Here is a 72,089-nt window from a genome sequence, read left to right on the forward strand (position 1 = left end):
CTTAAAAATCTGCTCCCTAACTACAAAATCCTCCATCCTGGGGAAAAGACAACTACCATCAACTCTATCTATGTCTCATTGTTTTATAAACTTCTATCAAGTCGTGATAGATACTTCAACCATTATTTCCATAATTCATTCCATCTTCTCCTTTCCACAACCAAGGTAATGCTTCCCTGATCCTTATCATCTATTTCACCCACATTCCACATTGTTCTGGCATTTTCATCACCTCCAGTGTGATGTCACCACCAAACATAACTTCTCATTCCCATCCAGCATTCTGAGGATGTGTTCCTCCACAATAAACTTTTCCACTCTTTAGCCATCCTGAATATCCCGTCCTGTTCCAACAGCACCTTGCAGACATGGGAGATGAAACAACTGTCATTTTTCTTTCTCTCTCCTATTTATTATTTTCTCCAGTTGAAAACAGCAATTTGCATGGACTTCTTTCAATTTGTACTGTAATCAGTGCTCACGCTGTGATGCATTTTTCCATTATTTTGGCAAAACAAGCATAGTCAGGATGATTGTTTTGTACAGAATCTTTCTGTTCAATCTGTAAGTATGACCCTCACTTCTACTTACCTGTCATTTTAAATTTACTCCATTCACACTCTGAAAACAGCCTCATACATTGTTCCATTGAAGCTTAATGTAAGCTCAAGGAACAACAACATAGCTTTTGATGAAGTACTTTCCAAGCTTCAGTACTTAATATTGAGTTCACCAACTGCAGATAACAATATTTTTTTTCTCCGGACAGCAGCTGTTGATGATGATTCTGCCATTCCCATCTGCACAGCCTGTAGATCCTTGCTTCTTTGTCATAGTACCATCCCCTTTTAGCATCATTAAACCCTTTTATCATTTAAACCTCCTGTCTTTAACCCCATCATGTTTCCTATTTACTTTGCTTCTGTACTTCCTTAACATCCGTTACAATTCTAACCTTTTTTGAAGACTACCAAAATACTATCAACCTGAATTCTCTCTCTACAACAACCACCTGATCTGCTCGGTATTTGTGGTTTTTTTAGGTTTCTACAGTGCTCTTTTATTTGAAGCCCACATTTCCGATCTGTTAAATTCTCCAAAGTATTTCAGGTTCTGCTTCTCTTCTTTCCCTCTCTAATTTATGTTTCACAACATGTCTTTTGTCCTCATTCAACTATCCTGGCTTAGATTTGCACCTGCTAGAGGTGCCACCGGGGTCTTTAAGAAACATTAGGTTTGCTTGGTGAAACAGTTCTATTTGGTATTGGAATGATGACACACAAAGTAGACAGATTTGAAGTACCATTCCCAATGGTGCTTGTCACATTTGGTTCTTCAGTTAACACACAGACTTACAGATTAGATTACTTACAGTGTGGAAACAGGCCCTTCAGCCCAACAAGTCCACACCGACCCGTCGAAGCACAACCCACCCAGACCCATTCACTACATTTATCCCTTCACCTAATACTACGGGCAATTTAGCACGGCCAATTCACCTATCCTGCACATATTTGGACTGTGGGACGAAACCGGAGCACCCAGAGGAAACCCACGCAGACACAGGAAGAATGTGCAAATTCCACACAGACAGTTGCCTGAGGTGGGAATTGAACCCGGTTCTCTGGCACTGTGAGGCAGCAGTGCTAACCACTGTGCCACCGTATTGCAGGATGTTATTGCAGAAGTCATCCTTGTAATACACTGAGAAAATAAAATGGTGCATGGTTTTAGAATGTGTTCATTCCTTATTTTTCCTTTGAGACAGATGCAATAAATTTCAGTTTACTGCTCAGGACACAGGCATGGATTGTGTGCCAGTCTTGTATGGCAACATGCCTAGGCAGATCAGCAACTGAATCACTGAGCTGATGGTCTTGCAACAGTTGTATGTCTGCAGTAACTACCTGCTGAGCAGTGTTTATTCACCGAGCTCCTCCAAATGAACCTTGACAAACACTCAGCATATCTCTCTTGCTAACTTTTCTGCATGACATCAGTCCTCATACCCACTCAATTTTCACCAAGCCAAATAATTGGCAGAATGAGTAGACTCCAGGGTTGACAGGCTTACTGTAGAGGAGATGGGCCTATGCTGTCTCCAATCATCCAGTGCTGCAGCTGAGCACAGCTCATTTTACTGAAGAGGAAGTGGTGGTGCACTGGTAATATCTCTTGACCAGAGATCCATGATAATGTAACATGATAAGGGTTTGCTTCCCATCATAGTAGTTGGTGAAATTTGAATTAAATTTTAAAAAGCTGGAATTTGAAAAGAAATATAAAAACCCATCAGGTTCACTAATGTTTTTTATGGAAGGAAATCTAACTGATTTGCCGCACATAAGGCTCTAGACGGACAGCAAGGTGGCCATTCCGTACAGCAATCAGTTCAAGGGTAATGAGGGATAGGCAACAATGTCAGATTTGCCAGCAACATGATACATGAATAAAAAAAGTGAAGTAAGAGCAGAGGAAGCTAATTTTGACTTGGAGCCTACTTTGCCATTCAATAAAACCATGACTAATCTAATTGTTCCTTAACACCACTTACGTTTCTGCAAATCCACACCCAAACCATCCCCCCCCCCCCCCCCACCCCGAACCCCACCCTCCAACATTTAAAAATCTCACTCAGCCTCAAATACATTCAATGACTCAACCTTCAGCACTCTCTGGAACAGAGTTCAAAAGATTAATGACCCTCTCGGAGAAGACACTAATATAACTGAAAAACCCCCCTTCTTAATCTATGCACCCAGGTCTAGATTGTCTCACAAGAAGAACCATCCACTCAGCGTCTTTGCTGTCAAATCCCACAGAGTCCTTTGTGTTTCGGCAAGATTACCCATTAATTCTTCTACAATGAGTACAGACTTAACCTGTTCAACATTTCTTGATAAGACAGCCCCTTCATGCCAAGAGTCAGCCTAATGATTATTGTCTCAACTGCATCCAATACAATTACATCCCTCCTTAAATGCACATTCTCCCCGTGTCTCCTCCGGGTGCTCCGGTTTCCTCCCACAGTCCAAAGATGTGCAGGTTAGGTGAATTGGCCATGCTAAATTGCCCGTAGTGTTAGGTAAGGGGTAGATGTAGGGGTATGGGTGGGTTGCGCTTCGGCGGGGCGGTGTGGACTTGTTGGGCCGAAGGGCCTGTTTCCACACTGTAAGTAATCTAATCTAATCTAATCTAATCTAATCTAATCTAAATTATGAACCAAATCTGTATGCAGTACTCCAGATCTGGGTGCACCAAAACTCTGCACAGATGGAGAAGGACTTTCTCATGTTTATATTTCATTCTCTGCACAAAAAGCTAAGAGGAAAAAGTGAGGACTGCAGATGCTGGAGATCATAGTTGAGAGTGTGGTGATGGAAAAGCATCATAGGTCAGGCTGAATCTGAGAAGCAGGAGAATTGATGTTTCGAACATAAGCCCTCCTGATGATTCTCCTGCTCCTCAATGCTGCCTGACCTGTTGTGCTTTTCCAGCACCACACTAAAAGCTAACATTCCATTTGCTTTCCTAATACTTGTTGCATCTGTCAACTTTTTGTGATTTCTATACAAGAATGTCCAAATCCCTCTGTACCATGACATTTTGCAGTCTCTCTCCATGTAAGTATTATTCTGTTTTTCTGTTCTTCCAACTAAAGTGGATACTGAGTTTGCATTTTCAGAATTTTTGCACAGTTACTTAACCTCTTATGCCCTTTCAGACTCTTTGTATCCTCTTTAAAATTTGCTTTCCTATCTTTATATCATCTGTTTGGCGACAGTACATTGGATGCTTTCAGTTAAGCCATTAATATAAATTGTAAATAACTGAGGTCCCAGCGCCTGATCTCTCTGGCATACCACTTGTCACAGTTTGTCAACCTGACAATGATGTATTTATTGCCAATTTCTGGGCACAATTTTCAACTTCTCAGTGTGATATTAGTAATGGCAAGAAAGATGGGAAAATAATGTGAGAATTAAAAAGCCTGAGTCTTGAAATTAAGAAATAGTTTTTTGATTTCCCCTTGTTACAAAGAGTAACTTCAGAATCTTGCTATTTAATAGCAACTTGCTTATTTTCATATATTTGCATTTCATTAACCCCCCCCCCACTGCCTTATTTATACATGATTCTCTGCTCCATCACTGAGAAACTAGTTGGTGCAAATTCCTGGCATGTATGTCAGAGTGGATACCTGGTGGCTTCAGCTCACTGACTGCTCATCATCCAACTGTGTTTTCACCACAAAGTCCCTGCATGCTCCATGGACACCACCCTCCTTGATCCTTCGTCCATGCAAATCAACAGCCTCATCACATAGACCTGGATGAACTCACACTCCTGTGTCAGTCTTTTGACACACCATATTGGAGCTAAGGAATACTGCATGTACAATAACTTCTTTCAGGTCGCTTTGTGTGTAGGGGATACACATGCATCTCCACGGGATGTATCTTAAAGCTCTTCGCTTGCTTACTTGGAGGCTGTCAGTCTTTGTGTCTTACATTGCTTCTTTCTCACAAAGGCAACTTGTCCTGTTTGGGAGTACTGAACAGTCAACAGGGAGAACCTGCCATTATACAGCACCAGGCTATGTCAACATCCATCTGCAGCATGTGCCAGCAGCTTACATGGCAAAGGTATTGCATGTGCATCAAGCTGCTGTGATCCCAGTGAGGTTATAACTGGACAAGTCAGATCCCAGACTGCTGCATCGATTGGCAGGTCATGTTTAGTTTTGTTCTGGTTTTAACAAAGGCATCTCTCACTGAAACACAACCATATAATGTTGCAGAGTTTGCTTTTACAATAGAATGAAAATTTATCAAAAGAATTGAAGATAAAATAGAATAAACTAAGCTATTGACTTATAGCACAAATTCAAAGATTTTTAAACACACAGTAAAAGTATAATCCCATTAATCTCAAAATACTCCAGATCCAGAAGGTTCCAGCAGCAGTGAACACTACCGTCTCTCCAGCCACAGGTCAGAGGGTGTCAAAGAGAACAGCTGTATCATTAATGAGGTGAAGTGTGGAAGATTACATTAGAAATGACACTGCAGGCTGTGCTGGACTGGGCATCATGAGACCAGACATTTGAAAATCAGCAAGTTCAGCCTTCTGTTTTCCATTGTTAGTCAATCCTCTATTCACACTTACATAACAGCCCTGGCACCATGCACTCTTAAGGAAATATCCTTAACCCCGGCACTGGGCAGACAGCACAACCTTCAGATTTCAAACACTCGGCTGCAGAGAACTGTATCCATCCCCCTAACTATATCAAAGGTAGAATTGCTGGTGAAACTCAGCAGGTCTGGCAGTATCTGTGGAGAGAAAGCAGAATTAACAGTTTGAAACTTGAAATGTTAACTCTGCTTTAGCTTCACAAAAGTTGCCAGACCTGCTGAGTTTCTCCCGCAATTCGGATTTGTTTCAGATTTCCAGCAACCACAATTTTTTTTTGGTCTCTACTTTAGCCCCTAACTATATCATCCCTTCTAGATTCCTTATTATCTCTTTACTATGTTGGGAAGCAAACCCTTATCACATTACATTATCGTTGATCTCTGGTCAAGAGATATTACCAGTGCACCATCACTTCCTCCTCAGTAAAATGACCTGTGCTCAGATGCAGCACTGGATAATTGGAGACTGCACAGGCCCACCTCCTCTACAGTCAACCCTGAAGTCTACTCATTCTGCCAATTATTTGCCTTGGTGAAAATTGAGTGGGTGTGAGGACTGATGTCATGCAGAAAAGTTAGCAAGGACAGAAGGGTTAAAGCATGAAGACCACTGGCGATCTGTTGCAAGGGGATCTGTGGAATGCTACACTAGTCAAAAGGTCACTGTGGCAGGATTCAGCCTCGCCTGCTGAACAATATCATGGCAGGTTTGGAATATGTTGTAATAATAAATGTTTGGGACATGACATTAAATATTTAATTAATAGTTAGTAGAGTCAGCCTGCTTGAGACCCTTGACAGTAAAATATCTAATCGTGACATTAGAATAACATTAAGTAGAATGTAGGAAAAACGACAGTGACACAACTAAAGAGAAAATGGGAACTAACATCACTGGTTTATTGTATAGCTAGAGTGTGGTACTTTTGATTAGCATAGTTGGACATGCTGATAAGCTAACAAAAACATATATAAAAATATAAAGAACCAGTTACCCTGAAGTTTGTGGGTATTCAAGAATCTGCTTTCTGAGTGTCACGGTTTTTTGTTTGCAAATAAAAGACCTATTCCTTGAAGAATTCTCTGTGTCTCCTGGTGATTCTCTACATTTACTCCATGTCAAATTTGGCGCTGTGAGCAGGGTCAGAGGGTGGCAGTAATAGGCTGCTTCTCGCTCCACTGGGGGCACTCCGGAGACTGACAGAATAAGGGTACCCAACAAAAAAAGGTTAGCATTTTTGCTGTGAATTTGGACTTTATTCTGTTGGCTTGGGACAGTCCTTGGGGACTCGGAGGTGCGGAAACCTGCCGGAAGGTCTCTCCAATCCAAGGTCCAAAGGCAATGGGTAAATTGCGGCTGAAGGAGACGTGGAGAATTGGTCAAGAAAACTGCGCAGTAGGGTAAGAGGTGAGTAAGAATAGAATGTAGTAATTGCCTGAGTAAAAATTCCACATGGTGTTAATAAAAGTCAATGTGGTGGCAGTGAAAATTCCACGAGGTATTAATAAAAATTCCATGTGGTGATAATAAAATTCCACGTGGTAAATATAAGACCCCATAGATACCACCTCGCGGAAGACGAGGGCCTGAACAGATGGGGCAAAATAAGTAAGGGGAAATTGTTTTACTACAAGCGCCAATAGACCTATTTAGAAAGCCGGCAGATTGGTAGGGGTGATTTAAAGCAAAATAATAGAGAATTGTGGTCCAATAGAGTGTTGCTGAACAAAGAGACCTTGGAATGCAAATTCATAGCTCCTTGAAAGTGGAGTTGCAGGTAGGTAGGATAGTGAAGAAGGCATTTGGTATGCTTTCTTTTATTGGTCAGAGTATTGAGTACAAGAGTTGGGAGGTCATGTTGCAGCTGTACAGAACATTGGTTAACCACTGTTGGAATATTGCATGCAATTCTGGTCTCCTTCCTATCATAAAGATGTTGTGAAACTTGAAAGGGTTCAGAAAAGATTTACAAGGATGTTGCCAGGGTTGGAGGATTTGAGCTACAGGGAGAGTCTGAACAGGCTGGGGCTGTTTTCCCAGGAGCGTCGGAGGCTGAGGGGTGACCTTATAGAGGTTTACAAAATTATGAGGGGCGTGGATAGGATAAATAGACAAAGCCTTTTCCCTGAGGTCAGGGAGTACAGAACTAGAGGGCATAGGTTTAGGGTGAGAGGGGAAAGATATAAAAGGGACCTAAGGGGCAACTTTATCATGCAGAGTATGGTATGTGCATGGAATGAGCTGCCAGAGGAAGTGGTGGAGGCTGGTACAATTGCAACATTTAAGAGGCATTTGGATGGGTATATGAATAGGAAAGGTTTGGAGGGATATGGGCCAGGTGCTGGCAGGTGGGACTAGATTGGGTTGGGATATCTGGTCGGCATGGATGGGTTGGACTGAAGGGTCTGTTTCCATGCTGTACATCTCTATGACTCTAATAGTCATAGTGTTAAAGTGATACTAGACTGTTGAATGTTTTAGACAATGCCTGTAGGCTAATTAGACTGTACTTTTGGAAATGAACAAAGGGTCTGTTTAAGCAAGACTCTGACATAGAGAGAGAGAGAGAGATTGATTTAATGCTGAGCTCCTGACTGTGTGCAGCAAGATTCTATTTGTGTGTTTCTGTGAGAGAGAGACTATAGTTTAATCATTGTGATCTGATTTATATGCATAATTGTTTGTTAGTGGTTAAGTGTTTGCATTTTGTTTCCCTGGAACTCGAAATCCAGGGGTATTTTGATTTTATTTTGCATTGTAAGAATTTAAGATAGTTTTGAGAGAGAGATTTTTCAAGAAACTGAGTCTGGATTAGTGATGCTGGAAGAGTACAGCAGTACAGGCAGCATCTGAGGAGCAGTAAAATCGACGTTTCAGGCAAAAGCCCTTCGTCAGGAATAGAGGCAGAGAGCCTGAAGGGTGGAGAGATAAATGAGAGGAGGGTGGGGGTGGGGAGAAAGTAGCATAGAGTACAATGGGTGAGTGGGGGAGGAGATGAAGGTGATAGGTCAGGGAGGAGAGAGTGGAGTGGATAGGTGGAAAAGGAGATAGGCAGGTCAGACAAGTCATGGGGACAGTGCTGAACTGGAAGTTTGGAACTGGGGTGAGGTGGGGGAAGGGGAAATGAGGAAACTGGTGAAGTCCACATTGATGCCCTGGGGTTGAAGTGTTCCGAGGCGGAAGATGAGGCGTTCTTCCTCCAGGCATCTGGTGGTGAGAGAGCAGCAGTGAAGGAGGCCCAGGACCTCCATGTCCTCGGCAGAGTGGGAGGGCGAGTTGAAATGTTGGGCCACAGGCCGGTGTGGTTGATTAGTATGGGTGTACCCTTCCACCGACACTCTCATTCGTTTGGCATACCCTTCCACCGACACTCTCATTCGTTTGGCCCTCATCTTCACCATGGATATCCAGTCCCTCTACACCACCATCCGCCATGACCAGGGCCTCCAACCCCTCCGTTTCTTCCTCTCCCGATGTCCTTAACAGTACCCTTTCACCGACACTCTCATTCGTTTGGCCGAACTGGTCCTCACCCTTAACAATTTCTCCTTAGAATCCTCCCACTTCCTTCAGACCAAAGGGGTAGCCATGGGCACCTGTACGGGCCCCAGCTATGCTTGTCCCTTTTTTGGCTACATAGAACAGTCCCACCTTTCGTAGTTACACCGGCACCACTCCTCACCTCTTCCTCTGCTACATTGATGATTGCATCGGTGCCACCTCGTGCTCCTGCGAGGAGGTTGAGCAATTCATCAACTTCACCAACACATTGCACCCTGACCTTAAATTTATCTGGACCATCTCTGATACCTCCCTCCCCTTCCTGGACCTCTCCATCTCCATTAATGATGACTGACTTGACACCGACATTTTTTACAAACCCACTGACTCCCACAGCTACCTCCTGCAAAAATGCCATCCCATATTCCCAATTCCTCCGCCTCCGCAGTATCTGCTCCCAGGAGGACCAGTTCCACCACAGAACACATCAGATGGCCTCCTACTTTAGAGACTGCAATTTCCCTTCCCACGTGGTTAAAGATGCCCTCCAACGCATCTCGTCCACATCCCGCACCTCCGCCCTCAGACCGTAACAAGGACAGAATGCCCCTGGTGCTCACCTTCCACCCTACCAACCTTCGCATAAACCACATCATCTGCCGACATTTCCGCCACCTCCAAACGGACCCCACCACCAGGGATGTATTTCCCTTCACACCCCTTTCCGCCTTCCGCAAAGACTGTTCCATCTGTGACTACCTGGTCAGGTCCACGCCCCCCTACAACCCACCCTCCCATCCTGGCACCTTCCCCTGCTACCGCAGGAACTGCAAAACCTGCACCCACATCTCCTCCCTCACCTCCATCCAAGGCCCTAAAGGAGCCTTCCACATCCATCAAAGTTTTACCTGCAATTCCACCAATGTCATTTATTGTATCCGTTGCTCCCGATGCGGTCTCCTCTACATTGGGGAGACTGGATGCCTCCTAGCAGACCGCTTTAGGGAACATCTCTGGGACACCCGCACCAATCAACCACTAATCACTAATCACCAATCAATCACTAATTCAAAATCTGGTTTCCAGCATCTGCAGTCATTGTTTTTACCTAAGAAATTGTGAGTGATTAGTGCATTTCACAGATGCAATGCTCGACTGGTTTAGGCTAAATGAATAAGAATAGGTTGTTTGTATTAAATAGCTGCAATTGAGGATGTTTAGGAAATGATAGATTGGTAAGGGACAATTGCAAGTTATAAAGTAAGGGATTGCTTATACTTTTGACAAAGCCCTACCGGACTTGAATGGCATGAGGAAGTGATTTGTGAGAGCAAAGATGAGAAATTAACTGGACTGAAATATATGTTGTGATTGAGAAAGGGACTGCAGTTGAGATACTGAGTAAGACATTTCCAGTGGCAAGCAATGATATTGTAAAAATTTCTTAGAAATGGGAAAAAAGAACGAAGGATTTATTGACTAAATGGCCAAACGAAGTTACCTTTGATATACAAATGTGCAATGAGATGGAAGGACTAATTAAGAACTATAAGCCGAAAGATAAACCTAAAAATAGGAACCAAAAGAGGGATCAGGAGATAGAAATACAGAAACTTTTCAGGAAAGAGGGTGAGGAACTGAAGGAAATTTATCAGGCACCCGTGGTGACTCGGGAAGCTGCAAAAGAACAAGCTGAGTAGTTACTGGAAACAGAAAAGCAGGAATCAGTTCCACCCCACCCCCTGCCTAATATCCAGATGTCGAGGAGTTGAATAGACCTCCTCCCTACTTGAATGAAGAGGCATTGAAGCAGTGTCCATTAATAAAGGGAACAGTGGAAATAGAAGGACAGTTAGAATGGGATAGAAGTGTGGAAGACAAAAATGAACCAAGGGAAAGAAGAGAAAGAAAGAAAAGGGACAGGCAGGAGCAAATGGAAGCTATACAATGAGAGCAAGAAAAGCTGAAACATGAGATTAGTATGCTGCGTGGGCTAAGGGAACAAAAAGCAATTGAGGAATACTCATGGCGATATGAAAGGAAGGCTGAAGAGAAAAGAAGTGAAGGTGACGCAGAGGAAGTGGAAAGGGATGAAGAGAGACAAGGGAAGAAAAAGGCCCCAGTACCTAAAGAATGGAAGGAATTAGAAATAGCATCAGGCTCAGAGCCCGAGGGGGAATTATTGAGAAGTAGCGCAGGTAAAAGGAAAGAGGGCCAACAGGGAAGGATGCTACTGCTGCTTATAAAAGAGAGGAGAAACCCACAATACATTCTTTGGGGAACTCAGGATCTGGAAGGGCTGAAGAATGCATTGCCCAGTTTACATGAGGGAGCGGGAAAGTGGATCAGGGCTTTTGAAGATGAAACCACAGGGCGATTGCTGGCTATAGGAGACTTGAAGGCACTGCTGGCAAGGTTGATAGGGCTCCTGAAGTTAAAGGAAATAATGGTTCAAGCCCGTTTTAAAAATGCGGCAGACAATCCAATGATTGATGGAGTCGGGTTTGATTGAGTGACAAAGAATGTATGGTAGGCTTTAAGAGACTGTTATCCACCCAAACTGGACCCCAGGGTCTGAGAGGGGATCCACTGGGAGAAAGTGAAAAACAGCTGCCTACTTGGAGAAACAGTTAAAGAAGTGGAGGCTGGAAACAGAGCAAGACATAGAGACTAATCAGTTGCTGAACACAATGTTCTGAAATTCCATCATTGAGGCAATACCCTCTCAAGTCAGGTCAAGACTGGAGGAGATGGTGTGTCTGACATCATCAATGAGCTACCAGGAATTTAGAGACTGTAGCTCATGCAGTTGAAAGGTTTCGAAAAGAAAAAGAGAAACTGTCTGAACAGCAGGAGGATGTGCAAAGGAAGCTGGCACAAATGTAGCTCAAAGAGCTTAAAAAGAAAGAAAAAGGGAAGGCTAAAATGGTGCTGCCAGTAAAAACCGACACAGTAATCAACACTGGCGTGAACCAAGTGCCAATGCAAGGGGGGGTCCTATCAGGTAGTCAGACAGGGGCCCGAAAGTCCCACGCCAGCAATGGAGGTTTTTAGAGAAGCTTTCCCGCAGGTGACATATCTGGGGCAGGGCAGATTTAAACAACAGCCTAAACAGAACTGGGGTCCCCAAGGACAGGGATATAGGAATGGGGGACTAAGATAAATAATCAGGGTCAAGGCGGGGTTGGGCAGAAAAGATGTACTGGGGATGCCATCAACCAGGCCACTTCAGGAGGAATTGCCCTGATTGTACCGGGCCTGCTCTGCCCCACAGCAGGCCTAGATGGCGGAAATCCACAGTGGCCACTTCCCAGATACCTACAGGCCCAGCAGGACCTGTTAACCTGTATGGGATGTGTTAGGGATGCCCTGACAACCTGGGTGGGAAGGGAAACTACCCTGTAGTAGCATGGGAGGCTGATCAAGAACCAGTAAAACAAGTTAATATAGAAGGGCGGCAGACACCGGTGATGATAGATACTGGAGCTACATACACTTATGTACAGCCGCGGTATGTCTGTCACCTTCCAATGTCAAGTAAATTTGTTAAAACTGTCACCCATGTCATTGTCACCTCCAGACAAGTCCAATGTTCTTTTGACCAACATATTTTCCATTAAAACAAGTAACCCAAATTTCTGCCGTCCCATTTCTTAAATCCAGTCCTAAATCCTGCTCACCTATTACCAAAGTACTGTACTTGTTTACTTTCATTCTCTTTCAGTTAATCTTCAAATATCTGCATGGTTTCAGCCTTTCCATTTCTCTATAAACTCCGCTAGCCCTTCGATTATTAAAAATCTGTTTTCCTCCAATTCAGTTTCTGGTACACATTTCATTCCTTTTGCTCTACCTTTGTTTTTCCATCTTTGTCATTTAGGTCTAATCTCTGGGTTCATTTTTCATAAATTTTCTTTGAGGCCTCTTTGAAGAGTTCCATGCTTTGACCAAACTGTTATTTGTGCCTTAGAATATTTCCTTTGATTTCCTCAATTTTTATCTGATTATGCTGCTGCATCTTATTTCTTTTTATATTAAAAGGTGCCACATGTATTCAAGTTCTTTGAATTTAGTATAAAAATCACATATAACGTGGTTTGTATAACGAAAAATAGTTGTATACTTTTCTGTAAGCATTTTAAAAAAAAAGTAAAACAACAATGCTGTTATTATTTAGAAAATGTGCCACAGTGCTAATAATGTTCGTGTAGTAAAATTGAGTGCCAGAGTCCTTACTGGTGTGGCTGATCACATAGCTTCAATTAACCATCACTTCACTATTCTTAAAACAAAATGAAAATTAGAATTTATCACACTAAGAATGTGCTCACAGCTAGTCAGAAGCCTGAAATTTATGTTTTAGTGAGCTTCCTGATTTTTCATTACACTCTGATGACTGTTTTATTGCTTCCAGGCGTGATTTTGTGTTGAGTATATCTACATCAATCTCCTAATAAAGGTGAAACAAAGTTTTCTGCAAATATTCTTACTGTTATATTAATTTTTTAAGGAATGCATTTTAAAAAAAAAGAGAAATCCAATAGTGACAGAAAGCGTATGAAAGAAGCAAATAATTATTCTACTACGGCAGAATACAAAACTGGTGGGTAGGTGGAATGGTTTTTAGAATCTTAAATAAACCTAAATACTAATGATTTTAATGGAAACAAGATGGTTAGTGTGGGAAGGTATGTGAGTTAAATGGATGCAACTTGGCAATGAATCAGCAACCAAGACACTGTTTTATTAACATCAATTTTATTTTCATGCATGCAGTTTTACAGATATCTTGACTATCCTCATTGTTCCCAGTTGTAAACGTTTCCTGCTCTTTTGAATAATCAAATTCATCACCCTCCACTGAAACTATATAATTGATTTGATCTCAGGATGGAAAATGCTTATGTAAATATTTTAAGTAGGCTTAAAGATGCCTGCTGTAGGGAAGTATATGGAGGCTTAGGGCCCTTCTAGCACTGTTTAAGGGCCAAGAGTGATGGCTCCTTTCCCATTTGATTAGAACCTTCACCCTAATATCATAACTGGTCATTGTGTGTATTTAAAACTGAGATAGGTATGTTGTTCAGTATCAAGGGATCAAGGGTTACAGGAGAAAGCTGGAGAATGGGGTTGAGAAACTCATCAGCCATGAATGAATGGCAGAGCAGACACAATGGGCCAAATGGCCTAACTTCTGCACCAAGTCTTATGGTCTTACTCATAACCCTCACCATAATCAACAACCACTTTCCACACAGTGACCCTGACTCTGTTTCCTGATTCCCCATCCCTACAAACCATTTATTTCCCTCTGTCCCACTTCCTATCTCTCTTCCCACCCTCAGCTCCACAAGAGAAACTATTCCCCAGAGCAGGAAGTCTACCTGTGGCTCCCACTGCAGTCTTCCAATTAGCTTGGCTTTTGATGGGAATTTGGTTGAATTGGTTTGGCATGTATTCATTGGAAATTTTCGAATGAGAAGTCATCATCTTGAAACATGTAAAATCCTAAAGCAACTAGGCAGGGCAAATGCTAAAAAGATGTTTCCCCTTATGGGAGAGGCCAAGACTAGGATCAGGGTACAATTTAAAATTAAGAGCTCTTCAAGTTGGCGATGAGATTTATTTTCTCACACATGGTTGTCAGTCTGTGGAATTCTCTATTCCAGAGAGGATTGAAGGCAGAGTTGTTAAATATTTTTAAAGTTGAGTTACATAAATTCTTGTCTGACAAGGCAGTCAAAAGGTATGGGAGGAGACAAGAAAGTAGAGACCAAAATCATATCAACCATGATCTTGTCAATTGGTGGAACAGGTTCAAAGTGACAAGTGGCCCACTTCTGCTGCTATTTCATATGATTTAAATGCTATAAGCTGCACATAATGCTGGGAACTTGCAGGATCTACTGAAATCAGGCTACATGCTCACAAAACATTGTACATCCCATCAGTGTCATCAAATGGAAGTAGTAATTGCCGTCAGTGTCCACTTGATGTACATCACCAATAAAAAATAAACTCTGTATTTTGATTCACCGTTACTAAATCAAATCAGAATCTTCATCTGTATTTCTGAACACAGCTATTTTTGTTGTCAATCTTAATAAAATAGATATTGACTATAAACTTCCAAAAAATGCATTCCCTTTATTTATTGCACACTACTGATGACAAAAGATTAAGTGCTGGTTGTGCAGGCTTAGCCAAAAGCTAAAAGTGAACAGAAATATTCTACGTGAGCACAACTACAACTTAAAAAACACAGCCTTAACATTAACAAACGATAAAATGGCCCAAGACACAAAATGAAGAGCCAGGTAGTTTCAGTGTGATGTTCATTTTCTTCCATGTTTCATCATATGCTGTCCGTTTCGTTGAGCAGGACAGCCACAACCACCAGAGGGAGTAACAGGAGGTGGAGCAGTTGGTCCTCTGGCACATGTACTACAATGCAAAATTCCAGTATAATATTAATGGAGTACAAACAATTTTCATTGTTATGAGATTTTGAATATACTGGCAATAACTCTTTTACTTCAGCTGTCAGAATCTAATAGCAATAACAGCTTATTATTTACAGTACAGAAGTTTAAATCTTAGAGTATTTATCTTATAATTTCAATCAGAATACAGTACATAATTATTGCTTAGAACATATGGATATGCAATATTGGCATAGGATCTGTGGACAACAGTGAAGCAATGGCACTAAATAATAAAGTCTGGGAGATACATTTCTTCTCTAATGCCACGTGTAATTATCAGAATACAAACTATGAAATATATACTGGATTAATGGTGCTGGAAGAGCACAGCAGTTCAGGCAGCATCCAAGGAGCAGCGAAATCGACGTTTCGGGCAAAAGCCCTTCATCAGGAATAAAGGCAGTGAGCCTGAAGCGTGGAGAGATAAGCTAGAGGAGGGTGGGGGTGGGGAGAGAGTAGCATAGAGTACAATGGGTGAGTGGGGGAGGAGATGAAAGTGATAGGTCAAGGAGGAGAGGGTGGAGTGGATAGGTCGAAAAGGAGATAGGCAGGTCGGACACGTCAAGGAGACAGTGCTGAGCTGGAAGTTTGAAACTAGGATGAGGTGGGGGAAGAGGAAATGAGGAAGCTGTTGAAGTCCATATTGATGCCCTGGGGTTGAAGTGTTCCGAGGCGGAAGATGAGGCGTTCTTCCTCCAGGCGTCTGGTGGTGAGGGAGCGGCGGTGAAGGAGGCCCAGGACCTCCATGTCCTCGGCAGAGTGGGAGGGGGAGTTGAAATGTTACATATTTTAAAATTACATTTTTAAAATCTTTTGAGGAGTCAAAGAGATTGCTTAACAGGAATTATGACTCTGAACGCCATTAAAAACTCAGATTGAATAGGATTTAACTGTTTTGTTGGTTCTTGTAATGAATCGATTTCCAGTTGATTTAATCAATTAATACTGCCTTATCACATGTTATGGAGAAGGGTATCAGTGACTCAAACCTCTGCATTTCACATTTAAGTGTACATGTACATGCTGGAAAGTTGCCATCAATTTTACACAACAAATTTTGCTGAATGCTGAATCCATGAAGGATTACTGCAGATACAAAGTAATACATTTTATTGTAAACTTCAAAGTGCCACAAGTCCAGTCAATAATTTTGTACAGTTGAAGGAAAATTTGCAAGAAACTTATCACTTTCATAACAAGTAAACTCCTACTGCTTCTTCTCTAGCTTCTTGAGCCGTAAGATTTTTAACTGATCAAATAATCTAATTTTATTTGCACCTCTCCTGCCCACAACCAAGATTTCTAGCTCATGGAGCTTTTGTAATTGGCCGAGTTAACTAGCAATGGTCGACTGAAATGGTAGATAAAAGTATCTGTTATTTGTTCTTAGATGTATGGTGCAGTATTATTTTTTTAAAATTCATTTGTGGAATGTTGGCGTCCCTGGCTGCCAGCATTTATTGCTCATTCCACCTTCACCCACAATGTCATTAAGGAGGCAATTCCAGTACTTTGACCCTGCAACAGTGAAGGGACAGGATATATTTTCAAGTCAGGATGGTGAGTAGATTGGGAGGGAAATTTGCAGGTGGTGGAGTTCCCATGTATTGGCTGCCCTTGTCCTTCCAGATGGAAGTGGTTGTGGATATGGAAGAAGCTGCCTGAGGATCCTGAATAAAGTTCTGCAGTGCATCGTGTCGACCGAACACACTGCTACTAACGAGGGTCAGTGGTGGAGGGAGTGGACACTTGTGGATGTATTGCTAATCAAATGGGCTGCTTTATTCTGGATAGCTTCAAACTTCTTGAGTGTTATTGGAGCTGCACTCATCCAGGCATGTGGGGAGTATTCCAGCACACTCCTGACTTGTGCCTTGTAGATAATGGACAGATTTTGGGGAGTCAGGAGTTGAGTTACGCAGCGCAGTATTCCTAGCCTCTGATGTGCTCTTGTAGCCACTGTGTTTCTGTGATGAATCCAGTGAGTTTCTGGTCAATGGTAACCACCACCACCACCACCGCCACCACCAACACCACCACCCCATCCCCAACACCCCAACACCACCCCCCCCCAACCCCCCACACACCAACATGTTGATAGTAGGAGATTCAGTGATGATAACACCAGTGAATGTTAAGAGGCGGTGATTAGATTGTCCCTTACTGGTGATGATCATAGCTCGGCCTATTACCTCTGACAGGGGAAGGGAAACAATATGAATATCCAACAAATTGTAATAATGAGGTCTGAAATTGACTTAGCCAGAAGATTGCTGTTTTTGTGCATTATAACATCACCATTCATTATGCAAAGTTTTGTCTTGCAAATACTTATAGAATCACAGAGTTGTACAGCACAGAAACAGACCCTTCCGTCTAACTCGTCCACACCCACCAGATATCCTAAGCTAATCTCACCCCATTTGCCAACATTTGGTATATATCCCTGCTAAACTCCTCCCATTCATGTGCTCAACCAGGTGCCTTTTAAATATTGCAGTCATACCCGCCTCCACCATCTCCTTTGGCAGCTCATTCCATACACATACCACCTTCTGTGTGAAAAAGTTGTCCTTCAGGTTCCTTTTAAACCTTTCCCCTCTCATCTTAAACCTGCATCCTCTAGTTCTGGACCCCCCTACCCTGGGAAAATGACCTTGGTTATTCACCTTATCCGTGCCACTCATAATTTTAGAAATGTTGATAAGGTCACCCCTCAGCCTCCGATGCTCCAGGTAAAATAGCCTTGGCCTAATCAGTATCTCCCCGTTGCTCACACCCTCCAATCCAGGTAAACACTCTTGCAAATCTTTTCTGAACCCTTTCAAGTTTAAGCAACATCTTTCTTGTAGCAGGGAGACCAGAATTGAACACAGTATTCCAGAAGTGACTTCACCAATGTCTTGTACATCTGCAACATGACATCCCAATTCCTATATTCAATGCACTGACCAATGACATCATGCATGCAAAACATCATTTTTATCATCTTGTCAATCTGCAACTCCACTTTCAAGGAATTATGCACCTGCACCCTTAGGTCTGTTTGTTCTGCAACATTCTCCAGGGCCCTACCATGAATTGTCTAAGTCCTTCCCTGCTTTGCCTTATCAAAAATGTAACACCTTACATTTATCTAAATTAAACTCCATCTGTCATGCCTTGGACCACCGGCCCATCTAATCAAGGTCCCTTTGTACTCTGAGATAACCTTTTTCACTATCCATTACACTACCAATATGGTGTCATCTACAAACGTACTAATCAAGCCTCCTATATTTCCATCCAAATAATTTATACAAAAGATGAAAAGCAGTTGCCCCAGCACCAATCCTTGTGGCACACTGCTGGTCATAAACCTCCATCTGAAAAACCCTCTTACTACCACCTCTCTGTCTTAATTGATGATTAATGAAAATTATTTACATATTAAGTTGAACAAAATATATTTCGAAATAGCTTCATACTTCATTACATCAGAAACATGCAAGTCAAATTAATCTGTGGTTTGTGAACGATTTGAATCCTTACAACTAAAATAATATAAGAAGTTTAGGTGTGATTTAGCTGGAGCAGTACAAGAATGAACAACATCAGTTTGGCATAAACAGAAAGTTAGAGGACAAACGAATATACATTCCAGCATTACTGTCTGAGGCACTGGATTAAGTCTCTGGAGCATTGTAGAGTTCTAACCAAGAATTATACAAACAATATTATTACTTATTAAAGGGCAGAGAAGTTTCAGGAACTACCTTTAAGAGGAGTGGTTAAAATAAAGCTGGGTTTTCTCCTGTTGAAAATATATGTAAAATTGGTTTAATTTACAGTGGTGAAAGGCTCAAAGGGTTAAAAGACATAGAAGTTAAAACTGATTAGCTTTCTCTTATTCTTGCTTAAAAGCTGTTCACCTCTAACTTCTTTCGGCTCAGTAAAAGATTATCAACCTAACATCGTAAATTTGGTGTCACTTGCTCTGCTTTAGTGTTTCCAGCATTTTCTGTTCTTATTTTAAAAGGAGGATTTAGAGAGGAGATTGAAACATTTTACAAAACAAGTAATACTTTGACATGGGTTGCTCTTTAAGGGAATGGTACAAATACTTACATGAGGCAACTGGATTCATTTCAGAGCAAAAATGTAATCAAATTATAGAGTGAAAAAGCAGGTTGGTGAAGTCACAATCATTCAAACTGAGCCAGATATGTAGGTGGCTTAATCCCTATTTCTTGTTTTTTTTTTGACTGGAGTTTGTAAAGCACAAAGAAGAATTCAGGCAGTGCTTAGAGACATTCATGAAAATCCAGACAGTGGATCTGAAGCTAAATGAGAGAACTGATTTTTTTTTTTACTTATGATGCAAAGTTCTCATTCTGGTATTCTTATCAATCCATGATCTCACCTACTCTATCTTTGTAACCTACTTGAGTTCATGATGTGAAAGTTAAAAATCAAAACACCAGGTTATAGATATTGGTGCTACTCTAGTGCCTGTGCTTTTGTTATTTAAGTTTCTGTATTTCTTCTTATTTCAATTGTTTTTTTTCTTTGCCTAGGGTATAATTTCTCCCTGAAGTTTTCAATTTTTCTGCATCTTTCACCTTTAAACCAGACCTAAAACCAACCTCCTTGATTGATGTTTTTGTCCCTTGTCTTCATATGTTGCTAAGAGGCCAGCATAAAGTTTGATCTGATATTACTCCAGCCAAGCACATAAGGATATTCTATTGTCTTAAAGGTGTTATATAAATGACATGTTGCCAAAATTAAAGCCTTTGTAGTTTTTGCTGAACTCTGCATCGATGCTGAACTCTGCATTTGTGCCTTGGCTAAATGTACAAGAATCTTGGTTTGTCCACAATAGCAACAATATGCTTCAAAACAAAAGAGTCTGAAGTTCAAAAAATAACAAGGAAATTTTTCAGAAATTACCATAGAAGATTTTTTTTGTCACCTTTCTCTCAACATCATGACACAGTTTTAGTAACCACAACTCCTTGTGGTAGAGAAACCCTTCAAGCTGATGATGATCCCAAGCACATGGATTTCCACAAGGCTGCTCACGTAAATGGAAATTTTTGAGCACTTTACAAAGAAAGGAGGCAGAAAAACCAGACTGTGGTAGCCATCAAAACTTAAAGAACTGCAAAGGTTTTTCTAGTCCTCGAAGAATAGATAAAAGATACCAACAGAAAGTGGAATTGGAAAGAAATAATGCTTGAAAAATCATAAGAAAGGAGTTGGTCATTTGACCTGTTCTGGCATTCAATAAGACATGCTAAGACTGTGATCTTTACTCCTCTTTCCTGCTTGATACCAAACACATTCTTTTTTGAACAAATATCTGCACAACTCAAGCATAAATGTATTCAATGACCCAGCCGCCACTGTTCTCTGTCAGGAGAGTAATGGCAAAGAGATTTAAAAAATCATTAAAGATCCCTTATTTTTAAATGGTGCCAATACTATGTTACTCCATGCGATGAAAGACCATCCCAAGAAACACCCTGTCCAACTCCCTTATATGTTTCAATAAGTTTACCTAACATTCATCTATGCTGTAATAAATGGAGGCCTTTTCTCATCAGTCAACACTTCATTCCAGGAATCAGCTGAATCAACCTTCTTTGAACCGCTTCCAAAACAAGTAAATCCCTCCTTAGGAAAGGACAGCAGCAATTAAAACAGCACAGTTCAATGTCACTAATGCCTTGTACAGTTACAGCAAGATTTCCCTGCCTCCATACTCCATTCCTCTTATAATCCAATTCTATATTCTGTTGGCCTTCCTAGTTACTTAGTGTACCTGCATTTTAAATTTCTCTGATTTAGGCACAAGGGACATTCACTTAAATAATGTTTTGCTTTGTTATTCATCTTGACAAAGTGGCCAACTTGCAGTTTCCCACAGAGGATTTCATTGCTGCTATTTCTGTGCAGAATAATCAAACACAATGCAGAACAGGGCATTAGTGACCAAGCAGGATAGGAAAGCCAGAGATAAACGGAGATGGACTGAGATCTGCACTAATTTTCAACAGACATGCATTTAACATCCTGCCACGGCAGTGTAGGAAATTTAAATTCAATTAAATAAACTTGGTTTCAGGAATGATAAGCATGAAACTTACAGGACTGTCATACAAAATCATTCTGGTTCACTCCTGTTCTTTAAGGAAGGAAAGCCTTTGTTCAACCCTAGACACCATTCTAGAAGTACAGAAATGCAGTGACATTTCAAATGACCGAGCAAGTCACTCAGTAAAACTTGCAAAAGAACCCAACTGGGCAAAACACCGGTATTTACCAAAGCATCAGGTGTGGTAAAGACACTGTCCACGGACCATGAAAAGCCCTCTTCACTAACATTTGGAACCTTGTGCCAAAATTAAGATAGCTGACCAACAGATTAATCAAGTAATAGCCTGGTATAGTCATGCTCCTCGGATGCTGCCTGAACTGCTGTGCTTTCCCAGCACCACTCTAATCTAGAATCTAGTCATACTCACAGAACTATAATTATAGAATTGTATCCTAGACTTCTCCTTCATTATGCATAGGTATGTCCTATACCAATGACATATCAGACATACACTAGGTAGCAGCACAGTTGTATAAAGTCCCAAACTCATTGATTTTGGACTCCATGAATTCTCAAGGTTTCAGACCAAACAGGGACAAGGAAACACCTTCCTTCATCTGATGAATCAGTTCTCATCTTGATATTGGCGGCACGGTGGCTGCCTCACAGAACCAGCGTCCCAGGTTCGATTCCAGCCTTGGGGACTGTGTGGAGTTTGCACATTCTCCCCGTGTCTGCGCGGGTTTCCTCCGGGTGCTCTGGTTTCCTCCCATAGTCCAAAGAAGTGCAGGTCAGGTGCTAAATTGCTCATGGTTATAGGTGCATTAGTCAAAGGGGGGTGGGTCTGGGTGGATTACTCTTCGGAGGGTCGGTGTGGACTGGTTGGACTGAAGGTTCAGTTTCCATACTGTAGGGAATCTAATCTAATCATAAACACCACATTGAAGTGGGGCTGAGGATAGCAAGGATACAGAATGCATTACAAATAACTTTAATATCCATCAACCAAAAATGGCTTGGTTGCACCACTCTTGACCTAGCTGGTCAAGTCCTGCATTCGAAGATGACAGAATCAACATAATTGCAACCTAAAAAATCTATATTTCAAAAATGCGTCTGCGGATTATAGCGTTGGGAAGAATGATTCTGCACAGCTTTTGTACAGAGGAAGTCCCATCTTCATGCTGAAGACATCCATCAACATCTGTGTAAATTCAGACCTAGTGCTCACCAAAAGCAACCAAGTAGCTAGCATTGTCTCAAATAAAAGGCTCAAATTTCATATGATAATGCCTGAAATCTGCCCAGGTTTGCTCAATTTGCTTTAAAATAACTCTTTTTCCAAAGGCATGTCTAAAAGATTGGTTTGAAGCAACAGAATGTAAAACACTCACAAACTTGATTGAGGTTTTTTAAGAAGTAACAAAGAAGATTGATGAGGGCAGTGCAGTAGATGTGATCTATATGGACTTCAGTAAGGCGTTCCGACAAAGTTCCCCATGGGAGACAGATTAGCAAGGTTAGATCTCATGGAATACAGGGAGAACTAGCCATTTGGATACAGAACTGGCTCAAAGGTAGAAGACAGAGGGTGGTGGTGGAGGGTTGTTTTTCAGACTGGAGGCCTGTGACCAGTGGAGTGCCACAAGGATCGGTGCTGGGTCCTCTACTTTTTGTTATTTATATAAATGATTTGGATGCGAGCATAAGAGGTACAGTTAGTAAGTTTGCAGATAACACCAAAATTGGAGGTGTAGTGCACAGCAAAGAGGGTTACCTCAGATTACAACAGATTCTGGACCAGGTGGGCCAATGGGCTGAGAAGTGGCAGATGGAGTTTAATTCAGATAAATGCAAGGTGTTGCATTTTGGGAAAGCAAATCTTAGCAGGACTTATACACTTAATGGTAAGGTCCTAGGAAGTGTTGCTGAACAAAGAGACCTTGGAGCGCAGGTTCTTAGCTCCTTGAAAGTGGAGTCGCAGGTAGATAGGATAATGGAGAAGGCGTTTGGTATGCTTTTATTGGTCAGAGTATTGAGTACAGGAGTTGGGAGGTCATGTTGCAGCTGTACAGGACATTGGTTAGGCCACTGTTGGAATATTGCGTGCAATTCTGGTCTCCTTCCTATCGGAAAGATGTTGTGAAACTTTAAAGGATTCAGAAAAGATTTACAAGGATGTTGCCAGGGTTGGAGGATTTGAGCTACAGGGAGAGGCTGAACAGGCTGGGGCTGTTTTCCCTGGAGCGTCGGAGGCTGAGGGGTGACCTTATAGAGGTTTACAAAATTATGAGGGGCATGGATAGGATAGATAGACAAAGTCTTTTCCCTGGGGTCGGGGAGTCCAGAACTAGAGGGCATAGATTTAGGGTGAGAGGGGAAAGATATCAAAGAAATCTAAGGGGTAACTTTTTCACGCAGAGGGTGGTGCGTGTATGGAATGAGCTGCCAGAGGATGTGGTGGAGGCTGGTACAATTGCAACATTTAAGAGGCATTTGGATGGGTATATGAATAGGAAGGGTTTGGAGGGATATGGGCCGGGTGCTGGCAGGTGGGACTAGATTGGGTTGGAATATCTGGTCGGCATGGACAGGTTGGACCAAAGGGTCTGTTTCCATGCTGTACATCTCTATGACTCTATGGCTATGAAGCCAAATCTAACAGAAATCTTCTTATCAAAACTAGAACAACCAACAGTTAGTGACATTTTAAAGTGCCAAAAGGTCTTCAATAAAATCACCTCCTTCCCTTCAACCTTCCAGACAATGCATGCCTTGTTTATGAAACCTCTATCTATTATCTAACTTTTGGAGCGTGATAACATTCTGGTCACCTGCACTTCAATTCTTCCCTATCCAACATGTCTTTCCAAAATGAGTGTCCTCAACTGTACATAGGTCTAACCATAGTTTTGTGTAATTTGACCAAATTTGTTCCCCATTACCTTCTACCCCTTTAATTTATTTTTGTGCATGCACTAGTTTTAAGTACCCAAAATTTCATGCAGTTTTCAAGCAAAACAAATGTGTGAGAGCATCAGTTAAACAGTTCTATCAATGGGAAATAAAATATGGTAGAAGCTCTCATGGAAGGGGGTGGTAGATTTTCTTATCCTCAGTTTGGCTTGTTTAGGTTGATGATTCAACCTTAAAGGTGCAAAATGTCTCAGTACCTAACTCTTATCCATGCAGGTCAAACTCCTAAATTTTAAATTCCATTTTAAATTCCATTCAATACTCTACTGTACCTTTGTCCTTCCATGGCTTTTCTTGCATCCTGAATACCAGAGGGACAAGTTCCAGAAGGCATATACTTTGACACCTTATTCTGCCATTCTTGGTCAAAATTTGCTGCATCATCTGTTGTTATAAGAAAACAAAACAGTTAGTTAGAAATACATATGAATTTTCCTTCACCCTTCCAAGGTAAACATACTCAAGCTCAAGTCAAATGGTGAGTTCTATTTGGGCGTTTTTAAGATTTGGCTTTATGATTTGTAAGTTATTAATGTCTGATGAACATGGGATTAAAATGAAATTATTGATTTGAAACTGCACTCAAGAAATGTCTGGCAATTGTCCAAGGAAAAACAGCTCAGGAAAGATACACTATTTCTTAAGTATAGATCATAAGATGCAGAACTTGCAAAGGAAATGATCACTCCATGACCGTACGCAGGTGCGCTCATGAAATGACAGGCTATAGTATTTTAAGAAATTTAATGATCTTGGCAAGTGGTAGAATCTGAAACATTAATCACATTTATGCAATATATCAACAATGAACTGTCCACTTCTGGCACTCCTTCTTCCCATTGGTGCTCATTATACTGCATTGTTCATCTTACAGAGCCTTAGCTGCTGAGCAGCCACATTCCCCAGAAGGATACACAGGACTACGCAGTCAACTTTGGTACAAGAATCTGCATATTTCAAAGTTATAGCTTCAAAATACTAAGACTTTCTAAATCATAGATCCAAGTATGTAGAAGCTCTTTGTTAAAGCCAGCTTGGCAATACGTTATCACAAGGGCATCTCAGCAACAGAGTACTGAAAAATTATAGCCTTGAAGTTGGTACAAAGGTATGTTCCATGTGGAAGGGCAACAATGAGAGTAAAACCTGGGAGTAAAGGTAGAGGGATACCTTGTTTAAATTGCCCTCAATCGAATCCTTACCTTTTTATTTGGATTTGCATCTCCAACTTGCGCAGTAACATTCAACTACTTGAAGTGAACCTAAGTTCATTATTTAAAGGGACAAATCGGATGGAATTTAGAAGTTGTCTAGGATGGATTTACACAGGGAAAAGGCATTACATGTGATTGCAGTTATGAACGCATGTGTTCAAATTGTATCTCCTACGAATTGTACCACTTAAAGCTTCAATGGCAACTTTTTCACACAGAAGGTGGTATGTGTATGGAATGAGTTGCCAGAGGAAGTGGTGCAATTGCAACATTTAAGAGGCATTTGGATGGGTATGTGAATTGGAAGGGTTTGAAGGGATATGGGCCAGGTGCTGGTAGATGGGAAAACATTGGGTTGGGATATTTGGTCAGCATGGACAGGTTGGACCAAAGGGTCTGTTTCCATGCTGTACATCTCTATGACTCTATGACTGCCAAATCATCACACCTCTATCATGCAGTTACTGTTAATCACTATTAGGGTTAATTCCTACTTACATTTGCTTAACTTTATGCTCATAACTTGGCACTGTTGCAAACCTCAGATCTCTTAGCTTGCGAACTAGTCAACATGGCAACCAAATTTTCCAAACATGTTACACTGCACTGATTTATATAGATCCTCCATGCTTGTAGAAGGTGGTGCACAAATATTGGCAGGAAGTTAACTGGAGGGAAAAGGATACCTGATAAGTTCATTAAGGTAACTGTACTGAGGCCAGCGGGCAGGGCTAAAAAGTTGAATATCTTCATAGCTATTCCTCATAGTTATAGAGATACACAGCACAGAAACAGACCTTTCAGTCCAAACCATCCATGCCAACCAGATATCCTAAATTAATCTAGTTCTATTTGCCAGCATTTGGCACATATCCCTCTAAACCCTTCGTATGCATATATCCCTCCAGGTGCCTCTTAAATGTTGTAAATGAGTCAGCCTCCACCACTTCCTCCAGCAGCTCATTCTATACATGCACAACATCTTTGAGAAAATGATCCCCCTTAGGACCCTTTTAAAGCTTTCCCATCTCACCCTAAACGTATGCCCTCTAGTTCTGGACTGCCCCAAACTAGGGAAAAGATCTTGTCTATTTACCCTATCTATGACCCTCATGATTTTATAAACCTCTCGAAGGCCTCCCCGCAGTCTCTGAGTCTCTAGGGAAAACAGCCCCAGCCTATTCAGCCTTTCCGTACAGCCCAAACCCTCCAACCCTGGCAACATCCTTGTAAATCTATTTTGAACCCTTTCAAGTTTCACAACACCAAATCTTTCTTCCTCATTCCACAATCTCTTCTGCCATGATGACACTAGGTGCATCCACAGAGCAGTTAGTGAACCATAAATTGTAATTGCTTATATAGCCCTCATTCAGTTTTTTGAATGGCCAAGTTTAAAAATAACGAGCAGTAGAGGTTTTAGTTTTAAGTTAAATGAATCATTGACTTATTACACAAAGATTAAAAGAAGGTACAGATAAGATACATATAAAGATGAGAATAAGATTGGTCTGTTATTATTGCAGGCCTGTAGATTTCTCCTTCTCAGAAGAACAGATTGAAAACCTGAAGTCATAATTCAGGAGCTGAAATGGTTTCTGTAGTTGGAGATTTCTCTTACAAGTTCACCCAGGCTTTGAGGAAATGCAAACCTCTTTATTTTGATTTTAGTGGAATGCAGGTGATGGTCTTTAATGACCAGTCAACACCTTATGGTCAAATAGCCCTTCTTGCCCAGAAGACATAGTTTAGTGTGGTGTCATTGTTGAACTCCAAGCACAGCAAACTGCCACAGAATGAAGGAAAGGCATTCAGTACTACAGCAGTGACCCTCCTGTGGCGCAGTGGTAGTGTCCCTACCCTGGGACTCAGAGATGATTTGAAGGGCCTTTAAGGACCAATGTTGCCTCAAGGTTAATTGAATTTTGATTCCCTTTTGAATCATCAATTGTAATTTTTCAGTACTCTGTTGCTGAGATGCCCTTGTGATAACGTATTGCCAAGCTGGCTTTATCAAAGAGCTTCTACAGACTTGGATCTATGATTTAGAAAGGTCTTAGTATTTTGAAGCTATAACTTTGAAATATGCAGATGCTTGTACCAAAGTTGACTGCGTAGTCCTGTGTATCCTTCTGGGGAATGTGGCTGCTCAGCAGCTAAGGCTCTGTAAGATGAACAATGCAGTATAATGAGCACCAATGGGAAGAAGGAGTGCCAGAAGTGGACAGTTCATTGTTGATATATTGCAAGAATGCAAAGAATATGCATTTGGTAAATGGCAGTTTCCTTCATGAGAAAGCATGCAATCCTAAATAACCTTTATGCTCACCCTGCTTGCCATTGACTGGCATGGGAGTAAAATGAAATTAACAACATTGGACTGCAAATCATGAGTTGTCACTAATAAACACAGCACTAGCACAGAAAGAGCCAGTTGTCTTATGATCACTTCATGGCCATGTCTCACAAATGTTTCCTGATGAAGTGAGAAAATTACTCACTACCTGTATAGATATGTCCACCACAAAGAGACCTTCACCTCCACTCCTTTTCAGGTAGTTTGTTCTGCTATTTGAGTCATGTTCAATTCCAAGAGGCAGGATGACTAGTGCACCCTTATCTGGGTGAAATTGATTGATACTGAAGTCATGAAGTCAGTAACACCTATCACACCACTCCCTATCGGCGTTTGAAATCTGCAACTATGGAAAGCATCAAAAATGTATAGATTTGTCGGAATTGCCAGAAGAAATTAATCAGCTACAAGATGATAAATAGTGAGTGACCCCTTCAAATAGTGCTAGTGCTGGTTCCATGCTGCAGCTTCATAACACATTTAGTTGTGTGAGCTTCAGAAAGATGATGGCTGACACTATGAGCTCACAGCGGCAGCACTGACATGATATGTTGATCTACATACTCCCACTACACATTTGCTCAAACAACTGCGCTGATATGGCATAATGTGTTACCAAGAGGTATTCGAAAGTTGCAAAAACAGTGATCCCAGATCTGGATATCCCCATAATGTTGGAAAGGTGATTATCTGCATCTTTTCTCTACACTGCAGGCAGGCATGGGGTCAATATTAATCCCTCTATAATGGCCAGAAAATCTGAATTTGAAGCCTGTCTGTTACCATTTTCATTATTATTTAGCAGGGCAGTATCTTTTTCTCAAGATGTGAAACTTGTTGACGTATTTATGTTAATTCTCTTTGTCAGTCAAGAGATGAAGAACAGCTCACCTCATCTCCTTAAGTAAAGCCTCTGCTGATACAACTCATCATCTCTGCCACAACTTGCTACCCTTTGCACCCTCTAGCCTATTCTTGCTCATGTCTTTCTACTGCTATGCTTTAACCAATCCACTTCCCTACACACCAACCATCCCCAACACCATGACTACCATAAAAGTGCTTATTTTTGATTTCACTAGCAACTATCTAATCCCTATTTCAAAATGAAGACACCATAATATGTATAATTTTAAGGCACATTTCTTAGAAACGTGAAAGCACAACAAAATACATAGCACCGACAGGAAGGAGTAAAAATGTATTTTCAGCTATTGGAGGTATTCAACTGGTAGTAGTCATCAGGATTCTAGGTAGAACAAACAGATGCACACAGGTGTAGCTCAACTGGCTCCTGCTGGAAGAGTTAATGGCACTAACAGCCTGGACAGCAGTCACATATCACCCAGTACTCTTTGCAGCAGCTGCTGATGGGATCCTGGCTCCATTGGGACAGTTTGAAATCACCTTATTTTTCTCTAAACATTTTCACATGGATTTCTGATCTCAAATTATCATCTCAATGTGTCCTGACAATTTTGTGTGATAAAATTGTGTGACAAAAAAACACATACTCCTTTAAAACCTCTAAGCTCCAGCAAAACTTTCAGAATACTTAATGCAACTGCAAAGTAGCATTTAACATTGGTTATAGCACTGAATGAGATTTATAAACCTATTATTATAAAAAAGCCTTAGATTTAGGATAACTAATATTGCAAGGGATCTGCTGGTAAAATTAAAACTTGGTACCTAGTTTGTGAACCAGTCAGCAAGTTATGGGACTTTTAACAACAGATGAGAAATAAAAATAGTGGTTACCGAACAGCGTTCCAAAAAACAGCAGATTCCTACAGTAACTTCGTTGAAACTTACAGAATGGTCACAAACTCAGCCATGACTCTGATATGCTAGGTCCCAAAGTTTTCTGATCAGCATTGTTAAGTCGTTGCGTCTTTGACTATTCTTCACAAGGCCTTTGATGTGAAGGATATGAGCCTTGGATTAGGTCCCTCATTCCAGCCTCAGTTGAGACATAGGGTTGTGTTAATGCTGCGATTCTCTTTCTCAGCTGGGACCTAAGAATGCATGTGGAGATCACTTGAGAATCCAGGTTCATGGATCTCTGAAGAAAAGGGAGGCAAGATATATTTTTAAGTTTTTAAAGCTGTTTATTTTCACAGCTAAATGGGTGAAGATCTGGTTTTCCAGACCACTCCTTTAGACCATGGAAACCTATGTAGGATTAGCAGTGAATCCTCACAATGGAAGTTTGATGCCAGCATAATTACTAGGTTTGTCTTTATAGAGCTTCAATAGTTTAGCGCATCCTGACACAGTTAGATAATCAAAATGCACATTAAGTGAAAAACTAAAATATAAGCACAGAACTTGGCGAAAAGAATGGCTTCTGAAAATAATCATAACATAATATATATGCATAAGAATAAATGCTGCATATATTCTTTCTGATATCTTTATATTATTTAATGTTATATTTTGAAATGAACCGAATAACAATACAGTTGCCTCACTTTCATTTAGGTTGATAAATTGCTGATCAACTTCTTCGTGGCCTGTTTTCTGGTTTCTGGATTTCTGAATTACATGAGCACGGTCTTGAATGTGATGACCAATTGACATTTTTTCAATTCCACTTTCAGAGTCTTTTACTGCCCGCCTTGTCTCTTTGATCTGTAAAATTCATATGTTGTTAATTCGTCCAATGATACCTACAAAAGAACTTTATTCAATAAACCAATTGTTTTTTTCAGTAAATACGTCTTGTACTCTGTGCCCCCACTTATAAAATGTAGGATTCTGAATGCCTTATCAGCCCTCATCACTATTAATAATTTATGCATGTCTATCATATACCACTGTACTTTGCTTTCTGTCACTCAGCTAAATTTGCATCAATATTGCTATACTTTTAACACTTATTTCATAGGACACTAATTTTATTGACAAGACTGCACATGGCACTGTATCAAAGTTGTTTAGAAACCCAATTAGGCTACATGAACCACATCATCCACATCAGCCCCTGACCAAAATTCGAGCAAGTCAGGTAAACATTATTTGCTTTTCACAAATCTACTCCAGCTTTCCTTAATTAATGTACATTTGATCAAGTGACTCTTAATTTGGGACATAAAATCATCATTTCTAAAATTTCTTCCACCATTAAATTAACCTGAAGGACTTACAGTGCCTGAGTTCACTCTCACACAATTTCCAGAACAAGACTGTAAATTCTATGATCCTTGGGCAATGCTGTACATCCGAGGAGTATCAGGACATTATGCTTGAGCATTCACATACTTTCCTCAGAACTCTTAGATGCATCTCCTCCACTGAATTCTAAAAATTAAGTGCTAACACAATACCTCTTCTTTCTAAATTTTTAATCTGAACATGGTCTTAACTATCTCCTCCTTTACCACAGTTTAGGTAGCATGTTCCACCTAATAAAGATGGTGAGTATCTCAATCAGGCCCTATCTCCATTTGTAAATCTATTTTTGGATCTCTGGTCAGGTTGGCTCCTTTTATATTCCTTTTCAACAATTTATTGCCCATAGATGACTTTCGGGTTCCTTTCATTAGCCTCCAGTTTCATTTCTTTCTGGCTTTTTGCTTCTCTTATTTGTTCTAATACTTGTCTGAAGAACCATCTATATTCTACCCAGTTATCACTTATGTTATTCACCTAACATTTGTCAGTGTGCAACCTTTTGCTTTGATTCAATTTACTTTCTACCTTTTATCATCCAGAATCTGGATTTATTTGTTCTACATTCCCCCTCATGGGAATGCATCTTGTCTGTATCTGAATTATTCCCACTTCAAAGGTAGAAGACGATAGTTCTGTCATAGTTTTGCCTGCCAATCTCTAAATCAAATTTATGAAATCAGAGACGTGCACAGCTCACTGATATTGAACTCCATCAGTCAGTTAGTTTTACATGAATCTGCTTTTCACCCTTTTTCATACTGTCCAAAACCTAGGGAGAATATGATCACTGTTAAGTAAATGTTCCCCTTCTCAAATATGATTCCCATGACTCATTTGATTTCCCAGATCGTGATCCAGCAATGAATCTTTCTTGTGGAAATGAAAATGTACTGTAGAAAATTCTATTGAACACATTTCTGAAATTCTTGCTTTTCTCTGCCTTTTGCACTATTATTGTTCCCATGTATACTAGCATAATTAAAGCACTCCCACACCCACCACACCCCCCCCCCCCCCCCCCGCCACCATTACCTGTCTGTAATTTCTTTGCTAATTTGTTCCTCTACCAATTCTAACTTGTCAGTGGACTACAGACTACAACCAAGTAATGATATTTCTGCTTTTTTTTCCAACACTAACCAAATGGATTCTGTCCTTGACCCCTCTAGGAAACCACACTTTCTCACTCCAGCACTGTAATGTTCACCTTAATTGATACTGTTACTCCGTGTTTCCCCAACTTTTCTGAACACATAGCATGTACCATATTTAGTATGCAGACTGTTGCATTTTTTTTTATTAACGTCTTAATTATTGCCACAACCTACTTCCTGAAATCCACCAAACTTATTTGCCACACCCCATGTATCCACATAGCTGCAGAGTAAACCTAATTTAGATTTGATTACATTTCCATTTACCCTGAACCCCATCTATTTCCATACATTATGTCTTTCCCAATTCCTTGTGTTCCTTGTTTTTCCTTTCTAATATTACATCTGCTTCTCACACCCCAGCCAAGTTAGATTAAATCCTCCCCAGTGGCACTAGCAAATTACTTAGCAGGACATTGAATTTGACTTTGTTCATTCTCTTTACACAGACTCATCTCCCTCATTAGTAGTATGGAATTCCCAACCTCTATATGAGAAAAGTTTTGACTGATCAATGAACTCCAGAGATCAGACTGGCCACCTGCAATGTTAAAAGTTGAGTTAAGTAGGTAGAGGAATCAGGTTTTACATCTCTAACCTGCTCCTCTATCATCTTGTGGGATTAACATTACAAATATTCTAATTAAATTGGAGATGAGTATCTTGATCTGGAAGGCAGCTGATTTTTAATTTAGAAGATATAACCATTTTGACCATAAAGGAGAACCAAGAGGCTAACATGACAGATCAAGTTAGTGAGCAGGAAAGTGAAGAGGCAAGGCAATTTGAGCATGGAAATAGCCATTTTATGTGCCAAGGTTGTTGGTAAGCAGATAGTAAATTTAAAGTTGTCTGGAAATGTAAAGTGAAAATCAACAGCAGAGTGTTTCACTTAACTAGTCCGATTTGCTTCAAGCTTTACCCGACTGCAATTTATGATTCTTTTCAGTTGAAATGTAAATGGTCATAAGCCAACATGTGCCATACTTGAGTTGTTGGGCAGGTTTGGTAACAAAGCTGCAGTGCAGATTTGAACCAAAATTGCTTCAATATCCTAATCTGATTCTTATTTCAGTAAATTCATGAAATTGCCACAGGAGTGCTAGCTGCACACATTGAGGCGTGTCCACTCATAAGAACTGATAGTGCCACGTCAATCATTTTTGTTTGCCCAATGCTGCCTCCCCATTTGTGCCTAAAACCACACAGCATTGAATTGAAAAATGTCTTCCAAATGTTGCTCAATCATTTTCCTTTCAGGATGTTCTTTGTGTGGGAAAGTACAGTAAGTATCAAACAGGAAGTAAGAATAAAATTCAAGTCAGGACTTAAGCTATAGGGAGAGGCCGAATAGGCTGCAGCTCTTTCCCCTGGAGATCAGAGGCTGAGGGGTGACCTTATAGAGGTTTATAAAATCATGAGGGGCATGGATGGGGTAAATAGACAAGGTCTTTTCCCTGGGGTGGGGGAGTCCAGAACTAGAGGACATAAGTTTAGGGTGAAAGGAGAAAGATTTAAAAGGAACCTAAGGGTCAACCTTTTCATGCAAAGGGTGGCACGTGTACAGAATGAGCTGCCAGAGAAAGTGATGGAGGAGGGTAGCACAAATACAACATTTAAAAGGCATCTAGATGGGTACATGATTAGGAAGGGTTTAAAGGGGTATGGGCCAAGTGGTGGCAAATGGGACTAGACTAATTTAGAATATCTGGTCGGCATGGATGAGTTAGACCAAATGATCTGTTTCTGTGTTGTATATCTCAATGACTCTAATGCTTTAAACAGGATAATATTTAACTATGAGGAGAAAGTGAGGACTGCAGATGCTGGAGATCAGAGCTGAAAATGTGTTGCTGGAAAAGCGCAGCAGGTCAGGCAGCATCCAAGGAACAGGAGAATTGACGTTTCGGGCATCAGCTCTTCTTCAGGATGGAGAGCATCATAATCAAGATGGTTACACCCATCAACCCAGCAATAATCACTAGTTGGCATTCAGCGGTGTTATAGCTAGTTGCAACATACCAAATGATTCTTCAGTTAAGATCAATTTAGCATAGGTCAGTGACTGAATCTAAAAGCAGGATTTTTGAGATGGTGGGCTTTCCCTACCCCAATCTGAGGAATTAGTGTGAGAGCCATCCCATCCAAAAGGTGCTAATTGCCTATAGACTGGTGTCTGGACTTTACAGACCTCCTCTGGTGGCTTTCAATGGGGAGAGGCACATAAAATATATCATGTGGCTAGTCCACCACCTACCTACCTGAGCTTCCCTATTATGGGTGCTAAAATCAACAGCCTGCCCACCACTGCTTTTCTTAAAAATGTGCAATTTAATTTGTTAATAAGCTAAATGATCCAAATTATATGCTGTATGTTGCCTTTACCACAATATGGTTGACAGGTGTGGATTCGGAAGCAAGCACCAATGGCATCTCAACAGCTTCAGCCTGCAAGAAATGAGTCTGACCAGACATAGCTCTCCTTCCACCACTGAGGAGGAAGCTAAAAACTGTTCAGTGTTTATACCAGAAGGGTCTTCTATTGCACTTTCTATCAGCTCAGATACTTTCACCTCAAGTGAGTACATTAGCTAGATTAGACTCAGGAGCATAGTCTAGTTAGTCATCTGCGCCATGACTTCGCAGCTGACCAACAAAGAAATACCCTGGTCATTGCACTCAGAGGTCTGTTGGAGACCAGGCACCTGATCAGCATACAGATAAATGGATTCCATGGTGTGGATCATTTGTTGCAGACTTTGGTTAACTGGATTGAAGGTTGGAGTAGGCCATCAATATTATCAGTATCATGCTGGCTCTGCCATGTGCAAGCACAGCTGTCTCCATGGACAGATTGGTGGCTACTGTGGGAAGTTAGATTCAGCAAAATGCTCAGTTTCTACTGGCAATGCAAGCAGACTGGCACTCATACTTAGCTTAGCTGACGTCATTTTCAGGTGCAGCTTTCTCTCAGCCCCTGTAAGAGACAGGCTGATGCCAGCAGGCACCAGATGGAGGAGGAAACAAATGCCCAAACCATCAAAACCAATAATTCCACCACAGGACAGAGTCCCTCCACCCCTCTGTGGAACTGGGATTACTCCTAGATACAATTGGTGGGCAAGGAAAAAGCAAAGTATCTCAGGCACACAGATGCCAATTTGTTCTAAATAGAATATCTCATCAGAAAATATTATGGCATTTTAAATCATTAACTATCTGATTGACTGTCATTTTAGCTGCAAGCACCAGAATGAGGCATGAGAAAAGACTATTCTTAGTGCTACATGATATTAGAATCCCATCTGAAAGGGTATTAACCTTTCTCTGATGCCTGTCATGATACTACATGTTGTCATTATTGAATTTGAGAGCATCAGACATTGTGAATCCTTTGAACAATTCATGTTAACTTTTATTAAACCACAGGAAAAGTGACAAAAGAACACCTGGGTGCAGCACAAATACAACAGGAGATTAGCAATGCAATAGATTTACTGAAACCTTTACTAATCCTTCACACCACCGAAGAAACACAGCATTCATATAAGAACATGTTCTAATATATTACAAATCAATGTGAGTGCAAAGTAGCTTAGTGCCCTTGTGCACCATATAACAATTTGAAATGTGTTTGGGAATTGTCCACTGCAGGTGACATTTTAAAGTTCTCCTGTGATCACTTCAGCTTTGTAGGAATTATTAGGATTAATTCGCAATGATCAATGATATGATTAGAATTGCTTGTGGCCAGGACTTTTAATCTACATTGTTAATCATTGCAATACGAGGAACAGGCAGAGTATTGCAATTGAAGATGTGTTTAATTTTGAATTTATGAGTGCCTGATTAATGTAACTGTCCTTTGAAAAACTTCACATCAGCCACGTGTGGACTATGCCTCCACAGACTAAATAAAACAAACTTACTCTGCCCACCTTGGGTGTGAAAGGAGCCATTTTTCATGCTCAATTATTACTCAGTTGAGATTTGGTAGAAGATAAAAGGCTTTCCAAATCACACTTAAGTGTATTATAGGCTCTGTCTAGAATACTAGGTACAAACCCCCTCCCCCATCCTGAAACTTCATGTTCTATTCTGCTTGCAGTAACGATCAACTACATCAACTTTGAGCCACCCCATATTCCCGTCCAATGTCTTTGTTTGGCTATTAGTACCACAAATTATCTCCAAGCCCCAGATTTACCACACAGCCATGCTCCTTCTGACCAACCATAGACCCCTTTGATTGGAAGAAGGACTACTCCACTTAGGCTTTCAGAATAGCAACTTAGTTGATTAGAGTGCATGCCACTTAGATTGCTGGCTCGGCTGTGGGTGTGACATTAACGTAGCATAATGCTGCACAGCTGCATGCCTGCTCAGTGCTGGCAAGCGGGACAAGCAGCTTAGCTTTCTCTCTGTGCTGAAAGGCTGTGCAACACAGAACTACCAGAAGTCTGTTAGGACTGAATGAAGTACTAACGCACAAAAGGTAAGGCAAAGCAGAAACCCTGATCATTAAAATAAGTGCAAAGTTTGTATAAGTACTAAGAAAGCAAGTTGCGCCCTCAGATATACCATATTCTGATGCATGAAATGGGTGTTTATACTGCCCATGAAGCAGATCAGCACAGCATTGCAATGTAACATGTCAGACAGTTCCACAGTGTAGTATTGAAGCATTGGACTGTATTATAAGTTAGGTCAACATTTGACATGATGATGTGTTAAGATTGGTGCTTTTGTGATGCTGATTCCTGCAGACAGAAGATGTATGTGTTGCTGTCCATGCAGCATGTTCTAAAGTGTTGAGGAATGTTGGTCAAGATGGATCTCCTTTGAAATGTAAGCAAGCTGCAGCCGCCAAGTAACTGGCTCTGACATTCAAGTTGGGTATTGTCATCAAACGCTGGATAGTTTCATCAGAGTCATGTTGACTCAAAACTTGCTCTCCTGCCTCTGGAGACTCACTGCAATGTCCAGCATTTGTTGTTTTCAGTACAAATTCCAGCATCTACATTAATTTGCTCCTACACTGGGTATTGGCAACATTTAGTTTCTCACCAAAAAAAAAAGCATCCTGCATATAAAGGCAAAATCAGCTAATATTGAGATGTCAGTGCATGCAAATATATCTTTTGTTGCTTTTAGCAAGAGTTTTGTGAAGATGCTCAAATCTTAGGGGGAGAATCAGACTTTTTATTCTTGAGTTAAGAATCTTATTCGTTCACTCTTCACCTATTCTTCCAACTCTCATAATGCCCAATTGATATGTTGTGAAAGCTCTGCCCTGATCTCTTCCACACATTCTTTCTCTGATCTTACCTCTGTATGTTACAGGCTTCAGTCCTGTGTCCCTAGCTTACTTTGCATTCCCTTTTTACCTTTGTCTCAGTATTGTTAAACAGTCTTCAGTTTGGGCCTTCTCTCTGGATCTCACTCTTTAACCTCTTGCACTTTTGTACTTCACCCTTCTCTTTGAAAGCCTTTCAATCACACCTGACCTCTTCCCAATATCTTGGCATCTCTCCATCTATCAATTTATGAAGGATTGGGAATTTTATTGTGTTAATGAAGCTATTTAAAATAATTTGGTGTATCGAATACAAAAAACGGTACCTTTTCCTCTTCCAAAGGGATTATCTTAAGAAATTTTTACAACACAGATAACAGCTGTCCAAAGTCACAAGGCATCCCTTTACAGTTATGGTCTGATTATGTGAAACTGTAAATTTTTTATGTTCATGTATATGCCTACTGTGATCAAAGCCTGGAGCTTACTGAAGTTTTGAATACTTACTCCACCAGGAACATTGTGTACATGATTGGTAGCCTGGAATATTTTGGGAGGTTCATTGCCCACTTTTGTATAAGTCATTACACTGGAGCTGTTCAAAGAGTGACCAACACGGTCTGAAGGTTGGATTCCCTATCAACAAAAAAAAACACATTTTTAGAAGATGCAGCTTGACAAAACATTTTATAAAATTTTAGAAGCCTACACTGTGTTATGAGGTTGAAGGAGTATGCTGTACCTTTAAGAGAGCGCGAATACTGTTCTAAATGGACAGTTTATAAGACCTGTATGATATGACTAGATGGCAGTCTCAGAGTTACTGAAAAACTGAAAATATGTAACATTTGGCTGTGAAACGGATACGTGAGTTGGTTGATTTTTGACAACAATTCGAATTTAACTTGTGCCCCAGGATACTAAATCGGTTGAGTTTGAATTTACTGCCTTGCCAACATTGAACCAATGAGACGATCTGATGTTGGAGATATAAAAATGCAGGCATTTTGAAAATTGGAGACAGAGAAACTGCCATCAACCCAGATCCAAAAAATTAGGAAACACTCTCCATCAAAGGTAACTTTTCATATAAAACAGATTTGCAGTAAAAAGAAAGAAGACGACCTACGGAAATCTTCAGCTGGAAGAAGAAAGACACCAAAGACGACAGCCGCTGTATGGTTTTGAAATTAAGTTGATGTAATTTAATAAGAGTGTTATTGGAACAGCATATTATTAGAGAGTTGCAGGCAGGTAATAAGCACAGAGTCATAGAGATGTACAGCATGGAAACAGATCCTTCGGTCCAACCCGTCCATACCAACCAGATAGCCCAACCCAATCTAGTCCCACTTGCGAGCACTCGGCCCATATCACTCCAAACCCTTCCTATTCATATACCCAGCCAAATGCCTCTTAAATGTTGCAATTGTACCAGCCTCCACCACATCCTCTGGCAGCTCATTCCATACACGCACCACCTTCTGTGTGAAAAAGTTGCCCCTTAGGTCTCTTTGATATCTTTCCCCTCTCATCCTAAACCTATACCCTCTAGTTCTGGACTCCCCGACCCCAGGGAAAATACTTTGTCTCTCTATCCTATCCATTCCCCTCATCATTTTGTAAACCTCTATAAGGTCACCCCTCAGCCTCCGACGCTCCAGGGAAAACAGCCCCAGCCTGTTCAGCCTCTCCCTATGGCTCAAATCCTCCAACCCTGGCAACATCCTTGTAAATCTTTTCTGAATCCTTTCAAGTTTCACACCATTTTTTCGATACAAGCAGCTAAGAGAAAAGGAGTTGTGAACGGTTGTTGGGGGTTCTCTGCACTCATATTTTAACAGATTATGAGGAGAAGTGAGCTTTTCTGGGTTTTTGGTTTAATTAACAGAAGGGTTCACCACTATGTCATAAAAACTGCATTTTGAATATTTTTACAATATGAAAAGCAAGGCTACAATTCTGTAAAGGAAGAATTTCCCTTTGATTGTGTCTAAATTGCACTTACACTTTTGTTTTGCATGTCAAACATTTCTTTTCTGATTTGTTCCATCATGGTGCTCATCCTGTTGAAAGGATCTGTCCAGGAAGAAGCCTATAATAGTATGGCAAAAGCAAACAAAAAACTTAGCACAGCAATAGTGTTTTTCTGAATAAAATAACATATGGGCAACACTAAAATGAAGTTATAAATAGCACAGAGTTCAATTTTCTATGGTAAAGTATTTGTAAAGTTAAGCCGCTTCAACTTTCTCTGGGTAATTCAGGGTGAAATCAGGATCACATCATGTGAATACTGTCTGAACTCCAATAGCTTAATCTGACAACCCCAATGACTAAACAAAATGCTACAAACTCTTTGTCTGCCAACTGAATATTGGACTCTCATTTTGTTATCGGGAGCTCAGTTCCCAGCTACTACAGACTCACCGACTCCCACAGCTACCGGGACTACACTTCCTCCTACCCTGCCTTATTCCTAATTTCTCCGCCAGTGCCTCATCTGTTCCCAGGAGGACCAATTCCACCACAGAACATATCAGAGGGCCTCCTTCTTCAAAGATCACAATTTCTCCTCCCATGCAATTGACAATGCCCTCCAGTGTATCTCATCCACTTACTTTCCATTTTAACAACATCAGTCTTTTTCCAAATCTCTCACTTTCCACTTTTGTAAATGCTTGCATAAAGTATTGTCAAAGTGTCATTTTTGCCAATTAACAACTTTTCGTTGTCGACATTTTAATTCCTGGAAGTTCAAATCCATCCTTGCATCCCTACCAATGTTTACGCATCAAGGAGGTTACCTTTATGTTTTCTAAATTTCTACTTCTGCTTTTGGCAGTATTGATTTATTCATAATATTCATTCTAGGTTCCATATCAAAACTGGCCCTCTCCACACAGTTTGTCTAACTCTAACTCATCAGTAACCTGTTCACAGTTGTGCGGTTTGTGTTTCACCAGACGTAGAGGTCATAGTGTCGTACAGCACAGAGACAGGCCCTTTGGCCCAATTGGTCCATGCCGACCAAAATGTCCACCCATACTAACCCCATTTCCCTGCACTGGCCCCCTATCCTTCGAACCTTTCCTAACTATGTATTTGTCCAAATGCCTTTTAAATGTTGTTAATTTATGTGCCTGAACCACTTCTTCTGGCAGCTCATTCCATATGTGTACCAACCTCTGTGTACAAACATTGCCCCTTAGGTTTCCTTTCCTTCTTTCCCGACTAACCTTAAACTGATGCCCTCTGGACCTTGAAACTCCAACCCTGGGGAAAAGACCATGTGCATTCACCCTTTCCATGCCACTCATGATCTTATATACTTCTATAAGATTCCCGCTCTTATAGCTTGTCCTACCTTGTTCTTCCTCTCCCTATAGCTCAGACTGTTGAGTCCTGGCAACATCCTTAAAAATTTCTTCTGCACGTTTTCCAGTCCAATAACATCTTTCCAATAACATTTTTATATCACCAACATTAGATCTTCTCATTGATTTGATGTTGGCAAAACAATAAATTCAAACTCGATTAGGTTTTAGTATCCTGGGACATAATTTTAAATGGTTTGTTAAATTCAAATGACTGTCAAAACAGTAACAAGCAATCTATTTCACAGTCCATCTTCTGCAGCTACATCGGTATCATTTCCTACCATTTCCTCTGCTACATCAATGACTGTATCGGCACCATCTTGTGCTCCAACGAGGAGGTTGAACAGTTTATCAAGTCCACTAACACATTCCACCCCGACCGTAAGTTCACCTGGACCATTTCGGACACCTCCCTCCCACCCCTGGACCTCTCCATCTCCATTTCCAACTCAACACGGACAGCTACTACAGACTCACCGACTCCCACAGCTACCTGGACTACATCTCCTCCCACCCTGCCTCCTGTAAAAATGTTATCCCTTATTCCCAATTCCTCCGCCTCTGCTGTATCTGCTCCCAGGAGGACCAATTCCACCACAGAACATATCAGATGGCCTCCTTCTTCAAAGATCACAATTTCTCCTCCCATGCGGTTGACGATGCCCTCCAGCGTATCTCATCCACTTACTGCACCTCTGCCCTCGAACCCCACCTCTCTAACCACAACAAGGACAGAGCCCCCGGTCCTCACCTTCCAAATCACCGACCTCCAGATACATTGTATCAGCCACCGCCATTTCTGCATTCAAACAGACCCCACCAACAGGGATATATTTCACTCTTCAAAAGCAGGCCATTCAGCCCATTGAATCTACTCTGCCATTTGATCTTGGCTGATATGTTTCTCAACTCCATTCTCCTGCCTTCTCTGCATAACCTTTAATCTCCTTGCTAATCAAGAACCTATCTATCTCTGTCTTAAGTACACTCAATGACTTGACCTGCACAGCACTTTGTGGCAGTGAGTTATGTAGAGCCATTAGCCTCCTCATCTCAGTTCTAAAGGGTTGTTCCTTCACTCTGAGACTGTGTCCTTGGGCCCAACTCTCCTGCTAATGGAAACATCTTCTCCACGTCCCCCTATCCAGGTTTCTCACCATTCTGTAAGTTTCAATGGGATTCTCCTCATCATTCTAAACTTGAACAAGTACAGACTTGTAAGCTCTCAATTCAGAACTGCATTCACTCTCTTAAAGGTGCAGTACACGCCTTCAACTTCATAACAGTTTAAATCATTCTTGTAAATCTACTCTGGACCCCTACAATGTCAGCGCATTCCTCTTTAAATATTGGGCCCAAAACTGCTCATAATATTCCAAATATGGTCTGACTATAGTCTATACAGCCTCAACACTGCATCTCTACTCTTCTATTATAGCCCTCTCAAAAAGAATGCTTACATTGCATTTGCCTTCCTAACTGCCAAATGAACCTGCATGCTAATGTTTACAGAATCCTGAACTAGGACTCCTAAGTTCCATCATGTTTCAGATTTCCAAAGCTTTTCCCCATTAAGAAACAGTCTATGTTTCTATTCTTTCTGTCAAAGTTCATAACCTCACATTTCACACATTGTATTCCATATGCCACTTACTTATCCACGATCCTAGCAAGTTTTGAGAAGATTTGTAGCTCAGGTTGAGACTTTGGATTTAGCTTTGCTCTCTGAGCTTGGAGGTTCACTTCCAGATGTTTCGTTTCCCCACTACGTAACATCTTCAGTAGGCCTCAGGTGAAGCACTGCTGAAAATTCCTGCTTTCTATTTATACGTTTGAGTTTCTTTGGGTTGGTGATGTCATTTCTTGTGGTGGTGTTATTTCCTGTGGTAAAGTCACTTCCTGTTCCTTTTCTCAGGGGATGGTAGATGCGGTCTAACTCGATGTGTTTGTTGATAGAGTTCTGAATGAAATACCATGCTTCTAGGAATTCTCGTGCGTGTCTTTGTTTGGCTTGTCCTAGGATGGATGTGTTGTACCAGTTGAAGTGGTGTCCTTCCTCATCTGTATATGAGGATAATAGTGAGAGAGGGGCATGTCTTTTTGTGGCTAGTTGGTGTTCATGTATCCTGGTGGCTAGTTTTCTGCTGGTTTGTCCATTGTAGTGTTTGTTACACTCCTTGCACAGTATTTTGTAAATAACATTCGTTTTGCTCGTTGTCTGTATAGAGTCTTTCAAGTTCATGAGCAGCTGTTTGAGTGTGTTGGTGGGTTTGTGGGCTATCATGATATCAAAGGGTCTGAATAGTCTGGCAGTCATTTCCAAGATGTCTTTGATATAGGGGAGAGTGGCTAGGATGTCTGGATGTGTTTTGTCTGCTTGTTTGGGTTTGTTGCTGAGAAACCGGCGGACTGTGTTCATTGGGTACCCATTCTTTTTAAATACATGGTAAAGATGATTTTCCTCTGCTCTGCGTAGTTCTTCTGTGCTGCAGTGTGTGTTGGCTCATTGAAATAATGTTCTGATGCAGCTTTGTTTGTGGGTGTAGGGATGATTACTTCTGTAGTTCAATATTTGGTCCATATGTGTTGCTTTGCTGTAGACGCTGACTTGAAACTCTCCATTGGCTGTTCGCTCTACTGTGACATCTAGGAATGGCAGTTTGTTGTTGTTTTCCTCCTCTTTAGTGAATTTTATGCCAGTAAGGGTATTATTGATGGTCTTGAAGGTTTCCTCTAATTTGTTTCGTTTAGTAATGACAAAGGTGTCATCCACGTAGTGGACCCAAAGTTTGGGTTGGCTGGTTGGCAGAGCTGTTTGTTCAAGTCTCTACATTACTGCCTTTGCTAAGAACCCTGATATCGGAGACCCTATGGGTGTTCCGTTGGTTTGTCTGTAGGTTTTATTGTTGAAGGTGAAGTGTGTGGTAAGGCATAGGTCCACTATCTTGATGATACTGTCTGTGTTGATGGAGTTAGTGGTGTTTGGTGTATGTGTCTTTGAGTCTTCTTATAGTGTAGTCAGTGTTTCCTTGGCCAGGTTAATGTTAATTGATGTAAACAGGGCTGTTACATCAAAGGAGATCATTATTTCATCCTCTTCTATCTTAGTGCCTTTGATGGTCTTCAGGAATTCTTGGGTGGAGTGGATGGAGTGGTGTGAGTCTCCTATTAAGTACTTTAGTCTTTGGTGTAGCTCCTTGGCCAATCTGTAAGTTGGTGTTCCAGGTAGCGAGACTATAGGTCTGAGGGGGGCTCCTGGTTTATGAATTTCCGGTAATCCGTAGAAGGGTGGTGTGTTGGATCTGTCTGGTTTCATTTTTTTGGAAGTCAGTCTTATTTATTTCTATAGATTTCTGAAGTTTTTTAAAGAAGGGCTGTGATTTGATTCTCTAGTCGTGGGGTTGGGTCTATCGCCACCTGTTGGTATTTGTAAGTAGTGAATCGCTTTCTCAATGTAGTCTCTTCGATTTAGAATGACTGTCAAGCGTCCTTTGTCTGCAGGTCGGAATACAATGTCTTTATCTTTTTTTAGTCTTTCTAGTGCTTTCCTTTCTTGTGTATTGAGTGTGTTTCTTTCCTTTTTTCAGCTTAATGTTGGTGCCACTACCTGTCTGATGGTTTGGTGGCTTTCTTCTGTGAGTTGGTTGTCTTTTAGTGTTGTTTCTAATGCTGCTAAAAATCTTTCTGGTCCGCATCCTGGCAGTTGTAATTTAATCCTCTTACTAAGACAGCTTTTTCAGTGTCTCATAAGAGTTGGTCAGATAAGCTTTCTAACCATGCTTCTGTGTTGTCAGTGTTGTTACTTTGTGTAAGTTTGTCTAGTTTTTTCTGCAGGTCTAACTTTTTTTCATTTTCTGGGTTTGTCGCTGTCTAATATCTCTGGCTTGTCATATTGTGTTTATCCATTCATGGTCTGTTGCATGACTGAGTAAAGACTTTTGATGCAAAATTTCCTGGTTGTATTTATGGAGTCTGTTGTGGGCATCATTAACCATTTCTCTAAAGCACTCTGCGGTCATTTTGCTCTGTTATTCTTATGGCAAGTGGTGTGTTAAGGGGAGGTTTGTATTGAAGGCATTTAGGTCATACCTGTTTCCTTAGGCATTCTTGCAGGAATTACAACTGTTTGCAGGTGGCACTCTGTTGGATGGCATTCGTTTCCCATTTTGGGGCCAGTTTTAGCATATTGCGCCCATAGGTCTTAGTGGGTTTTGAGAAGATTTGTAGCTCAGGTTGAGGTTCTGGATGTAGGTTTGCTTGCTGAGCTTGGAGATTCATTTCCAGACGTTTCGTTATTATACTAGGTAACATCTTCAGTGGGCCTCAGGTGAAGCACTGCTGACAATTCCTGCTTTCTATTTATATATTTGGGTTTCTTTGGGTTGGTGATGTCATTTCCTGTGGTAATGTTATTTCCTGTGGGAAAGTCACTTCCTGTTCCTTTTCTTAGGTGGTGGTAGATGGGGTCTAACTCGATGTGTTTGTTGAAATGAGTTTCAGTTGGAATGCCATGATTCTAGGAATTCTCGTGCGTGCGTTTGTTTGACCTGTCCCAGGATGGATGTGTTGTCCCAGTTGAAGTGGTGTCCTTCCTCATCTGTATGTGAGGATACTAGTGAAAGAGGATCATGTCTTTTTGTGGCTAGTTGGTGTTCATGTATCCTGGTGGCTAGTTTTCTGCTGATTTGTTCAATGTAGTGTTTGTTACACTCCTTGTACGGTGTTTTGTAAATAACATTAGTTTTGCTCGTTGTCTGTATAGGGTCTTTCAAGTTCATTAGCTGCTGTTTTAGTATGTTGGTGGGTTTGTGGGCTATCATGATGCCAAGGGGTCTGAGTAGTCTGGCAGTCATTTCCAATATGTCTTTGATGTAGGGGATGGTGTCTGGATGTGTTTTATCTGCTTGTTTGGGTTTGTTGCTGAGAAATCGGCGGATTGTGTTCATTGGGTACCCATTCTTTTTGAATAGGTGATTTTCCTCTGTTCTGCGTAGTTCCGCTGTGCTGTAGTATGTGTTGGCTTGTTGAAATAATGTTCTGATGCAGCTTTGTGGATGTTGGAAATCTTCTATGACATAAGTAGATTTCCTTGTTGTTTAGCTTTGTACTACGATAGTTACAGTATCAATGATAAATTATTAATATTTGTTTAAGTTATAAATTTGGTCTCAGATCTGTTATTCATCGAATCTGATTGGGAACAATTGAATAAACCTTGAGAGGGACTGAATGTTTTAATTTCACGTTGCAACAGTAAAGCTGATTTGGTTTGGCTTGCTATCCCTGGTCGTAACACTCAGCTAATCAACACTCAAACATCTTTGATAAAATATGGCTTCAGTTCTCCCTCCATATACTTTTACCCTTGGACCAACTCAGTTGGCTGGATGGTTGGTTTGCAGTGCAGCGTGATGCCAATTCCCACACAGGCTGAGGTTACCATGAAGGACTCTTCTTCTTAACCTCTATCCTTGCCTGAGGTGAGAAGTTAAAACCACCACCAGTCGTGTCTCTCTCTAATGAGAGAACAGGCCTACAGTGTGGTACGATTGTGGTGACTTCATCTTTACCTTTGGAACTTCTCCAGGAAACTATCCTCAACTCTCTAACTTTTTATATAATATTCTCCACATTCTAATAAAATTGCAATGTAATTTTGATTTGCTACCCAACCCAAACACCAGCAGGAATCTAAAATCCATCATAAACTCAGCCCTAACATTGCCCATTTTGTGACACTGTTCCTGTAGATTTATGTTGAACTAAAATCTTATTTTAAAAAAACAGAGAACTATGCGTTAGATATTTAGCTCTACAAGTTATGAATACTATTTCTCTAAAACCCCAAACTCTTGCATCTTAATTAGAGTACAGAAATATTAATTATAATACCTCATTCCTTGTCACTGGTTGGGTTGAGGATCCCGGTTGGGAATTTGATATGAAGTCTTGTCCTAAAAGATTTGGAGCATTGCCCACCATCTCACGCAAGTGTTCATGGTGAAAACGGAATGGTTCCCTATAATTGAGGTACAGGTGAACTGTTTAAACCATAACAACTTTGAGTAATAGTTTGAGTTATGCAAAGGTAATAGACAGGAATATGCAACTGTTCAAGTGCAACTGTTCAATACCAGTGCAGCAAACTCAGTAAGTCACCACCAGTCTTTCAGCATGCACAATCTATCCATGAAAGTAAATGTTCAATTTCTTTTTGAAGACTAGTTTCTTAGTTTTAACATCAACTTTACTTGATTTAAAATTAAAAATTGGTGCAAAATAAAAATTGACATTGTAAAGTTCAGCAACTGATTTATTGTGATCCTGTTTTATGCTGCTGGCACAGGCCTGATTTACCTCAAATATTTTTTGATTTATATTTTAAAAATAAACATACTTATATACAGATCCAACCATATGGGAGTCTACAAAGTAAACACTAAGTGCTATCTATCCGACAGCCGAACATTCAGAAAAAAAAAGTTATGTAATGAATTGACAAACAAACTGGGCGGAACAGTGGCTCAGTGTTTAGCACTGCTGCCTCACAGCGTCAGGAACTTGGGTTTAATTCTAGCCTCGGGTGACTGTGGAGTTTGCACATTCTCTCTGTGTCTGCATGAGTTTCCTCTGGCTGCTCCGGTTTCCTCCCACAGTCCAAAGATATGCAGGTCAGGTGAATTGGCTGTGCTAAATTGTCCATGATATTAGGTGCATTAGTCAGAGGGAAATGGGTCTGGATGGGTTACTCTTCGGAGGGTCAGTGTGGACTTGGTGGGCCGAAAGGCCTGTTTCTACACTGCAGGGAATCTAATCAAACTGTATTTTCATTGCATTTCTAGCCCAGCTCGCTTCATTTGCATGCCACTTCCAATTCTCCTCTCCTTCCCCAAGACACTAGCTGGTGCCAATTCCCGATGTGACAGTCAGAGTAGTTAATCAGTGACAACTGCTCACCACATGCTTCTCTGAGCTTCACCAAACTTTGTCTTCACCACATATTTCTCATATGCTCCATGACACCTTCATTTCTTAGTGCTCACTCACTTTGCACATACTGGGAGACTGCCAATGTCTTGCATTGCAGTGAAGAAGGCGTTTGGTATGCTTTCTTTTATTGGTCAGAGTATTGAGTACAGGAGTTGGGAGGTCATGTTGCAGCTGTACAGGACATTGGTTAGACCACTGTTGGAATATGGCGTGCAATTCTGGTCTCCTTACTATCGGGAAGATGTTGTCAAACTTGAAAGGGTTCAGAAATGATTTACAAGGATGTTGCCAGGGTTGGAGGATTTGAGCTACAGGGAGAGACTGAACAGGCTGGGGCTGTTTTCCCTGGAGCGTCGGAGGCTGAGGGGTGACCTGATAGAGGTTTACAAAATTATGAGGGCATGGATAGGATAAATAGACAAAGTCTTTCCCTGGGGTGGGAGAACTAGAGGGCATATGTTTAGGGTGAGAGGGGAAAGATATAAAAGGGACCGAAGGGACAACTTTTTCATGTAGAGGGTGGTACGTGTATGGAATGAGCTGCCGAGAGGAAATGGTGGAGGCTGGTACAATTGCAACATTTAAAAGGCATTTGGATGGGTACATGAATAGGAAGGGTTTGGAGGGATATGGGCTGGGTGCTGGCAGGTGGGACTAGATCGGGTTGGGATATCTGGGCGGCATGGGCTGGTTGGACCGTAGGGTCTGTTTCCGTGCTGTACATCTCTATGACTCTAAGTGCAAAAGGAAAAGGAAGGAAACTTGTCATGGTTGGGAGCACTTAATAGGCAAAGGGCTGGACATTTTGTTGTATGAAACTGTGCTACATGAATGTCACAGTTGCAGCAAGTACCAGCACCTTGCGTAAAATGTTACATGTTCTTTAATCAAATGGCATTGTCTGAAAATCAAAAAGTAGCAGCTACTTGTGGCGTCAGTAGGGTCAATCAGGAGCAACACCACAATCAGACAAAAGGTTTCTGTGATTCCAGTAAAGGCAACTGGCCATGGTCAGTCAACTATTTGGTCCAACCAGAGTTTGGGGATTGTTTCATGTTCAGTCCTGCAGTTAAACAGGATGCTATACAGACATCAGTGCAGGGTCTGGGCCAATATCAGTTGGGACTGTTTTGAAATGTCAGTCTGGGGCTTTGTGCATTAAGGATCATGGTCCATGTATTCCAAGGGAAAGTAGGAAACTCAGGTCTGCAGATGGGCTTCAATGGACTGGATTGTGAAGGGAGTTATTACAGTGAAAGGGGGAAACTCAAGAAGGGTAAGGTCGCATACAACATTGTAAGGGATGCGAAGATCCAGTCAGGGCTATCAATCATTTCCTTATTTTCATTGACAAGATTATGTTAACTGTTGCTCCTGAGCAATGTAATTATAAATTATTTTTATGTTGATCTTGATGCCTATACAAGTTCCTTTTCTAATTCTCTTCCTGCAATTCTCATTCGCTGTTTGCAACAATTTTTCGTATCTTTATTATTCTCCAGAGTTCGTGTCCTTTTGTTCTGCATTTTATATAATTTTCCTTTTAATTTTTAATCGTTTCTTACCTCTTGAGCTGTCCATTACTATTTTGTTTTCAGCAAGTTCTTGTCCCTTGTATAAATAAGTTCTGTGAACATTAAATTCCCTTTTGAATATCTCCCACTGTTGTCATTTATCTAATAATAAATTTGCTCAATTTCCTATGGTTACTCTCCATTTCATCTCACCCTTAACAACATCTTGAATCTTAGCAGATATTTCATACTTTTCCCTTTAATTTATGATCACTGTTAGACAAATATTGACGTACCTTCAGTAATCATGCTAAATTTAATATCGGTAGGTACCTTATTGGTTCTAGACCTGATTAAAAACCTATCCCAGACACAATTAAGAAATTCACTGTGTTTCCTGATACATGCTTGTCCCAATCAATATGTAAGTTAAAATCAAACATTAAAAACACTCTAATCTTCCCACATACACGTACAACCTCTGTACTAATACAATTTCTTACTTCATGGTCATTGCCAGAAAAACCTACACATAATTCCTTAATGGTTTTAAGTCCTTTTCTACATTTCAATTCTATCCATAAAATCTGCACGTTTATTTCAATGTCATAATCTCTCATTATGAAAAAAATTTCACCCTTAATCAGTAAGGCTGCACATATAAAATTTGCAATGTAGATTTCACGAAGACTTGGGAATAAAAGAAAAAAAAAGTGAAGTACCCTCTCTAGACAAGTAGTTGCTCTGAAGCAAAATCATTTTCACAGAATCACAGAATCCCTACAGTGCAGCATCAACTTTCCCAACAGCATCCCATTCAGACACACAAGAGAAAAAAAACAAAGTTATAGATATTTTAACACAAATATCAAAACAAAGTTACAACCTGTTTCCCAACACCATCCATTACAGAGTCTCAATCCCAGATAAACATCACTCCATTTCAGCTTCTCCAATCTTTACTTAACTGATGTTTGAGCTGTCATCATTCAAAGTTCTTTTCCTGCAGTTTTTCCTGAAATTCTCTCTTCTCTCCTTGCTCTTTCCCACTGAGACTAATGCAGCGGAAGTTACAGTGGTGCTTTCATTGGCAGTTTTACAATCAGTTGCACGATCCTTAGATTTGCAGATTGGTTGAGATTTTGTAGTTCTGACTTTTTAGGGATTCTATTAACCCAGGTGAATAGGAATTGCTCTTCTTTCAAGAGGCCCAGCCAGCTGCTCCATTATACTATCTCAAACAGACTACCTTCACACACAGATTTACAAAGGTGGGGCTGTCTAAAACACAAAAGTTAACGAAAGCACTGCCTGTCCTGAACTAGACAGATAATAGCGAAGGTCAATAATTTGGGGGGGAGAAGTTAATTGATACAGAGTTTCGTTCTGATGTCAGAATGAAAGATTGTTTATTAATTTCACAAAGGAACAGCCATGAATGTTAACACTTGGTATCTTGTTTATACAGATTCGCTGATGTTCAGGCAAATATTCTTAATTATCTTACCCTTCCTGCCTGTCTATTTTCCAGTATACAGCAAATGTGTTCTATAATTCAAAATTAAATTTTAATCTAAATGTTTAAGGAAAGGCTGTAAACTTTCTCATCCCCACTCCATTCAATCTCTGCTCAATTCAGACCTCACTCACTCATCCTATCCATGACCTGGACTTGTCCACCTGGCCCAGATGTGGGTAGCCAAAGTGTAAAAGCAATGATAATGATGGAGGATACTGGGAAACATTTTGTCAACAAGGCTCAATCACTAAAAGTTTATGAAACATAGAGTGATGGAGGACAGAAGTGGTCGGCAGAGCTCAAACAGCAGAGTCTGGCATTTAGACCCTTGAAATGCACATCTGTTTTATCCAGATATATGATCTAACTAGTAATTAGCAAAAAAAAAGAGCTGTCTGACTGTTAAACAAGCTTGCTCACATCCCACTCAGGAGTTCAAGAGTTGTGAAAAGTGTTCCCTCAGACATCAAAGTATTCAACTCTTGAACAAACAAACTCAATTTAAGATGAGCAAGTATTTGTCATGAAAGAAAACTGCATAGTCACAGTTTTAACAGGATGCATTTAACAGGTCTTGCATGATATGAGCTCAATATCAATAAATGTACAAAAATAAATATACATGAACAATTATTAAAAGGTCCCATTTCAATTTATTAGACTTTCTTCTTCTCTTACCAATACCCAATTCCGAAATTAAAACAGTGGGTAATGATTTGCATTAACGCTAAAGATAAGAGGCTAAATTAGTTAGGTTAAATTTAAAGTGCATGATCCTCTCAAAATGAGTGCTGTAGTTATGCTCAACCTTTTAAACAATGTAACAGTAACAATCTGTTTAAGTATATGAATTACGGTACAGAGCGGGGAGATAAGAGGTACTGACAGTTCAGTCAGAACGGTTGAGTTACTATGGAAACCAGCAGACCCAAATCTAAAGGTAGAGATAACATGAGCCAGCATGTGTTGAGTTATAAACATACGCTGAACGTTCAGTATTTTTGAGAATTTCTTTTGGTTTCTAAGTTAACTTACTCATTTGCATATTCTCAAATGAAGATCTTTAAGTGCTTGATATGCACAGACTTGAGAGTGGTAATATTTCACGATTTTCATCACATCCCGGCATTGTCAACAGGTACTTCTAGGCTAAATCACCAGTACTGGTTTGAACATTTATATCAACGGACAAGCAAGTACATTTACTTAATTATAAGTTAGATAAGGGGTCCAAGCTCAGGTCAGAACTGTGTGGTCTATTTGAGGATTCAGACCAAAAAATGAGTTTGTGGGTGAAGTAATTAAAGATGGTGCAGTGCCAAGACATGGTAAATATGGAGATTGTATTATGTTCAGGGTAAACCAGGTGAATAAATGAAAGGCCATTAGGAATAAGAATAATTGCAGGATAAATCAGGAGAGATCTTTTCCAATATGAAAAAGGATCAAACTAAACTCCACTCAAGACAAACTGAAATTCAGTGGGGACCTAAGATATAAATATTGTTACACATGGAGTGCCATTAGTTTGGCTGCGTATGGGCTGAGACATAGCCAAATATTGTCAAAGCTGTCTGATCTGTGCAAAGTATAATATGGAAAACCCAATAAAATTAAGTTAGTCAATCAGTCTAAACCAAAGGGCTGTAATCACAATGAAGAGGTATGTTGAACAAAACATTTTTTAAAATTCATCCATGAGTCATGGGTGTCACTAGCTTGCCATCATCTTCTGTCCATCCCTAGTTGTCCTTGAGAAGGTGATGGTGAGCTGTCATCTTGAACTGCTGCAGCCCAGGTGCTGTAAGCTGACTCACAATCCTGTTAGAAAGGTAATTCCAGCATTTGACCCAACAATACCGAAAGAACTGCAATATACTTCCAAGTTAAGACAGTGAGTAGCTTGAAGGGGAACTTTCAGGTGGTGGCCTTCCCATGTACCTGCTGCTCTTGTCCTTCGAGATGAAAACAGTCATACTGAAAGACCTTTGGTGAATTTCTGCAGTGCATCTTGTAGATAGTACACACTGCTGCGACTGACGATCGGTGGTGGACTGACTGGATGTGGTGCCAATCAGACGTGTTGCTTCGTCCTGGATGGTGTCAAGCTTGAGTGTTGTGGAGCTGCACTCACACAAGCAAATGTAGAGTATTCCATCACACCCCTGACTTGTGCCTTGTAGATAGAGTCATAGAGTCATACAGCATAAAAACAGTCCCTTCAGTCCAACTAGTCCATGCCAACCATGTTCCCAAACAAGTTCTACTTGCCTGCATTTGGCTCTTTTCCCTCCATACCTTTCCCATCATGTACCTATTCAAACATCTTTTAAATGTTGTAAACTGTATCTGCACCCACCACTTCCTCTGGCAGTTCATTCTACACATGAACCACTCTCTATGTAAAAACGTTGCCTCTCACATTCTTTTTAAAACTTTCTCCTCTCCCCTTAAAATTATGCCCCCTAGTTTTGAACAAGCTTTGGGGAGTCACGAGGTAAGTTACTCACCACAGTATTCCTAGCCTCTGACCTGCTCTTGTAGCTACTGTATTTATAGAGGCCTAGAGATGTACAGCACCCTTCAATCTAGTCCCGTTTGCCAGCACTTGGCCTATATCTCACTAAATCCTTCCTATTCATATACCCATCCTTTTAAGTATTAGAATTGTACCAGGCTCCACCACTTTCTCTGGTAGTTCATTCCACGCATGCACCACTCATACAGTCAGAAATGTACAGCATGGAAACAGATACTTTGGTCCAACCCATCCATGCCAACCAGATATCCCAACCCAATCTAGTTCCACCTGCCAGCATCCAACCCATATCCCTCCAAACCCTTCCTATTCATATACCCATCCAAATGCCTCTTAAATGTTGTAATTGTTCCAGCCTCCACCACTTCCTCTGGCAGCTCATTCCATACACGTACCACCTTCTGTGTAAGAAAGTTGCCCCGTGGGTCTCTTTTATATCTTTCCCCTCTCATCCTAAACCTATGCCCTCTAGTTCTAGACTCCCCGATCCCAGGAAAAAGACTTTGTCTGTTTATCCTATCCATGCCCCTCATAATTTTGTAAACGTCTATAAGGTCACCCCTCAGCCTCCGACACTCCAGGGAAAACAGCCCCAGCCTGTTCAGCCTCTCCCTATAGTTCAAATCCTCCAACGCTGGCAACATCCTTATAAATCTTTTCTGAACCCTTTCAAGTTTCACAACATCTTTCAGATAGAAAGGAGACCAGAACTGCACGCAATATTCAAACAGTCACCCCTCAGCCTCCAACACTCCTGCATGAAAAAGTTGCCCCTCAGATCCCTTTTAAATCTTTCCCCAATCATCTCAGTTTTGGACTCTCCTTTTCTGGGAAAAAGACCTTGGCAAATCACTGTATCCATGCCGCTCATGATTTTATAAACTTCCACGGCAAGTCTAGTTCAGTTTCTGGTCAATGGTAAACTCCAGAATGTTGACAGCAGGTGATTGAGTTAATGTAAAGGGACGGTGGTTAGACTGGCTCTTATTGGAGATGTTCATTGCCTAGCATTGGGAGGGGCATGAATGCTACTTGCCATTTGTCAATTCAAGCCTGGATATTGTCCAGATTTTGTCGCATTTGAACATCAACTGCTTTTGTATCTGAGAAGTTGAGAATGGTGCTGAAAATTTGTGCAATCAATCATTAACGAACATACCACACTGACCCGAAGATGGAGGGAAGGTCATTGTTTAAGCAGCTGAAGATAGCTAGGCTTACGACACTACCTTGAGGAACTCCTATAGAGATGTCCTGGAGCTGAAGTGAATGACCCCCAGCAACCACAACCATGTTCCTTCTGGCAGGTATGATTCCAACTCATGGAGAGTTTGCCCTAATTCCCTTTGTTCCAGTTTTGCTAGGGATCCTTGAGGTCACACTCATTCAAATACAGCTTTGATGTTAGGGATTGTTAGTTCCAGAGATGAGGTGATATTCATCTCATTCGTCCATGTTTGAATTAAGACTGTAACGAGGTCAAGAGATGTCAAGCATTAACAAGGGGTAAGGTGCAGACAAACCTAGCCAATAGCACGGTTAGAGTATCAGATGACTTGGATAGTAATTGAGTCAACATTACAAGAATGCATTATAACTGGTGGAAGCAAGGAGAGTGGCAGCAATCTTTGCATTTTGTTTTCTCCTGGTCAGTCTTTGTATTTGCTGATATCAGAGACTGATAGTATCCCAGATGGAACAGATGGTAATGCTGCCTGCAGGGTATACAGAACAGAAATGTTTCTCCCTGGGAACATGGAAATTAAAAGCATTTCTTAAGATATTGCTCTCTCATGATATGGCAATTATGGGTCTTAACCGGTCATTAAACTTCTTGCTCAATTTTGACTTCTATAATAATAGCCTATGTAGGCATATTATTTATTACAACACAGAGATCAGTGAAACTGAGAAGCTCAATAAAAGGATTGAGTTAACATGACGTTAGCAGACCAAAGACTGAATGCTAAGATAACAAGTCTGAGAATGATAAATGTGCACTTAGAACGTTACAAAGGCCCAACATCTCTTCTTCCTCAGGCAGCTGAGGAAATTTGGGATGACAGCGAATACCCTTGCCAACTTTTATAGGTGTTCCATTGAGAGCATTCTGTCTGGATGTATCACTACCTGGTATGGCAACTGTACCATTCAAGATCGGAGATGGTTAGAGAGAGTGGTGAACTCAGCCTGGACAATCACAAAAGACAGCCTCCCATCTATAGAATCCATGTACCAGGCCTGCTGTCAAGAAAAGGTCGCCAGCATTCTCAAAGATCCATCCCACCCTGGCAATGCTTCTTTTACAACCTCTACCATCGGGGAGAAGGTAGAGAAGCCTGAACACATGCACCAGCTGGTTTTGCAACAGTTTCTACCCTGCTGTTGACAGAATACTGAATGGACTCACAAACTCTTAACACTTGTGTTTTTGTTTTTGCTGCTGTTTACATATTATTTACTATCTATGCTACTTAAGTCTGTAGTCTGCCTGTATTGCTCGCAAGGCAAAGCTTTTCACTGTGCCACGGTACACATGACAATAAACTTAATTCAATAGAACTCCATCTTGAAGTTCTTTGTGCAACTAGGATGATTTTTCCCTTTCTTAAGCTTGGATAAGACCCTTACTTGTTTGATGCAGACTTGAAAATGGTCACAATAGTGTTTTTTCTAAAAGCCATTGTTCTCTGTTCTCAGCATGGTCCCACCTTAATCCATAAACCTGCTCCGCTCCCAACATTACCAATCTCCAATTTCAGTCACAGCTGGCCCCAACCTCTGTGCTTCATCACCACCCTGTTGCCTCATGCCACTTAGCTCTCGTCTCTGCCACCCTAAACCCTCTCCTGAAGGTCAGTCATCTCAGCTCTAGGACATCTCTGCAGGAATCGCTCAGGGTAGTATCCTAGGCCCAACCATCTTCAGCTGCTTCATTGATGACCATCATAAGGTCAAAAGTGGGGATGTTCGCTAATGATTGCACAATGTTCAACACCATTTGCGATTCCTCAGATACTGAAGTAGTCCATGTTCAATTGCAACAAAATCTGGACAATATCCAGGCTTAGACTGACAAGTAATATTCACACCACACAAATGACAGGCTATGACCATCATGAATAAGAGACAATTTAACCACTGTCCTATGACATTCAATGGTGTTGCCAACACTGAATCCTCCACTATAAACATCTTGGGGGGAGTTATCTTGACCAGAAACTCAACAGGAGTCACCACATAGAGCAGCTCCAAAAGCAGGCCAGAGTCTAGGAATACCAAGCCAAGTAACACACCCCTTGCCCTCCCCCACATGTGGCCTGCAGCGGGTGAAGAAGGCAGCTCACCTCCACCTTCTTGAGCGTAATCAGGGATAGGCAATAAATGCAGGTCAACCAGCGACACCCATCTCCCACAGAAACGAATAAAAAAGTTATTCAATTCCTTCTTGAATGTCTTCATTGAACCTGCCTTGATGCAGTGGGCACCAATGTGCTATCAGAAGAAGTTTCATGTGCTGAAGAAAGGTCACTGGACACGAAATGTTAACTCTGCTTTCTCTCCACAGACAGTGTCATTCTGGATGAGTTTTCCAGCAATTTCTGATTTTGTTTCACATGTGGTCCATTATTTTTTTTTCTGCAACTCCCTTAGATCTGCATCCTTTTTTGCTCTCCAGACTTCCTATATATTAATTCTTTTTCCATCTACATGGTTCAGATAGCTCTCAGCTCTATTCCCTGGTCGTGACAACTACCTCTATCAAATGTGTAAAAAGGAGGTACTCCAGCTGACATGGGACATAGAACAGTAGAAGCCCTTCGGCCCTCGCTGTTGTGCTGTCCTTTTATCCGAGTCTTAAGATCAAACTAACCTACATACCCTTCATCGTACTTACCTTCCATGTGTCTATCCAAGAGTCACTTGCATGTAGGTAAAAACAATTACTGCAGATGCTGGAAACCAGAGCCTAGGTCAGAGTGGTTTGGACAAAAGCCCTTAATCAGGAATAGACAGGAATAAACGTCGATTTTCCTGCTCCACAGACGCTGCCTGACCTGCTGTGCTTTTCCAGCACCACTCTGATCTAGTCGCTTTACATGTCCCTCATGTATCTAAGTAAATATTGTAACCCAAGCTTACGCGAAGAATGGATCATCCTCTATCTCACGGAACATGGTCCAGGGAAGGGGGACCTTCACTGATGCTGTCCCTGCCGCCCGGCTCCGCACTGTCTCTCTCAGCCGCTTTTACATCTGGCGATGCGCATTCGCACGTTCAGACACCTCAGCCCCCTCCAGGTCGCCTACAATCACCCATCCAACCCTCCCAACCGCCCTCCCTCCCTCCAGGGAACTAAGCCCCTGCCTCTATTGACGGACTCTCGGGGAAACTTCCAGAGCTGGACCACGTTTTGTTTTAACGGACGACGCCAACGTCACCATGGCAACGCTCACACAGTGACTCGCAGCATGATTGGTGGAAGTCCGTCCCCTGCCATAATAGTCACCGCGGCAACCTCCAATCACAGGCGCGGGCGTCGCCGTATCACAAACCGAGGGCGATGACATCAGCTGTGCAGTGGTGAGCATGCGCGTTTGGCTCACAGGAGGAAGTGATAATTTTTTTTCCCCCAATTTGCTGATCAAAGTCCTCACTGTCTCCAAGCTATACTGGGAATAAATGCTGTACGATCTAAACTCATGAACGCATTTCAGTAAATGGTAACCAAAATAATATTTCAGAATATGTTGAATATATAGTGACAGAAAGTGCAGTGATTTTATTATCGAACATAACTGCTCATCTTGAAAATGAAAAATATGCAATATTTGTCAGATCGGACAAAACTTATAATTAATGCAATTTCCCTGTGTGACTTGTCATTACCTTCATTCAACCTGATATTGTGCATTGTAAAATGGGAAAGTTGTGTCCCCACCATTGCAAGGGTGGCAATATTTTAAAACAATGAGTGATCACACTGGAGAACACTGTTTCGAGTTCAGCAACTGGATACCTGGCCAGATTCTGTAATGTTGGAAGTCTCCAATTTGAATACTCCTGTGGTGCATTAGTAACGTCCCTATTTCTGGGCCAGAACATTGCAGTCCTGCTTGTTCTGGAGATTTATCAAAACACGTTTAAACAGGATGGTTAAAATAAGTACAATTTCCACGAGGTATATCCATCTCTGCCATTATTTTAACTCATGACAAAGTTATCAAGTGAACTACATTACAGCTCAAAGATCTAACAAAGTAAATCAGTTGGGCAGGAAACATATGCCTGATTTGGAGTTAATATCCAGGTACAAGTGTCAATCGATGTAAATGCTACACCATCTTCTTTTGATGTGCTATCTCACCATGGAAGCAAAGTGACTAAACCCAATACTGTCAATGAATTCAACTGCTGGAGGGACTATGTCATACTAGTGGCAACATTGGAAAAGGGGAAAGTGAAGACTGTAGATGCGGGAGATCAGAGTCAAAAGGTGGGGTGCTGGAAAAGCACAGCAGGTCAGGCAGCATCTGAGTGCAGAAGAGTTGACGTTTCAGGCTTAAGCCATCATCAGGAATGCGGAGGGGGGGGGGGGGGTGGTGGGGGAAGGGGGGGGGGGGAGGAGGCTAAGAGATAAATAGGAGGATGGGGGGGGGGGGGAAGGTAGCTGGGAAGGCGATAGGTAGATGCAGATGGAGGCTGATGGAAATGTCAGAGGGGAGAGTAGAGCAGATAGGTGGGAAGGAAGATGAACAAGTGGAGCAGTTCCAGAGGGTGGTGCTGAGTTGGAGGGTTGGATCTGGGATGAGGTGTGGGGAGGTGAGAGAAGGAAACTGGTGAAGTCAACGTTGATGCTGTGTGGTTGAAGGGTCCCAAGGTGCAAGAGGAGGCGTCTTCCTCCACACATCGGGTAGCTTGGATTTGGCGGTGGATGAGGCTCAGGACTTGCATGTCCTTGGCAGAGTTGGAGGGGGAGTTGAAGTGGTTGGCCACAAAGCGGTGGGGTTGTTTGGTGCATGTGTCCCAGAGATGTTCCCTAAAACATTCCGCAAGTTGGCGTCCTGTATCCTTGATGTAGAGGAGACCACATCAAGAGCAATGGACACTGTTGATGAGGTGTTTGGATGTGCAGGAAAATCTCTGCCGGATGTGAAACAATCGTTTGGGGCTTGGATGGAGGTGAGGGGGAGATGTGGGCACATGCTTTACACCTCTTGTGGTGGCAAGGGAAGGTAGCAGGTGAGGAGGGTGTGTTGGTGGGGAGTGAGGAATTAATAAGGGAGTCAGGGAAGGAATTGGCCTTGTGGAATGCAGATATGGGTGGGGAGGGAAATGTATCTCTGGTGATCAGGTCTGATTGTAGGTGGCAGAAATGGCAGAGGATAATACACTGTATCCAGAAAATAGTGGGGTGGAAAGTGAGGACCAGGGAGGTTCTAACCTTGTTGCAGTTGGAGGGATGAGGTTCAAGGGCAAAGGTGTAGGAAGTGGAGGAGATGCATTGGAGGGCATTGTTGATCACGTGGGACAGGAAATTGGGGGTCCATGAGATGGGAGGCCATCTGGGATGTGCGGGAGTGGAATTTCTCCTCCTGGGAACAGCAACGGCAGAGGTGGAGGAATTGGGACTAAGGGACTGTGTTTTTACGGGGGGAGGGGTATAGGAGGAAGTATAGTCCAGGTAGCTGTGGGTGTCGATGGGTTTGAAATAGTGTTAAGTCAATTGCTGGAGATGAAAACAAAGAGGTCCAAGAAGGGGTCCGAGATGGTCCGGTGAACTTAAGATCAGGATGGAAGTTGTTAGTGTAGTTGGTGAACTGTTCAACCTCCTCGTGGGAGTATGAGGTGGCGCCGATACAGTCTTCAGTGTAGCGGAGGAAAAGGTGGGAGATAGTGGCAGTGTAACTGCAGAAGATGGACTGTTCCACATGTCCTATGATGAGGCAGACAGAGCTGCAGCCCATGTGGGTGCCCATGGCTACCCTTTGGTCTGAAGGAAGTGGGAGGATTTGAAGGAGAAGTTGTTGTGGATGCTGCCCCATCTGCTGTGTTTTTCCAGTGCCACACTTTACAACATTGGAAAAGAAATGCAACCAAAGCCTTGTTTGCTGAACATGACATCATTACAGTACCAAAACATACTCATCACTAATAAAAAAAATGGTGGAAGAAGTTTACAAATTAATCAGTGATCAGGTACATTTATCTACTAGATAAATGTATATTACTCAGGAAAATATTCATGGTACAGAAGAAGGCCTCTAGGTCCAATCTTTCAGTGCTAGGTCAGAGAAAGAACTTACCAGCAAAATCACATTTTCCAGCTTTGGGTTCTAGAGCTATATGCTTGAAAAAACCTTGAAGACAATAAAAAAAACAAAATATATTTTGGAAAATTGTTAAGCTGCTGAGATAAATGTAGAACAAAAGACCCAGAGTATTTAGTGGAAAGAACAAAACATGATTTGCATTTGTATAAAGGTGCCATACTCCTTTCAGACCATCAGGTTGCCCTCCCATTAGAGAGAGATGACTGGCGGTGATTTAATCTGTGGGTCAGCCCGCCTCGGGTAAGTGGAGAGGATGTAAAAGAAAGTCCTTAACCTTAGCTGCTGTGGGAATTGAACCTAGTGTAGGCATGACTCTGCATTGCAAACCAGCTGTCCAGCCAACTGAGTTAACAGTCCCCTAGTGGCATTTCCATAATGCTTTTTGTAATCTCAAGACGTACCAAAATACTTTGCCAATTAAGGATTTTTTGATGTGTAACCTCCATTGTAACATAGAAAAAAAGGCAATCTATTCTTGCACAAACAGCAATGTGATTATGACTGGATAATGTTTCCTTTTAATAGTTTTGGTTGCGGGATAAAAAATACCCAGGACAAAAGAAAGAATTCTTCTCCTCGTCCTTCATAACATTTTTATTGTTCATGTGAGAAAGCAGTTTGATATTTCATCAGAAAATTGGCACCTCTGATAGCATATCTTTATCTTGGAATTGCCCTGAAAGTATTAGCCTGGATTTTGCTGCTTAAGTGTCCAGAACTGGCTCTGGCTAAGCAATGAGTGGTCATTCAAAGAGTACTGCAAAATGGCTGGAACATTTTGAGGACCAGGCACTATGTAAATAAAATTATAAATTTGCCCGAAATTGAAAAGCCTCTGTCAAGCTTGCCAGATTTAGTCTATCTAGCTGTCAAGATAAATCTGATGCGAGAAGAGGTTGATATCGTGGTGCAGGAGAAGGGGTCCATTCTGTGTATGCTACCATCCATATTTTTCAAATGTTCAGGATTATTCAGGGGCTTCCTTGATCTAGTTGTGTAAAGGGGGTAGGGGTTTTCTAGTCTAACAAGAGGAGCCTTGACTAACTATCCAATACTATTGCCCTTCTTGAATCAGGCATCACATTAGCAAATTTTCAATCTGCTGGAACCTTCCCAGAATCCTGAGAATTCTGGAATATTTCAACCAATGCGTCATCATCTCTGCAGTCAATTCTTTTTTAAAACCTTTGGATGCAGGCTATTGTGTCTTGGCAACTTGCCTGCATTAAGTCCCATTAATTGGTCAAATACTTTGTTACTGTTACAAGGCGGTTCCTCTTATTAGCACCTTGTTTATGTTATCTTTGGCAGATTATAATGAACTTCAGTACGAGGCTAATTACAAGATACCGGTTTGAATTGTATGCTGTTTCCCAGTTAATTAATCAGTTAATTTCCCAGTTGTATACTCCAAGGAATGGATACTTACTTCTGCTATTCTCTTCCTGTTTATATACCTGTATAAGCTCTTGCTGTTTGTTTTACATTTCTTTCCAATATACTTTCAAATTTCTTCCTCTTTATTAGCTTTTCAGTTATTTGCTGATAGTTTCTAAAAGAACTTGGACTTTTGATTGGATATCTCCCTTTCTCCCTTTGTTAACCATGGGTGGCTCATCTTTCTCATCGAGTTCCTCTCCACTGGAATCAATTGTTGCTGAGTATGATGATATATCTACTTAAATATCTGTCACTGCTTATCCACTGACTTTGACCTGACTCAATTATCCCAGCCTTCTTTAGACGACTCTTTCTCCATACTCCTGTAAATGCTCTTATTTAAGCTGAGGACACTGGTTAGAGATATGAATTGCTCTCATTCAAACTGAATTTGAAATTTTATCAGGTTTTGAGAACTACCCCTGGAGGATCCTTAACTACGAGATCTCTTACTCATCCTATCTCATTGCACATTACTCGAACTACAGAGCTGACTGATCATACTATTGGCATTTCTGGGTTTTATTGTAAGTCCCAAATTCTCTTTGGTTCTTAAATGATCAAAATAATTTCCATCCTCACTTCTTTTAGTTAAAATTCGTCACTTTCGTGTGACTTGTATGAGGTGGTTTCACCAGACCATTAACATTGTATCTTCCCATTTCTGCTGTATGGCCAATTGTCTCATTTGTGCCATGAATGTTACTAGAAAGTAATGCTTTCCAAGAGTTTTTTTAGTGCCTCCAACAGTGTGTGTCTTTCTAAAAAATTCTCCTGTCAAAACCAGAAACCTGTTGATACTAGATACTTTTGCACAAACTAAGAACTTAAATGATAGCACAGTTTCAGGAGTTTCTAGCTGGAATTTATACAGTTTTGTGTAACCTACTCAATCTTATATGTTTTTCTTTGGAACTATCTTTTCTTTTCCAAAATTTGACAAAATCTGTCCATGCTACATAACCAGTTAGTAAATCATCTTACTGATAAATTTTGTCCATGAAAATCAATAATTTATCCAAACTGTCATCTGTATTTAAGTCAGGCAACAATTCTGAAAATAAACTTTGCTAGTTTAAAAATAGTTTAAAAATAAGGGGGTGCCCATTTAAAACAGAAATGGGGCAACAGTTTTTCTCTGAGATTTGAGATGCTTTAGAATTCCCTTCCTCAAAAGGCAGAAGATTAAAAAAACATTACTGATTTTTAAGACAGATTCTTGATTACCAAAGGAGTGAAAGATTAGAGGGGATATGCAGGAATGTAGAGTTGAGGTTAAAATCAGGTCAGCCATGATCTTATTGAATGGTAGAATAGGCTTGAAGGGCTAAGTAGCCTACTCTTATTTTTTTGTTTGCATGCTACTTCTCTTGCTGCTACATAGTATTGAACGTGACAATACTCTTCCTTGGTCCTTCCTTGGCAAGATAATAACCACACTTACCATATTCGACCATATGTCATAATGCTCATTTTCAGAAAACAGGAGTGTGTAATTATACCTTGATATTTTCCGATTAGTTTCAGCCATCTCTTTGAAGTTTTCTCCTATTTATTCTTTGGTTAGAATATTATTTAATGTTCAATTTTAGACATGCGAACGGCTAATGATGCTGTTAACAGAAGTTAAATGTACACACCACAAACTAGAACCACACTGATCACTTACTTGCCATATTAGTACATCCAGTTCTCATCCAATTATTGGTTAACAGATAACAATCACCAGTTTCCTGATTCCATTAGATCTCCGCGACATTAATTACTACATTTACCTACGAGCTTATTTGCCAATAAACTTTCCCTAACAATGATTTATGTTTCATTATTCCCACGGAGGTGCTAGTATCTGGGCTGATGGATGATGCAAGTGGCATTGCTAACGTTTCCTCTAAGGTTTCAGAACTCTTTGCCTCAGAAGTCAAGGTGGTGACAGCTAGTGGAGTAGCTGGTTTCTCTGGGATCATTGCTATCCCACTGGCACCTACCTGCAAGGCACAAGACAGAGAAGGAGTTGTGGCCAATGGTTCCAAGTAGTTGTGCAATAGATGACAATGACAACTGGGTGAACGTGAAAGTTGTATTGGAATGAAGAATGTTATTTACTCAGTTGGTGAGACATGAACCCAGCATTCTCTCCTTTTGGTGGGTGAGAAAACAACAGAAATTGAGAGATAGCAAAAAGAAGGCGAGGTACTCAGCCTGGCAGAGCTGTTAAGATTATTGACTTTCTTTTGGTTCTTGTGGACTGTGGATGGTGATCTCAGACCAGACTCCCAGGTTCTGGTGTTATGGCTTGCTCTGTCAGTCCTCCAGGAAGAGGACAGCCTTCCTTCAGACTCCATACCCACTCGACCTCCAGGTCCCTGTTGCAGAATTGCAGCGTAATCTTCCCTTTCTCCAAAACCTTCAAAACAACTGTTCATCAAAGAGCAGGTTGGCCTTGGAATGCCTATGAGTCCATCAGAGTGCTCAGCAGCATTTTAAAGATGGCTTGGGCGGGATGCTGGTCTTTCAGCAGATATCTGGTAAATAGTAGTTAATGAGATGGGTTTGTTAAGATGTGTTGAGAGATCTTGACAGGCCTTGCAGAGTGAAATGCTCCACAAGACTCATTGAAACTGACATGGCCATTAAAAAAAGATTCAGACCCTTATTTGTCCTCTGAATGGTGTACAACATGGAGGAGAGCTGATACATCGGTTGAGGGAGTGGTGGGGCTGTAAGTGGGGAATCACAGCTGGCTTCCTTGCCCATGTTTATTGGTCAGAGTATTGAGTACAGAAGTTGGGAGGTTATGGTGCGGCTGTACAGGACATTGGCTAGGCCACTGTTGGAATATTGCGTGCAATTCTGGTCTCCTTCCTATCAGAAAGATGTTGTGAAACTTGAAAGGGTTCAGAAATGATTTACAAGGATGTTGCCAGGGTTGGAGCATTTGAGATATAGGAAAAGGCTGAACAGGTTGGGGCTGTTTTCCCTGGAGCGTCGGAGGCTGAGGTGTTACCTTATATAGGTTTATAAAATTATGAGGGGCATGGATAGGATAAATAGGCAAAGTCTTTTCCCTGGGGTCGGGGAGTCCAGAACTAGAGGGCATAGGTTTAGGGTGAGAGGGGAAAGATATCAAAGAGACCTAAGGGGCAACTTTTTCACGCAGAGGGTGGTACGTGTATGGAATGAGCTGCCAGAGGATGTGGTGGAGGCTGGTACAATTGCAACATTTATGAGGCATTTGGATGGGTATATGAATAAGAAGGGTTGGAGGGATATGGGCCGGGAGCTGGCAGGTGGGACTAGATTGGGTTGGGATATCTGGTCGGCATGGACAGGTTGGACCGAAGGGTCTGTTTCCATGGTGTACCTCTCTATGACTCTATGTGTGACCTCATGCCATTAAACCTCATGGGGCCCAGAGTTGAGGAGGAGGAGGTCTCCCAAGGCAATTCCCTCCAGACTGCATACGACTGCTTCACCACTTCTAATGGTTCTGTTCTACCAAAGGAGTAGGCTATAACCAGTGATGATGGAAATGGTGTCTGGGACACTGACTATAGAGTATGACTTTGTGAAATGACCACATTATGTTGCCGCTTGACTAGTCTATCTCCCAATTTTGGCATAAACCTTGAGGACCTGGCAGGGTTGATAGGGCTGAGTTTGCGTTGGATTGGTTTTGATACCTTGGACAATGTTGAGTAGTCCATCCAGTTTCTTTCTTCTCTTTTGCACTGGTTAAATACAACTGAGTGAGAGGAAATATTTTTCATCCAGAGGCTGATGGAAATCTGGAACTTACTGCTTGTAAGGGTTGCTAGAGGTGGAAACCCTGATAATATGTAAGAAGTATTTAGATGTGTCCTTGTGACGCCAACACATGTGTCCTTGTGACACCAACACATCAAAGGAATGGAAATAGGATTAGCATAACTAGGTGGTTGTTTTTGACCAGCACAGGCTGGCTTTTCTCTGTGCTGTAAATCTCTGTGATTATAAAGTCCTAGAAAGGGGAGTAGTGACCCAGTGGCATCATCGCTGGACTACTGATCCAACAACCCAGATAATGATGTGTGGAGTTGGGTTCAAATGCTACCATGGAGGATGGTGGGATTTGCATTTAATAAAAACCTGGAATTAAAAGTCATAACTAAATTAAAATAGTCATGAAACCATTGTTAGGAAAAATCCATCTGGTTCAATAATGCCCTATAGGGAAGGAAACTGTTGTCACCTGGTCTGGTCTACACGTGATTCCAGACCCACAACAATGTAGTTGACTCTCGATGCCCTCTGCACAATGAATGCTGGCCTGAATTATTTAGGAAAGCAATGTTAGTATTCAGACAAGCAGTAGCAATTTTTTGGGGCAGCAAAGTGGCTCAGTGGTTAAGCACTGCTGCCTTACAGCACTAGGGATCCGGTTACAATCCTATCCTCAGGCGATAGTCTGTGCAGAGATTGCACATTCTTTCTGTGTCTCTTTGGGTTCCCTCTGGTTGCTCTGGTTTCGTCCCACAGTCCAAAGATGTGCAGTTTGGTTGCAATGGCCTTGCTAAATTGCTCTGTAATGTCCAGGGACATGCAGGCTAGCTGGATTAGCCATGGGAAATGCAGGGTTACAGGGCTGGGGGTGGATGGGATACTCTTGGGATGGCAGTTGTGAACTTGATGGACCAAATAGCCTGCTTCCATGCTGGAGGGATTCGAAGCAAGAACTTAAGTTTCTGAATTGTTATGAGCAAGTTACTCACTTTATCAATAAGACGCAATGTAATGTGACAAATTTGAAAATGCTGTGCATATGCAAATTATTTCATTCAGGATAGTTATTGCTAATACAAATTAGGTAGTTTATTAAATCAGAGAGCCTTAACTTATGAATACACTTAATGGAAATTCATAAAACAATGAAATACACTAATTTCACAATGAATATTTTGGCTGATGGATTAATCATTTAAGAAAAATAGATTCAAAATCCAGGCACTGGGCTTCCCATCAATTTCTCCTGCCGCAGCGTGATTAACCTCTTGAACCACTTTTCTTCAGCTTCTTTCTTATCCAGGAACAACTGTAGCAAGAACAGAATCAAGTACAGGAATGAATTCTAACAATGTATTGTCATTGCTTAAGTCAACTTTCTTTATCCATTTTTAGTTGCTTCTGATTATTGATTTTTATTTTAAAGTGCAGTTGCAAAAAAATGCAAAGTAATACAACTGATCTGTCATAAAAGTTTTGTGGTTGGCTGATAGTGTGAACAATCTGCTAAGTGTGGAATGGGAATCTTAATTCCAACTCTTGGATGGAAACAAAAATGATTTAACTGCCCTCCTTCCCAAGTTGAGGCATGATAATGGTGTCTTAAGAAAGAGAAGTTATATATAAATCAACATGTCAGAAAGCTTAATTTCTTGAAGAACAAGAATATGACTTTCCTTATGATTAATTATGAAATTAACGACAAAATGTTCATTTTCTAAGTTCACAATGTAGCAAACGTATGTTAGGAATAGCCATTATAACTAGAATATGTGAAAATGGTTCTTGTTATTTTTAAAGCTTTGAACCAGTGTCATTATAAAACATTTATTATTTTTGTTATATCCAGTGGATTTGACACTAAAACTAATTGCTATTCACAAAAAATCAAAATGGCTAAACTACCCTTTATAAAAGGCCCAACAATATGGAGTTCTCCAGTCACATAAGCTGTATGGATACAAGCTTCACATGGTGTCAGGCGTGTCAAGGTTGCATTGTCAGACATCAGCAGTTAGCAATAGACTAATGTGGTCTCCCAGAATCCTTCACAGCTTGGGGTAAGCAGCATCAGGTAGATGGAGGAGAAAGGAATATGGGAAGCAATGGGCAAAGTCTAAAGAACAACTTTGTTTTTAATAGTTCAATAGGTGAACTATTTTAAATAGTCACTGAGCAAAAGTAGAGCTATTAAAGCATTTTAATTATGTGTTTGGGGCAACTATCTTATTTGGAAGAAACTGGAGCCTGACTAACTTAGTGCACGTATTCTGAATCCCCTTCGTGCTCAAGTAAAAGCAAAATTTCTGTAGAAGAGTTATTGATCTCAAAACGTTAACACAATGTTTCTTCTCCACAAATGCTGATGGACCTGCTGAGTTTCTCCATCACTTTCTGCTTTTATACCCACTTTGTGCTCACTGTCCATAATAGGGCACAATGAATGCCTCAGATAATTTTCCTGGTTGCAAATACCTGCAGTCAACTTTTCATTTTTTTTTAAAGGGGAAAACACCCAAGTGGCCAGTGACAAGCACTGCCCTTCACAAAAGGCAATGCTGTTTGATAACACTCCCCTTTTTTTTCTCTTTTCTTTTTATTTCCCCAGCACCCATGGTGTGTGTGTGTGCAGGTGTGAGACACAGCGAGAGACACAAGGTGCATGAATCTTTGTTCAATTTCCACCACCAGGAAGATAGGAAAACACCTGAGTGGCCAGTGACAAGCACTGCCCTTCACACCAAAGGGCAATGCTGTGTGATCAAAACAGTGAATAGTCAACTTTTCATATTGTCCACCTTCATTCGCATTTACAATAAAATAATATGAATGCTGATGAAATGAGAAAAACATTGTTGGCGTCAAAGTGTTGATGAGATCAGGGTAACATTATTACTGTAGAAGGATGCGCGTCTCGACACAGACATATAATTTCAAACTTCTCCTATTATTCATCATCAAGAGAACAGTAAGTGTAAGTTAAACCTTGTTCTCATTTTTAGTGTTCTTGCATGATCTACTCAGAAGGTTTGTAAACTTGGTCCCTATTACCTGCCTAGCTTAATGGCAAGTTAGGTAGGAACCATTATCAATACTTATTAAAATTTTGAATGACAGGTTCGATTTAGCAAGTTAGACCCTTGTTGAGCATGTCCAAGATGTAAATGATTTCAAAGATTTCCTTGTTATACATAAACCCACAAAAACAATTTGACTTCTGTGCATGTTACTGTCCCGACTGTCTTGGCTGCTTTTGTATGATCCTAGAAAATGATCCAATATTTCTAGGTAGGTTAGCAAATGCAGTGGATGACTGTTTCAGGGTTTTTCCTATGTCTACAGTCAGCTCAAAATTACTAACCAATTCGAGGGGATAGGTCTCAAAAAACAACATCAGACAGTATGGGGATTGTGCTATCAGCCATATTCTGCACTGCACTGAGCCAACTGTCTGCTTGATATTGATTAATTTTCATTAATGCTGTCTTTCCAAGATGATGTACTATTGCACTTTTTCAAGCAAAATACTAACTGCTCATCACAAACCTGAGTCTAAATTCAGACAAGCACTATCCAAGATGATTTGCCAGAAAGCAGGAAAAGAAAGTTAGGGAAAAGATATTTAAATGGTTTATGTAACCAATGGCCCATCTGCCAACAGCAATCTTTGCTTTACTGAAGTCAAAAGTTAGTACCATTACTTCTCTACATACCTCCAGAATTCAGTTTTGATGCCCATCATTTCTAGGTTATTTTAAAAAGCACTTCAAAAATGTAGCGGAAAAAGCATAAAGGGATTTTGATCCAATTTCATGTTTGTTTTTGCCAATTAAGAATGCCTAAAGTGGTGCTACCAACTGATGTACAATTTGGACACATAACCCAATGAAAACAACTGAGTATATATCCAGTGACTGAAATTAGACTGGGTGGTTTTAGTGTATTGGTAAAATACTCCTACTTGCTTATTTTGACTAAGTTGTTGATAACTACTTAATTAAGGTATTGTGATATTATAAATAAAAATTTACATGAATATAATAATTTATGAATTAGAAGTTGGTGCATGATGGAAATTCAAACCTCAAATATCTATGTTCTGAATTTGAGAGTTTAGAAAACAGTTATGTTTTAAAATATCTCTTTTAACTTAAGGTAAAAAATGTTCTGAAGAGAAGGATGGTGACCAGACTTTTATCCATTCAAATTTAGAAGAGGAAGAGGTGAATAGATTGAAACATACAACATCCTGAGGAGCCTTGACAGGGTAGCTGTGGAGAGGATGCTTTCTTTTCTTTTCTAGAACTAGGGGTTAAGAGGTTGCCCAACAGAATTAAGGTAAATCTTTTGGTCATAAAATTGTGTCTTAGTTAAACTCTCTTCCTGAAACAGGATTGAAAGCAGAGTTTTTGAATATTTTTAGGGAACATTCTTGTTAAGCAAGAAGGGAAGGCTGATAAGTGGTAGGTGGGTCTGTGGATTTGAGGTTACAATCAGATCAGCCATAATCTTATTAAATGAAAGAGCAAGCTCGAGGGAGTGACTGCATGGTGGCTCAATGGCTAGCACTGCTGCCTCATAGCACCAGCGACCCAAGTTCGATTCCAAACTCGGGATCTTATACATTAGATTAGATTAGATTAGATTACTTACAGTGTGGAAACAGGCCCTTCGGCCCAACAAGTCCACACCGCCCCGCCGAAGCGCAACCCACCCATACCCCTACATTTACCCCTTACGTAACACTACGGGCAATTTAGCATGGCCAATTCACCTGACCTGCACATCTTTGGACTGTGGGAGGAAACCGGAGCACCCGGAGGAAACCCACGTAGACACGGGGAGAACGTGCAAACTCCACACAGTTAATCGCCTGAGGCGGGAATTGAACCCGGATCTCTGGCGCTGTGAGGCAGCAGTGCTAACCACTGTGCCACCGTGCCGCCCCAATCTGTAGCTTTGTGGATCTTACACATTCTCCTCATGTCCATGTGGGTTTCCTCCGGGTGATTTGGTTTCCTCCGACATTCCAAAGACGTGCACTTTCATGGATTGGTCATGCTAAATTGCCCCATGGTGTCCAGGGTTGTGCAGGTTAGGTGGACTAGCCTTGGGAAATGCAGGGTTACAGGGACAGGGTGAGATGCTCTTTGGAGGGGCAGTGTCGACTAGATGGGCCAAATTGCCTACTTCCACACTGTAGGGATCCTATGAATGTTCGTATTCTGCCTGTAGATAAGACCATGTGATTCATAACTGAAACTTAAAGGAAAATCGAGTGGCAATTTACACACTTCCACAATATGTATGATCCAATATTTCTAGGTATTTCTAGGAGAGCAGATTTACTCCTACGTTTCTGTTATCAGTGTCAGTTACAGAGACACAGTGGTGTTAGTCTATTCTCCCTGTGGCAACTGACAGCCACACAATGGGTTCTGTCAGTTCTCCCCTGGGTCAAGTAACAGATACAGAGTGCAGTCAGTCTGTTCATCACTGGGTCTCTAACAGACACAAATGCTGACAAATGGGACTAGATTAACTTAGGATATCTGGTCAACAAAGACATGTTGTACTAAAGGGTCTGTTTCCATGCTGTAAGTCTCTATGACTCTATGGTAGAGGGAAAAGTTGTCTTCTGGACACTGAGACACACAACACAAAGGAGTTACTGCTGTGGGGAACAAGTAGCAGCCACTCTGGCAAAAGCTACAGAAAAAACTTTCTTTTATTTCAGCTACTTAGAAGGATGCAAGTAAGAACTCATCTTTTATTTGAAAAGATGAGAATTCTAGAGATTTAGCAAACAAAACGTTAGTTTGGGCATGTTTAAAAAACAGTGAAATTTCTTTCAATGGAGTTTGATATGGAAAATACAATCTGCTTAAAATCTGGAAGGAGTTTGGAATTTATGCATGCTGGGAGCATGCATGAAGTAAAAATATGTGAAAGCATTTTGTCATATGAGGTAGTTTAATGTGAAGTAGTTTGGTGTATTAGTTTCCTTTTAACTAATGTTAATTTTAGTTTGTTAGAGTAAAAGTCTTAAAACATGAAGTGACAAAGGACTGGAGAATGGCAAATGTGGTTCCACTTTTCAAAAAGGATGATAGGGATGAACCAGGGAAATTACAGCCCAGTAAGCCTCATGTCAATGATAGTCGGAACCAA

The 72,089-nt window shown here is 41.0% G+C and overlaps 2 protein-coding genes across 3 annotated transcripts in view; both read right to left on the minus strand.

Moving 5' to 3' along the window:
- Positions 1–14,827: 14,827 nt before the first annotated feature.
- On the minus strand, positions 14,828–57,782 carry mlf1 (myeloid leukemia factor 1). Of its 2 annotated transcripts, XM_072572742.1 has the most exons (7): positions 57,526–57,778; positions 46,713–46,839; positions 39,449–39,535; positions 37,948–38,076; positions 30,288–30,447; positions 24,516–24,627; positions 14,828–15,144 (listed from the first exon to the last, which is right to left on the minus strand). In XM_072572742.1, the coding sequence occupies exons 1-7, from the start codon at positions 57,558–57,560 to the stop codon at positions 15,036–15,038; spliced, it is 759 nt and encodes a 252-aa protein (XP_072428843.1). In that variant the 5' UTR covers positions 57,561–57,778; the 3' UTR covers positions 14,828–15,035. The 2 variants fall into 2 exon arrangements, with proteins under 2 accessions (XP_072428843.1, XP_072428844.1); XM_072572743.1 differs by lacking the exon at positions 37,948–38,076 and having other exon boundaries at positions 57,526–57,782.
- Positions 57,783–66,982: 9,200 nt separating this feature from the next.
- rsrc1 (arginine/serine-rich coiled-coil 1) overlaps positions 66,983–72,089 on the minus strand; it is a 503,072-nt gene continuing 497,965 nt past the window's right edge. Inside the window, exon 10 of the mRNA XM_072572745.1 lies at positions 66,983–67,227. Coding sequence (XP_072428846.1) covers positions 67,129–67,227 — 99 coding nt within the window. The 3' untranslated portion in view covers positions 66,983–67,128. The remainder of the gene's footprint in view (positions 67,228–72,089) is intronic.

The sequence above is a fragment of the Chiloscyllium punctatum genome, chromosome 6 (assembly GCF_047496795.1).
Source record: "Chiloscyllium punctatum isolate Juve2018m chromosome 6, sChiPun1.3, whole genome shotgun sequence".
Taxonomy (NCBI): Eukaryota; Metazoa; Chordata; class Chondrichthyes; order Orectolobiformes; family Hemiscylliidae; genus Chiloscyllium; species Chiloscyllium punctatum.

What these genes read in the sequence shown, in the direction of transcription:
- mlf1 (XM_072572742.1), bottom strand. Translation starts at nt 57,560, where the DNA reads ATGTTCCGTGAGATAGAGGATGATCCATTCTTCGC. An exon ending in GAGGATGATCCATTCTTCGC is followed by an intron (nt 46,840 to 57,525) that starts GTAAGCTTGGGT and finishes CCTCAATTATAG; the next exon opens with GGAACCATTCCGTTTTCACC. An exon ending in ATTTATCAACCTAAATGAAA is followed by an intron (nt 24,628 to 30,287) that starts GTGAGGCAACTG and finishes TTATAACAACAG; the next exon opens with ATGATGCAGCAAATTTTGAC.